Source organism: Lycium ferocissimum, chromosome 11, assembly GCF_029784015.1.
Source record: "Lycium ferocissimum isolate CSIRO_LF1 chromosome 11, AGI_CSIRO_Lferr_CH_V1, whole genome shotgun sequence".
Lineage (NCBI taxonomy): Eukaryota > Viridiplantae > Streptophyta > Magnoliopsida > Solanales > Solanaceae > Lycium > Lycium ferocissimum.
In genome coordinates this window covers 60,198,540-60,270,628 of record NC_081352.1, presented here as the reverse complement: position 1 = coordinate 60,270,628, position 72,089 = coordinate 60,198,540, and the positions used below count along the sequence as shown (strand labels likewise).

The 72,089-nt window shown below is 37.3% G+C and overlaps 4 protein-coding genes and 1 long non-coding RNA gene across 6 annotated transcripts in view; 3 read left to right on the top strand and 2 right to left on the bottom strand.

Annotated features, from left to right (window-relative positions):
• Positions 1-1,248, bottom strand: part of LOC132037775 (uncharacterized) — a 2,578-nt gene extending 1,330 nt beyond the window's left edge. The window contains exons 1-3 of the long non-coding RNA XR_009409991.1: positions 921-1,248; positions 237-448; positions 65-137 (exon numbers count right to left, since the gene is read on the bottom strand). This is a non-coding gene — a long non-coding RNA (uncharacterized LOC132037775). The remainder of the gene's footprint in view (positions 1-64; positions 138-236; positions 449-920) is intronic.
• A 28,693-nt stretch (positions 1,249-29,941) lies between these two features.
• LOC132037773 (probable protein arginine N-methyltransferase 1) lies at positions 29,942-35,852 on the top strand. Of its 2 annotated transcripts, XM_059428378.1 has the most exons (9): positions 29,942-30,266; positions 32,033-32,043; positions 32,157-32,312; positions 32,571-32,634; positions 32,729-32,871; positions 34,324-34,411; positions 34,568-34,683; positions 34,796-34,946; positions 35,342-35,852. In XM_059428378.1, exons 1-9 carry the CDS (start codon positions 29,957-29,959, stop codon positions 35,545-35,547), a joined length of 1,245 nt encoding a protein of 414 aa, XP_059284361.1. In that variant the 5' UTR covers positions 29,942-29,956; the 3' UTR covers positions 35,548-35,852. The 2 variants fall into 2 exon arrangements, with proteins under 2 accessions (XP_059284361.1, XP_059284362.1); XM_059428379.1 differs by lacking the exon at positions 32,033-32,043 and having other exon boundaries at positions 30,026-30,266.
• Positions 35,853-36,486: 634 nt separating this feature from the next.
• On the bottom strand, positions 36,487-41,014 carry LOC132037772 (uncharacterized). Its single transcript, XM_059428377.1, has 7 exons — positions 40,759-41,014; positions 39,847-39,957; positions 38,999-39,067; positions 38,322-38,453; positions 37,259-37,336; positions 37,048-37,167; positions 36,487-36,968 (listed from the first exon to the last, which is right to left on the bottom strand). The coding sequence occupies exons 1-7, from the start codon at positions 40,966-40,968 to the stop codon at positions 36,780-36,782; spliced, it is 909 nt and encodes a 302-aa protein (XP_059284360.1). The 5' UTR covers positions 40,969-41,014; the 3' UTR covers positions 36,487-36,779.
• Positions 41,015-42,321: 1,307 nt separating this feature from the next.
• Positions 42,322-48,313, top strand: LOC132037771 (uncharacterized). The gene is made up of 5 exons (XM_059428376.1): positions 42,322-43,221; positions 46,280-46,332; positions 47,047-47,213; positions 47,293-47,444; positions 47,535-48,313. Exons 1-5 carry the CDS (start codon positions 42,420-42,422, stop codon positions 47,969-47,971), a joined length of 1,611 nt encoding a protein of 536 aa, XP_059284359.1. The 5' UTR covers positions 42,322-42,419; the 3' UTR covers positions 47,972-48,313.
• Positions 48,314-57,618: 9,305 nt separating this feature from the next.
• Positions 57,619-62,386, top strand: LOC132037770 (protein NDL1-like). The gene is made up of 11 exons (XM_059428375.1): positions 57,619-57,928; positions 59,508-59,607; positions 59,710-59,807; positions 59,941-60,029; positions 60,227-60,287; positions 60,372-60,458; positions 60,546-60,623; positions 60,725-60,781; positions 60,912-60,967; positions 61,076-61,211; positions 61,809-62,386. The coding sequence occupies exons 1-11, from the start codon at positions 57,860-57,862 to the stop codon at positions 62,043-62,045; spliced, it is 1,068 nt and encodes a 355-aa protein (XP_059284358.1). The 5' UTR covers positions 57,619-57,859; the 3' UTR covers positions 62,046-62,386.
• Positions 62,387-72,089: the final 9,703 nt, after the last annotated feature.

The following is a 72,089-nucleotide window of genomic DNA, read 5'->3' as shown; positions in this document are numbered from 1 at the left end:
GAAATTGTACTAGAATTTTACTGAACCCTCATTTTAACTCAACGATCAAGTTTATGGAACTTACATTCTCAGAGTCTCCATTGTCAGTTGTATGGATGATGTCCATGCTCATAAAGAACTCCGTAAAATATAGGGAACTGCATAAAGAAATCAATCAAAGATTTTAAAACTGCACATTTTATCGGACTTCCGCAATGCATAGAGAGTTAGGAACTGCATATGTCACAAATAATTACCTTAACAACTCCATTGAATGGTGATACTTGTCCGATAAAAACCAGTAAATAGGTTAGTACGAATGCAAAACGAAGACTTGGATACTAAGAAAGAAAGAACATTAATTGCAAGTAAGAAGATGAACCTGATCTACATTTATGCATGCCATGCTTCTTCTTGCATCACAAGGGCATCTACTTGTGCAAATGTAGTCAACCAAGATGGAGCTTTGCTGCAATGATGAGGCGAATCGAGTCTCAGATTGTAAGCTTTCAAAATCCAGAAGCTGCTCAAAAGGCTCTCTCTATAAATTAAGTTCAGCCAAACAAAACATATGCCTAGGTTAAAAATCCTAGCAAATACATAGCGCATAAAAACTTCTGTAGCTATTTATACTCCAACTTCTTTTCTATAAAATCCCTCAACTTCGTAAGTAATCACAAACACCATTAATGCTCACTCAATCAATTCAAGACATAATATCGCAAATATCAAACAAAACTCCTTAATGCAGTAACAAACTACCAAAGACGGGGAAACTAACATATTTGTCATCAAAAGAAAAGGAAAAAACAATACCCAACAGAATAAATAACCAAAACTTAGAACAGATTTTTCATCAAAAGAAAAGGAAAAACAATACCCAGAATGCCATGATTAGGAATAAGATCTAATTAACAAAGAAATTTGTATAATAAACTCACCAAAATTAATAGCAGAAGTCTAATTTTAATAAGGAAAATTAAAGGGAAAAAAAATCTCATATTCAGAGAACCAGAAAGAATGTCTTTTGTAAACATAGAATAGAGAGAGTTAGAGAATTGAGAAGGAAGCATAAGGAAAGAGCCATTTCCGGCAATTTGCCCGGAAACCCAGTTAATGTAACACCCCGTAAACCTAAACTAGGTGTGAATGTGTAAAAATCTAGTGCTAAGATGATATTATATTTATATGAATCCATTCTTGATGAATTCAGGTGGAAGATGGTCGTTTTGAAGTCAAGCCAACAATTGAAGTTCTTAAGGGCTCTTAAATTCGCCTAAGTTTTGGTAGGCCTGTATTCTGGGCGATTTTCATGAAAATGCATTGCGAATTTGGAAATACTTCCTTGATGAAAGTTGTAGATCTTTGAAATATCTTTCCAATGATAGGTCGCCCAGCCTAAGAAAAGTTATGTAAAAAAAGTTATGCCCATTTTACTGAAGCCTGTCTTCGCTGGAAATTTGGCCTGTGTTACGGTGAGACGTTACGGACCGTAACACGTGTTACGGGCCGTAACACGGAACCGTAACGCCTCAAAAATCACCAGAACTCTCTGGAAATTTCCACTAAAGGACGGTCCGTAACACGAAGGATGGTCCGTCCTTCGGGGGCGTCCTTTGGCCCGTTTTCACCAGAAAAATATAAATAAGACACTTGTTTTGTTTATTCCTCCACTTTCTGAACAACCCTAAAGACGAAAATCATTCCTTCAAATCAAAGGTAAGAACATCCTTAACATTACTAATTCATTCTAACATCAAACCCAGGATTCTTAACATGATTCTTGTGACCAAAACCTAGGGTTTGCAACATAATTCTTCCCAAGTGATTCAAGCTAGGGTTTGGGTGTTCTTCATTAGAAAAGTGAATTGTTAAACTTTGTTTAACATATTAAGATATGTCTCTCTTTTGAAAACTTATTTTGAATGAAAATCACTTTTGAAACTATTGTTGGAAGTATAAATTTTATTCAAGATTCTTTAATGAATGAAAGGAAAAGTAATCTTTTCAGGTTTCTTGAACTTCAATTCATGTCTAAATGGTGGTTAATGTTTGTGAGGGGACAAACCCACATTAAACCTAGATTGTAACAAACCCTATATATATGTATAAAATATTATGACTGTTTTCCTCTATAAGAGATGCTTAATAATGATGGTTAAGAGTTGGTGACGACATTCTCATTGATTAATAATGACAATTGATGGTGTGACTACATTACAAATGAATTATGAATTGGCTTCTATGCTATGAGAACTGGTTGTTGTGTTTTGCCTAGCTACTCGGGAGGAAGGGTAGCCACTATGGATCCTAGTGTATTAATTGCCTTGCCATTCGGGGGGAAGAGTGGTAACTTCCGTGTTTACTACCTGGGGTGTATTAATTGCCTTGCTATTCGAGAGGAAGAGTAGCCATCGTGAATCCATATTCCGGTGTATTGCGCAGTGTTGTTGATATTGAGTTGGGCCTATATGGGCGATTGTGGTATCTATCTTTATTATGGAACTGGTATTTATGCCTGATTGATTTAAAGCATAATTGAAACTGGGATTTTGAAACGGCTTTGTAAACTGTTTAACAAATCATATTAAGAAGCACAAAGTGGAATAACTGTTTTATACTATCTTTTCAGAACTGATTTCTTTATGTATTATTATATTTTATTTTTGTATTACCTAATGTCCTCGAGGCACTCATTGAGTACGAAGTACTCAGGCATACCGTTGTCGTTTTTGATGGTATGTTAGGTAACGGAGAAGAGCAGGTTCTTAACACTTCAAGCGCTTAGGAAGGACTTGCTGTTGCTGCTGATTTGGTGAGCCCACACGTTCATTCGTGGGACACCCTATTTATTTGTTTACTCATTATTAGTTTTTCGGGCTGCGTCCCGATGAGTCAAACTATTATTCCTTTATCTTAGAAGCTCCATAGTATACGTTCTTGTGGGTAGTTGTTGAGTTATTGATTAACTCTCGGGCACGTTATTATGTTTGACTAAGTATTGGATGAATAAAGACTTCCGCTGATTTAATTCATATATTCATGATTTGTTACATTTATTTTATAAACTGTTGGAGGCGAATATTGAACCTGGCGGGTTCAAGTGTTATTATTGCATTGTTTAGGTTCTTCCAAGGTTGTTCATGACGTTGGATGCCGGTCACGTCTAGGGTGGGTTTTGGGGCGTGACAGTTAATTTATCAATCGCTTTTAAAATCATTTAGTATAGATGTTCGTAGTCAAGAAGCGTAAGTAGAAATATACAAAGAAAAAACAAAAAGCACCACAGGAAAAGCATAAAGAAGATTGTTACCTACGGAAAATATCAGCAGAAGTAATTCTCACCTTTGAAGGCAGCGCCAATACCGGAACTGAAGGAGAAAGAAACATGAATTTTGTGTACTGTTAATACCAGAACTGAGGGAGAAATATAATGACCTTACTACAAAATTCATGTTTTTTTCTCTTTCAGTTCTGGTATTGACAAGTACTAAGTGACGAAGAGGATTGACAGTACAGATAGAGCGTTCCTTGCAAAGTTTTATAATGACCTACACGTGTCGCTCCATAAAGATATGTGCATATGAACGTGGCAATGTATCAGAACTATGGGCTTAAATAAGCCCAAGTTTGCTGTACAACTCAGATAACGTTGTGTATAACTTGTTATGCTGTGTTCGTACTCGTTAACAGCTTATATATAATGGGAAAAAAATGTAAATCTTCCAGCTCTAAATCAACCTGATGCAAAATCCTATAATTCAAAGTACCGAAAATACCACCACTATCTTATTATCATCATGAAGTTCATCACATCCAAAACCATACATGAAATAGCAACCAACAACTCTAGTATCAGGCAAAACAAATCAACACATTGACAGTACCCACAACCTTAATAGATTTATGGAGGTTTTCCATAGGATAATCCAAGTTAAATGAATCAGCAACAGAGTCGTAAAGCAAATAACTAAGGCAACAGTCCTTAATATTCCCACATTGAGTAGACCACAACATAAGCCTATGCTGAGTGGAGTTCTTGTCATTAGCACTTCTTGTGGGTTTACTCCGCTTTGGGCGTAGATGGGAAGTTTCATCTCCTTCATATTCCATGAGGGTTCCACAAATTTGAGCTCTCGGAGAAGATACAAAGTTTTGATGTTTCTCTTTTGAAGTACCAAAACAAGACTTCTTGTGCGCCTTTTTTTCCCTCTCGGAGTTTTGAAATTTTTTGAAGTGACGTCTTGCACGCTTAAGGCACTATTAATGTCCAGAATTATACATTAAGATCTAAAATAAACGTGTCTCTATGCTTAAGGGACTATTTTGAGGGGTTATAACTGGTAAACACTATGAACTCTCGAAGTTAACATCAAACCATCACAAAACATGTATTTCTTTCACATAATCATGTATCACTTAAATATGATTAAGCTAAATATATTATGTACTAGACTTCTTTCTTCATACAAATGCTTGTCCGCAAAAGAAACTTTCCTTTGCTCATGTTGGCGAGATCAGCCAGTAGCCCCATGTGTAAACCGTTTTCCTGAAAGAGATTCCATACACTATTGTTTATTTATGTGCTTGTCTAGCGGCCAGTGAATGCTACTCAATATTGAAATTAGATTGAATATTTTCCTCAGGTTCGAGAAGGGTATTGATGGCGATTAGATTCCTCCTTGGGAAGTCTAATAGTTTGGGTTAAAACAGGGGTAATTCTTTTCAACGTCATCACTGCTCGGCAGTCAGCGTCATAGCCAACTTTAGCCTTTGTACACATACACGTGTTTGACACTTAGATTTAATTTCAGGTTAGTACACAGTGAAAGAGACACACACATTTACAGGAAAATGCCCAACCTTTTATTATCTCTCAGATATTACAAAGAACTCATGAATTTGGAGGCTTACAAAACTGATATTTGCCTTAGCCAAATTATGTACATAAAGGAAACCTACCAAGGACAGTTACAAGGGGAGGGGCGTGCTTGGCATATGCCTAGCAGTTACATATGGGGCATTAAGCTAATACTAAGGGGACATGTGAAAATACCTTTAGATTTTCGCCTCAATTGCCGCACATGACATGCACACTGATGTAATCGTCGCACATGCTGCGCACAGGGTCAACTGCGCACATGTCGTGCGCATGCCTTGCTACCCATGTGCCTTGCACGCCTTGCTGATCAACTTCGCCCAACACTTAGAACATTTTTCACCCATGTTCATGTCAATGCCTTGCCCACTTTGCCTTGCCTTTCCCTCGTCTAGCCCATGCCAACACCCATGTCCATTCGAGTCAGCCTACTGCCTACATGCATGCTCGCCTGATGCCATGCGCTTGTCCGTGCCATTGACATTTGTCAAGCTTCCTTACCAACACCCAAGCACATTGACTTAACTCCACACCATGCCATAGGCATGCAACCTCGCACATTGCTTTCAACACCTACATAGGCCCATGTCAAGGAGCAATGCACAAGCCCTTGACACTGCCCATGCCCGCATGCGTCTAAGTCCAAACTTGGGGGTCTAACAAACCACCCCCACCAGGTGAACTCGACTTCCTTGTCGAGGCTGTCTTAAGGTAGTCCTCTAATTGCTTGTCGAACTGCCACAGTGACTTTGTCTTCTCCCAAGTAGCATCTACTTCTTGTTTACCCTTCCAATGAATTATAAATTCTTTTCGTTTATTCTTCTTGCCCATGCCAAGTAGCCGGTGATCCAATATTTTCTCAATTTCGGCTTCAAACTGTGTGCGCACCACAGCCGGCCCCCTCTTTGCTTTGTTTCTGTCTGGATCCTCAACATCTTCAAAATAAGGCTTAAGAAAACTCACCTGGAAGGTCGGATGCAACTTCAACCTTTCAGGTAGCTTTAACTTGTAAGCAACTTCATGCACCTTATGAACCACTTCAAATGGTCCATCATACTTAGGAATCAAACCCCCGGTGCCTGCTCTTACTTGTAATCTGTTTCCAGATTTGAGGAGTAAGCTTCAGCTGCACTTTACCACCAACATTGAATTCCAGCGATCTTCTATGCTAATCTGCATACTTTTTCATCCGTTTCTGGGCCATGCGCAAGCTGTCTTATGCTTCTGCAAGTATCTCATGCTTGTCCCTGGTGTAACGATATGCAGCAGGGCACTTTCCCTGAGTCTTCTGCTTAGCAACATCCAGTGGAATTATAGGTTGTCTGCCTGGGACCAACTCAAACGGGCTCATCTCCGTTGCCAATGACTTATGCAAATTATAACAAAATTGTACAGTATCCAATAAATCCACCCAGTTCCGCTGACTTGCCATCACATAATGCCTCAGATATTCCTCTAACAAGTGATTGATTCTTTTGGTTTGCCCATCAGTTTAAGGATGGTTCACCGTAGAAAATTTCAAATCAGTTCCCATCATATTAAAAAATGCAGTCAAGAATCGACCCGTGAACCGTGTATCCCTATCACTAACAATATCACCTGTCACTCTAAAGAACTTAACCATATTTTGGTAAAATAAATTTGCAAAAGAACATCGGACGAACAAACAACTGGGGCAACAATAAATATGGTATACTTTGAGAACCTGTCCACCACTACCATGATTGATGCCATACCGTTTACCTTCGGAAACCCACTAATGAAGTCCATCGAAACAGACATCCAAGGCCTTTCGGGAATAGGAAGAGGCTGCAGCAAGCCCGCTTCCTTCTTGCGCTCAGTTTTGTCTTGTTGACAAACCAAACAAGTGTTAACACCTAATTTTTGACCTCCAATAATTTTATTTAATTAATCAGAGTTATTGGATCTCAAACGGAGTGAAATATTTATTTTTATAAACCAACATGATTTTTACAAAATTGTTTTTGATAATGGTTTGCCATTTTCATTTGGCAAAATAATTTCAAATATATATTATAAGTCATTTTAAGTATTTTACATATTTTTCCATTAATACTAAATTATTTGTCAAAATTAATTCAAAATAGTTCAAAACAATTATGCAATTAATTGTTTAAATTATTAGACATCAAATTTACAAATATGTTACTTCGTTAATTCAAGAAAATTGATTAATTAAATAAAATAATCAATTACATCTCGATTTTATAATTTTAGCATGACTATAATTGCAATTGACTCCAATTTGTTATGTATTAATTGCGGTTACAATTGAAATAGTTAATTAATTGATATGTGTTAATTGTGGCTATATTTGAAATAGCCAAATGCACGATTAAGGTCAATTAGGATGATAATTACAATAATTAGTCCTTTTATGCATATTGGCTGTATTTTAAAAGGAATTAATTGGTTAACTAGTTTTGATTTTGGTCATAATTGAAATATTTAAGTATGAACAGCTCTTAACTTTTATTATTTGTTAAATTGGCTATTTTGTTCCTCCATATATACATGAATATACATGAATATGTGTGTATGCCTGTATATCATGTATATGTGAACAACATGTCCCTTTTCTTTTCTTTTCTTTTAAAAGCGGACCGAGCCCAGCCCAAACGGCCACACCAGGTCCACCATCCAAACGACCCCTTTAATCTGATATATGCATACCAAACGACCTCATTTCTCACTTTGTGAGAAAAGGGTTCCATGAAACCCTGGTCGCCTCTTTCTCCTCTCTCTCTCTCTTGCCTGAAAATGGCAAAATCTCAGGACAACGTAGCTTTTTCAGTCAATGCTTCACCATTTTGGGTAAGAGCATTAATTGCTCTTTGTCACACCCCGTACTTTCGGAGAAGCACTTATCAAATTTGAATGTACGTATGTTGAGCTATGGCTAAGTTGTTACACCCCGTAGTTTTGTACGTTGAGATTCGTTAGGTGTTGGTTGTTTTAAGTATGGACAATGGAGTTACCTTCAAGGATATATGAGATGATATGCGTCTATCTTATGGTATGAGGGTTTAAGTTCATATAATAATCTATGGAAGGATTGGAGGACAAGTGAATTAAGGAAATTAAGTTTGTTGGAATTTTGCAGAAAAGATGGGGGACAATTTTGGGTCGACTTCAGAGAGGTATATCTCCTGGTATATCAGGAGTTTTGAGGTGTCTGAAAAGCCTAAAATGAAGTTCGTCGAGTCTAGTTTCCAACGCAACAAAACGTTCGTCAATACGACATCAGAGTAGGGAGTTATGGGTATTTTAAAACAGACTGCCAGAAGCCCGCGAACCTACGCGAAAATTCTGGAAATCATTTAAAAGCCCACCAATTTCGGCCCATTAGCCCCAAACCGAATGGACTACTATATATACCCCTTAAGTCATCTAAATCATTTAATTTTTCACCATTTTTCATCTCCACACCTCTCTAGAACTTCCCACAACATTCATCCAATATCCAAAACCTCCCACAACCTTCCCAAATCCTCTAGAACCTTCCTCCAACTTCCACAATATACATGAATATTCCTACAAGTCTATATGACAATTTTGGTCATTTTTATTTCATTTTTAGCATAGCCCCAAGTCCTAGGAAGTCCTAGAAACTTCTCCAAACATATTCCAACTTATTTCCAAGCCTAAACCAAGGATCAAAGTGAAGATTAAAGTGGTTAAGGTCAAAGTGAAGATTAAAGTGGTTAAGGGTTTCCAAGTAAAGTCTGTACTTTCCTGCTCTTCTTGAAGATGTTTGGGTGAGTATTTTTAAGGTGGACAAACCATGGAATTGAAGTATTCTCAAATTTTGAGATAAGATTTCGTATTAGTTTCATGTTTATGAGTTTGTTTGGTAATTATGTTAAGATTTGAGGAGAAGAAAGTTGGAGGAAAAGTTCAAATATGCATTTGATGATATTTTGAGTTGTGAATTTACTTGAGTTATAATTATTAGTATGTTTCAAGCATAATCTCGTTATGAGGGATAATAATGATATTAAGGAATTGTTGTATACGAGTGTATAAGGGGTTGTATGAAGTTGTTGTTATGGATTGATTATGAAAAGAAGTTTTGGGATGGCATGGAGTATATTGGTATTGATAATGATGTTGTTGATGTTAGTGTTGTTGTTGTTTTTGTTGGTTGTTGGTATTGTGATTTCGGGGTAGAGATATAAACAGGGGAGATGTTGCTCGAATTTTGGCAAATTCTAAAAGGATTTAAATTGAAGTCTTAAGACAAGCGTATGACGATGAGCCTAATAATAGTATGAATGGTTTTATATGTAAATTTTAAGATAAGAGGTAGGTTGGAAAGTCGAGAAGCGAGCTTCCAGGTATGTTAAGGTTGTCCTTTCTTTCATTTTGGCATGATCTTATGATATCAGCGAACGAACGTGTAAGAGAGCTTCCATATTACTCTACTCTTAGAAGCACTAGGAGTACCTTAGTCTTTGATGATCATTCTTTGTTGTTCCGCAAGATTATCTTCGTGTTTAAGTCCCGAAGGGGACGCTCATAAGATTCCTTGTCTCATATTCATTTCATTGTTGATTTTGAATCCCGAAGGGGACATTCATAAGGCTTCTTTATTCATAAGCATTTCATATTCGATTTTTAAGTCTCGAAGGAGATAAATTAAAAGGGGAAGAAGTTCCCATTTTGAACTAAAAGTTGCTCCGAAGGGAGTCCTTTGATGTACTACATGGTTTTATGGGGAAGGGGAAAGGGCTATGGCATTATATACGCAACCCACCTGATCAGCTGGTATATGATGATTGAGATGCCCGAAGGGGCTGCCCGATGGGGCCATTATGATATGATGCTCGACGGGGTGAAGCTCGAAGGAGCGAATGGTGGGTAAAGGTGCATATACATATATACATGTTTTCAAAAGTACATTATGCATATTCATGGTCCTTAGCGATAGTCACAGGTACAGATTGAGTCTGGTACTCTTTATCATTCGAGTCGAGATATCTTTTATCATTCGAGTCGAGATATATAATATTTTAGTTCTACCTTACATACTCGGTACATTATTCGTACTGACGTCCTTTTGCCTGCGGGCGCTGTGTTTCATGCCACACGGTGTGAACGGATACGAGTAGAGGACACTCGCTATAGGATGTTCCGGAGCTATCGGTGGTTTGGCGAACTCCATTTCTATTCGGAGTATTGCCGAGTCGGAGTACATATGTATATATATATGTGTCATATGCACTATGGGTATGTCGAGGCCCTGTCCCGACCTATGTTATGGTATCTTGGTTCATGTTAGAGACTTTGCAGACAGTGTCCTGTGGATAGTGCGTCGAGATGTCGACAGTTGTGTAAAGCGGCTATGTAGGTCGACGTGTTCATATGCATTATTTTAAATATTTTATTGTGACTAAAGGTTTTCTTTGAATTAACGATAAGGGAGAAGTCCCGGATTTGATGAAAGAATTTTATTAAAAAGTTTTTTCATGTTTTACCTCACGGAAGCGTCATTTCGTAATTTGAAGGTTCACATAAGATTGTGACTTATGAGTGTAGTGATAGTATGGCGCTCAGCGTAGTAAGGTCTTGAGTGTCAGTCGTGGCCCTCTGGTTTGGTTCGTGACACTCTTACCCTCTCTCACTTGTTTCCACTGTGGAACCACCACAGCAGAGGTAAAACCCTTCCTCGCTCTCTCTCTCTCTCTCTTACTTTTTCTATTCCAACAAGGACGAAACTCTTAATGGATTTTGTCATTTTTCTTCGTCGTTTCTTATTGGTTCGGGCTTATTCACAAGGATTCAAGAAAATACTTTGCAAATCAGTTTGTCCCACATAGAATTTGAACCAAGTTTTAGGGGTTTTGGGGGTTCTATATAAAGAACCCCATATTTCACACTAACAGAGACTGAGATATACTCACAAAAAGAAAAACTCGAATTACCTAAGGTTTCAGCCTTTTGGCAGAGACCTTTAACTATTTGAGTTCTAGTAAAAAATTTAATTGTTCTATTCTCTTGTTTGTGGCTGAGCATTGGTATTTGGAGCAAAAAGGATCCACCAACTCCATTCTTGACCAAGGCTACAGTCAAAGAAGGTAAATAATCCTCTTTTCAGTTCTGTTTTTCCTTAATTTGCTTATATTTGTATATTTGCTTAATTTAGTCTAGTTATGTGTTTAGTTTTTTAGGTGTAGTTATTAGTATGTTTATGTATGATTAGTTTGCTAATAGGTTTTTATGTGCCTGCTTAATATGGTTCTTTGCTTAGTTTGTGATTTAGGTGATTTGTGATCCTTAAGTTAAGTCTAATTGACGTTAGTTGTTAATGTAGATCAGTTTATGAATTGCATATGTTGGTTTGTTGTTTTGTTCATGTACCAGTATGGTTCAATATATTTTAGATGCTATATCAACTTAATATGAATCAAAGTAGGTCTATCTAATTATCAGCATGCTTATAAGTTCTGTTCAAAGTGAAAATTGTCTAATTATGTGCTTATCTAAAGTTGATCAGTCCATAATCAGTCATATGTCATAATAAACCTATGCGTGATTCATGATTAGCTTATTGATTCAAATGAGATATCTACCTAGATACTTTGACTGTCACTTATGTGTGCATTTGTGGAAAGGTTCATTTGCCAAAAGAGGCTTGCTTGTGTCCTGGTTTAGTTGTACTTCTCTTGAAATACTGTTTTGTTTGTGTTTCTCATCTAATGTTCGTAAGTTAGTCTAGACATAGGCATGTCATATACGTGTTAATATGATCCCATGATTTGACCAAGTGATCTTGTTTTGAGTTCAGTTTGAGTCTTGTGAATGTATATAGTCTTGTACATGTATAAATGCTATCTTGCCTTAGTCTTTACATTAAGTCATTCATGATGTTTGGTCTCATGTTCACTCTGTTGCCCTTGTATCCAATTTATCCCTCCATATATGTAAGCATATGAGTCATTCAGTTAGATTGAACTGAAGATATGTTTAATGGAAAATACATATAAAAATGGGAAAGAAGATCTGTTTAAGTTACTTAAAGGTAAAAGATTGAGAGGTTGTCACTTAGGAATGACAAGGCAGGGATATGACTTACCTAGGGCTAGAAAGAACTAAGGAAAGTTTTTGAGTTTACTAAAATTCAGCCCAATACTACTAATTTCAGGTTACTGGGGTTCCTCCATGTTGAGTCAGGTCTCATGGGACCCACTGAGGCTCTGATAAAGAGGAGAATGGGGCCCTGTGTAAAAAAGGGTGATTTGTTGGGTGAAATGGTGAGGTCCAGGTTGTAACGTAGGAACTGCACTTGTTTTGTTCTATGTTTCTTAGCCTACTCTATGCATTCTGCTCTTGGTATTCTGGATATTACAAAGGCCATTTCCATGTTTTGTTGTCTGTGTGCTTGGCCTGAAAGATGACAGTTCCTGTTTTGAATAACAAGTTGAGTCTTGTATATTGATCATGTATGACCCTACTGCTATAATACTTATCCTTTTTCATGCCTATCCATATAGTTATATAGACACTGCCATTTAAGTAAAGTGTGATTGTTTGCTGAGTTTTGTTTGAAATAAAAGTCACATGGAAGGTGATTCATGTAGTGAACTGATTAGATGACTGTGTCTTTAAGTCTGAGTCTTTGCATATCCCTTCCCTTCATTCCCTTTGATTTCATATGCTGTTTGAAAGAGTGTGTGTACTGGTCTGAGATTTTCTGTTGATATTTAGATTAAACAACTAGCCTATATGACCTGTTGTGGTTTTTTGCTTTGCTTTGATCTATTTTTCTTGTCTTTATAATTTGTATGTTGCCTCGGTACCTCAATATAGGATCCTATAATGACATTACTTTTTTTAGATTTTGGCTTATTTTGAAGTAGAATACTCATGTCCTGGCTTGAATAAGTGGTAACTGATTTAAGGAGTTTAAATGGTGTTAAGTCTTTCATATCTCACCTAGAGGAGTTGTAGTTGTGTTGTTCTTCATGGTTATGTTGGATATTGTGGTCAAGATTAAGTCCTTTTATTTAAAAGCTCACTTATTTGAAATCAGATCTTAAAAAGAGGGTTAAAACTTGAACATATGCATAAAGAGAATTTTTCTTTTAAAGGGGTTGTTAGGGGGTTAATTGAAGTGCCAAAATCATGTTGTTATCGTATAATATACCTGGGATATATGAAATATACACAATTTATAGATGCCTTGTATATATATAAAGGGGTACATCTTGTATACCGATTGAATATCTTTAGAATTTGGACATAAAAACTTTGTGGATAATGTTTCGAGCCTGCTTCCTTTATCTATCACTAAATTGGGCTTACCCCTTTTGTTTTGTTCATCGTCATTACTAAATTGGGCTTTATCTCTTTATGCTGCCTTATCTGGGCCTGTGCTTTCTGAATTCCTTTGTTGTTTGGGCCTTTATCTTTTAATTGTTTATCTTGCTAAAATGAAAAAGATATACTTGACATATATATACGTGTACATGCCTATATAATTGTGCTTTCTTCCTTAAACTCTTGTTAATAAATTTACTAAGTCTAGGTGCTCTCTAACCACCATTTCCTTTTCCCCTTCCTTTGTTTGCATGGTAAACACGAGCCACTTGGGCTTATTCTCGAACTTATGTTGGGCCAAAGGGCCAACCAATTCCTTTTATGTAGTCCGGATGAAGTGAATGCATAGAAGGCCCAACCATAGGTGAAAATGGCAACTAGTGGGCATTGGTAGGCCCATATATATATATATATATATATATATATATATATATATATAAGTATTGTATAAGTATAGTATATGTAAACAAATACTTGTGAATATTGGAACCCGAATGTGTTAGAATCTACAAAGTTCACGAAGAAAGTTAAGCATTTTCTCAAACGATTTTCATCTAATTGAATACAGTTAAGTTAACCATCGCATGAAACTGACAAAAACGTTTGGATTTTGTAAAGTCTTTTGAAGTATGTTGACACTGAAAAGTCGTAAATATACGCATGTATAAATGGATTTTGAGCAAGAAAATTGGACTCGTTTTAGGCTTCTTAGCCTTCAAAAAATCTGGAAAACGAATGAATCATTTTGGGATGCATGATGAAACGAATCTAACTATTTTTGGGCCTTATTTGTGAAGATTGAACTTGGGCTGATTTTCTTGGAATAAATTGATTTTTGAAAAAATAATTAACACAAGAAGGTTTTCAAATTCATCTGGACTTAAGGTTGTTTTAAAACTTTTTGGGCCAAAGTCCAAACCTTAAGGCAATAAAACAAGAGGTGATACATTTGGACCTTGGTTTGAAGTAAGATGGCTTTGGAAGGATATGGTTGACCTTAAAATGGGCTAAGATGATTAAAATAAGCAAAATCCTTTTTTGTATACTTGTAAACCTATGCTATTTTCATAGAATGAATATACTTAATTTTTTCTAAAAAATATAACTTATAGGGACTAAAGTCGCGACATTGGACCAAGTTAGTAAAAACTCTACTTAAGAGAAAATCTTAAGTGTGTTTTGGTCTGGAAATAAAATGACTTCAACCCTTATAAACATTTTTCAAAGAAAACCAACTCCTTACCTTAATGATTTTGCCAAAAAGGAATTATGATATGACACGACAGTTTTGCAAGAAAGGAAATATTTTAGCAACTAATCACATTTAATCACACATTGAAGCTTAAAGGTCAACCGTATTCTACGGATCCTTAATACTAGGGTGCTTAAAACCTTCCCTAGGGGATCACTAAAATCCTTACCTCTAACTCTGGTTTAAAAAGAATTTTTCTTTTGTTTGATAAAACCCTTTTAACTTCGTTTTCCTAATTTTCCTTATAAATTAGGTGGCGACTCAAAAAATACAAAAATCCAAATAGAGTCCACAACCTCTTAGTAGCTTTTATACACCCGCGTAAAAGTGAACGTAACAGATGGCAACTCTGCTGGGAATTTTCTAGGTTCTAACCATAAAGGTTGCAATATAATGTGATTTAATTGTGAATATTTGCTTACTTTTTTACTTTCTTGCAAAAATAAATTGTCATGCATTCATATCATAAACTTCGCCACCACTGGCAAAAAGCATGGTTTCAAAGAGGGATACACGCTCTAGCCTTCACTTAGAAAAAAAACCAAAAATACTTTCTTGGGAACACGTTGAACACGGAGTTGGTACGCGGTTGTCCAACAGCCGACAACGGATCACCCTGAGTAGTCCGCTCGGATCCCTGCCAATTTGAAAAGCCCACTCTAGCATTGACTAGGATAGAGCTAAGCTAAATCCCAACGGACTAGCGCATTCTTACCTAGATGGATTTTGGATATTTGAGATGTATCTAAAACCTATTAAGAAGACCACCCTGTGTCAAGATGGTCTATGACCCGAAAGACACCGCATCTCACTATGTGCTAAATAGAAATATTTTGTGTACCTATGTACTAAACCATTGTCCATAGGGGTGGGGAATTAACCGTGTTTTGTTTTGTAGATGCACACAAATCTGAAATTTGACATGGTTCTCGAGGCACTTGATATGCTAAAAATTTGGTGGGGTTGGATGAATACTGAGGAACAACAGAAAGTGACCAAGTGTTTAGGAAACTTGCCCTCTTTTTTAGTCATGACTGGATGTAGGAAGCTGACTGATATAATCACTGGTTATTGGGACCGAGATAGAATGGTGTTCTGATTTGGGGACGATATAGAGATGGCCCCAACTTTAGAGGAGCTTCGGGATGTGATAGACAATGTCGGAACTAGCCTAAGAAGTAGAAGGAAACCCGACCAAAACTTCCTTATCCCATAAGCCTACCTCCAACCAAATCCTAAAAATGCTATCCTTATCCCATGTCAATTGGATATTCGATCCAACAGTAGCCTTTAGAGATTTGCACAACCGGTCCCAAAGAATTCAAATCCTTTGCTGAGTGGGAAGCCACCCGACCTTTGGCCTTCGCTATTTGCTTGCTAGGATTCATGGTATTCCCGAAAGATAGCCACCAAGCCATAGATACCCGAGTCATCTCAGTCACCCATGTTATCTTTCATGGCATAACCACAAACGAGGAAACCAAGTACTTTGACCTAATCCCCATCATCCTTGCCGATATGTATTGAGCCCTAAGCATATGCCGAAACCATTACAATTACTTCCAAGGGTGTAACCTACTCCTACAATCGTATATCATTAAGCATTTGAGCAATGTCGAGGGTACCCAATATTTGAGCAAGCAAACGGGGAAAGATGACCTTTATGCTCATTGCCCAAACATAGGACAACAAACTAAGAAAAGTTTGGAATTCATATTCTTTAGGCTTAAAGAAGGTAACATGCGATGGATGCTGGCCGATTTCATATTCGATTCCGTTGTCGTCAAGGGGTGAAAGTGTCCATTCATACCACTTAAGGAAATCTGAGGGATCCGCCCTTATGTGCCTACTCGATTATTGGGACAGTTTGGTAGGACCCAAATCATACCCCTACTAGGAAACATGGGAGTGTTCATAATTGACTGCGACGAAGACAAGATCCAAAAGGGTGGAGACATAGTCCGAGAATAGAATGGTCGCGTCATTTAGGGTCCGAATACCTTAGCTTAAGATAGGTTCAACACGGGCTGTGATGAAGACTATAAAGATTTGTTGAGGGCCCACTTGCAAGGCACCGTTACCCCTGGTCCTATCCTTTATCACTGTATCCATGAAAAGGATTCTAAGGTCGAAATTAGGGCTCGCTTGATCCAAAGGTGAGCCGATGATAGGGATGCCAAATATTTGGAAAAAATTGAGTGTGATCAAGCCATCATAGCTAGCTTGACATAAGAGTTGGACTTCACACATGATTGCTTATTAGAGCTGGATGATCGGATGAAAAAGGCAATGGAGGAAACCACACCAATACCCTTCACAGAAAAAGGATTCTTGATGGATGCCATGTTGTCATCGACCCATCTCCCGATTCAGACCGCCCTTCGAAGGGCCAAGAAGGAAAGGATCGAGAGATCTTCATCATCGTCCACTGGAGGGCATTTCCACTGATTTTGCTTTTATATTTTATGATCTTTTGTATTCCCTTAAGGGAAAATGTTATTAATGATACTATGATTTATGGGGCAATGGTTTAATGCAAATGGCACATTCATTTCAAATCAACTAAGGTGACTATGCTTTAGAAACGCGAGTAGCCTAATTAAATGATTATGTGTTTCACGTATTTCATTTGAATGATTGGTTGATCCTATGTTCCGATCACTACCCCAAAGAAAGACACAAAGAAATGCTAATTAGCCAAAAAACCACGAACATAGAAAACTAACCCTTTGCACCTCTTAAAAAGGTTGATTTGCTATCAATGGACGAGCGAAGAAGTCAAAGCAACACTACCCTGGGGGGAAAGGCTGCTAGCGAAGACGACGAATCATTTAGTAGGAAGATTCGCAAGCTAGAAGAAAAAATTGAATTGGTTCGAGCCAAGATCAAAGTGGCCGACCAAATTTTGGACCTAGTTGAGAATCCACCAAAGGAGACTGCAGAATTGAAGCGTTACCGAGAGAGCCTGTTAGATAAGGCCAAGGAATGGCACAAAGCTACATATCTCTAATAATCAAAACCGAAACTCTTGAGGAAGAAGATGAGGATCCCGAGGAATTCAAGCCGCAAGAGCAAACCTGCCCATCTAAAGAGGCCACCACTGCCGCCTCTGCGGCCCAAGACGATAACTATGATGTGGCCCAAGGACCCGTTCGCCCACCATCACCAAGTTGGTGGGAAATCGCCCTTAAAGCTATTGCTTGTTCTTACCGTGTCACGCCGAAGCATGTGCAATGCGAAGAGGTCTTTGAAAATATGAAGAGTGTAGGTGCCAATGTGCTAGCTATGAGAAGTTACCACCTTGCGCACCGATCTACGCGCACAAGAGATGCCTTTTGTAGAAGAATCAACCCGGTCACACTGCAGACGAGTGCTTGGCTCTGAGAAGAAGGATCGTGATAATGATTGACGACAAGACGATCCATAAGCAATGGGGACCCCAATCCTTGTTGGTCCATGACAAGGTCACTCCAAATGAAGGAATCACTTTGGACACCTACATTTGGCGTTACGACTTTACTATCTTTAAGGACTCATATGCCAGTATTTTTTAGAAGTTAGCAAGTGCCGGGAAGGTACGTCAAGTCAAGGCTGCTTGGAAACCCTCACCGGCCGAACTAAGTCAAAGAAGGATTTGCTTGTTCCATTCAGGAGCGCCTGGGCACGATATCGAAGAATCTGAAGATTTCAAGTTAGAATTAGAGCATCTGGTCCACACTGGGGAGATTTGGGTAGTGCTCCCGCCCTGTTACTAGGAAGTGGGGCCTTCGGCCAAACATACGGTTGTAAGGACAATAACCCGTTCCAATCTCAAAAAGAAGTCATCTTTTAGGTAGATTTAGGGGATCCCTTTTTGTGTTTTCAAAAGATTTGTCTCCCCCTATTTATATGTAAAAGAAGCTACGTCCGACCTGATGTCCCGAGGAGGGATACGTAGGAAGCCCTTATCGGGCCTGGTCTGGGAAACTTTCGGGTAGAATAGGTTTAGGAAAAATATTTCCTATGTAAACCAAACTACGGAAGGACCTGATTTTTCGCGGAGGGATACGTAGGCAGTCTACGTAAGACTCGGTCCCTATATTATATAAAATATATATTTTCCCACAATTATTTAGCATAAGTAAGTGTCGAGAAGATCGTTTAAAGCAAATTAACTATAGACTTCCAAACCAAAGCCCAAATGACTCAAGAGAACCAAAATACCCAAAACCCTGGAATAGAGGATCAATCAAATGTTTAAATCAAATACATGAATTTTGTGTGCTCTATGTGCTTACATGCTAACTACGTGCGATAATTTGCTTTCCTGTTATTGTCTAATGCATAGACATCATTTGCTTTTGAGTTGTTTTTCTCTGATAGAAAAGGTTGATCCGTGTTGTTCCACACCGGCATACTTCACTAGATCAAAAGCTGCAATAGCATCCCTTTCCAAATAAGACAAAGGCAAGGCAAAAATGATTGTTACACAAGCACAATCAGAACGAACTCGTCATCAGGGACTCGCCCCCACTGAACCTAAAAGAACCCTCGCACTCTGAGGACGTGATAAACATGCTACTTGAGAAGGTTGCTGATTTTCAAGAGAAGATCACGAGAGCTGAAATGGCTAGTGCTGCCAAAGAAAAACCTGTTAAGGCAAGAAGACCTCCTCCACCTTTTCCATCTCTAAGTTCACCACTGCCCGACCATTTTCCTGCCTACCCTATTGGATGATGCCATCCACCCAAAACCTACTAGCTACTGAACCAACCCATATTGGTAAGTTATACCACACCCCACAACCTCTCAACACCGTCCAAGTCCCCTAAACTATCCATTTAGTGTCGTCATACCAGGAGCCACAACCCACTCACCTTAACTCCACTATACGCCCAAGCACTATTTCTTTACCAACCGCAAAAACTACCCACACATCCAAAAGCCACCCCGCACACCCAACTGTTTCTTTCCATACCCTCATCACACCAAGTACCTTTTCCCCAAATCTCCAGGAGCTTTACCATCATTAGAAGATACAAAAGCCTTGGAGAGCCGAACAAGACAAGCGCGACAAAGAAATAGAGCGCAAGATGGCTGAAATACTGGAACAATCCACGAGAGCTACCCGCAAGGCAACGAGCTTGAGCTATGACGATTTGTGTATGCATCCGGGCTTGGATTTACCCGAGGGATTCATAGTGCCAAAGTTTGAAATGTTCAATGGAACAGGCAATCCCCAGGGCCATTTACGAGCCCATTGCTGTCACGACCCAGCCCCGTAGGCCGTGACTAGTGCCCGAGCTGGGCACTCGTACCCACCTATCAACTATAATCGATCATAGCAAAACATAATAGAACTTATACGTACAGTAAGGCACGACATCGCGCACGCGTATATACATATATCATATATACACGTACTCGAGGATATACGTAACACAAACACAACCGAACAAAGCATTGGGCCCACAACCCACTTTTATGTCTACGGCCTCTAAGAGTAATAAATCATATGACGGGACGGGCCCCGCACTGCCCCTCGAATAGACATATACATACATACAAAGAAAAGAATGCGTACCAAAGTGTGAGGCTCGGGAACAAAAGGAGCACTCCAAGACGGCCGAGTAGGAATCTGGTGGCGGCTCACCCAAACGCGTATCCGTACCGCGTGGCATGAAACGCGCCCCGAAGAAAGGGGGGGTCAGTACGGAATATGTACTGAGCATGTAAAGCATGAAGTACAAATAACAGGGTCGTACGGAAATAAGGAGGACAAAAAAGTAGTATAGTAACCAGAAACTCATGAAGCTTACCTTGAAACATAAATCATGCATTTCAGAATCATAAATAGACTGAGTGACATGAATAGAAAATCATCAGGTACATATGCATGCATAACGTGCCCTGGCCCTCTAGTGAGGGACGCAGTGAATAGAATCATCATATGCCATCCTGGCCACCTCCCCCATATCATCATATCATCATATATATATATATATACGTGCCCCGCCCCCCGAAAGGAGGGACGCGGTGAATAATGCAAAGGAATTGCACGAATACATGCCCTGGCCCGGGACGCAGTGAAGGAAATAGCAACAGCTCGCACGAGCAGAGTAGTGAGAAACCATATGCACATAAATCATCATCATGGACTCAATGGATAAGAAGTAGCCGACGCTCGAAAGTTAAAACGGAAATCATGCTAAGTTCCTTCAAAAACAAGTCATTAGGACTGTACAAATGAAAATCTCGGGGACCACAGATATGCATCAATCAATCCGGGCCCGCCCATGAAAGTTAACGTCATTATACGCTACAAAACTTTCTACGAACGTTTTAAGGCAATCCGGTTCTATCTACGAAAGTTACGGACTTTTCTAGACATAGGTTCCTTTAGAAGCAAACCGTTTACACAACATTCTAAATCCAACCATACCAAAGACGTAAAGACATAAAGACCATGATATGACCATGAAGGATACTAACCTTGATAAGCAAGTATGAATCATAAACATGCTCGGAATTTAAGAGTGGAGTTACCTCGAAGCTCGTGTCATAGCCTAACTACAACTAGGACATGCCAAAAGAAAAAAGGGATGAGCTTTACATACCTCGTCTACCCTCCAAGATATTCCAAACTTGCGTCGCAGACTTCCCAAGGTCTACAATACGTCATTAAATACCAAACATTAGCTAAAGGCATTTAAGAGTTCAATCCCAAACTAACACTTAACTCTCTGTAAATTTGGGCGGCATTTCCTGTAAATCGCAACACCCCGAGAATTCAACTTACCAAATTCATCAACAACCATACCAACAACATACTAGCAACATCAATAAGCAATTCTAAACGTATTCTAACATTAGCAACCCTTTACTACATAATTCAACAACATTCATTATATTCAATTCAACCACTTACATTCAAACCAATATTCATGCTCATACATTCAATTACTAATCCGAAACCATTCAAACAATATTCAAGGACACTTTAAACAATTCACACAATATTTCAAACAATCCAACCACACCACCACCTTACCCGAAATCTCCCCAACTCAACATAAACAACACTAACACATTTTTTTCTTCCAAAACTCATGAACTACACCAACAAACTACATGTTAGCAACGTCATCATCATAAATATAGAATCTACATTAAAAGCACATTAGCTTCCAAATCAGCCCGTAACCATTACAATATCAATTTTCATCATTAATCTTTCATTTTCATCATAGATTCCATAACGGCAACAACTAAAATACTAACTAAAATTTGTTCATTCCTTAACATACAAAACCATCCATTTTCGGCCATCACTTCAACACACAACTTCCATGATTTTCATCCATTTCCATGCACTACAACACCCCAAACATGCTAAATACAATTAATTCATTGCTCCTACATAACACACACCACACGGCCAAACCCATACACCCACGGTTCCACTCCAACATCCATATTTTCATGAATTTCATTCATTTCCACACTTCACAACATACACAAACCATGCATAACATATAAAAAGAAAGATTGAACCTTACCTTCTTCACTTGATTCTTCAACTTGGCTAAAGTTTGTTCTTGCAAGATTGAATGCCTTGTTTGTTCCAAAAACTACTCCAAGTTGTAGAGGGCCTTCCAATTAGTAGAGAAACTAGAAGAAAATAATTTTTTTGAAGTGGATTCTTGGTCTTCAATTTCCTTGCACCATGGCCGAATGACCTCTTATTTTTTTCTCTCCAATTTTTCTTGAAATTTCTAGATGGTGAAGATGAGAAATGTGATGACTTGGTCATCTTATGTTACATATATTATGCTTCCATGTGGCCTTGGCCCACATCCATGTGGCCGGCCACATGACCCCTCCTTTTTTTTTTTTTTTTTTTTCATGAGCTAATTACTTTCCAAATTTAACTTTTGACCCCAAATTTCCTTAATATTCCATGCCACAATATCATGAACAACTTATGTCTCAAAACACACTTGTGGTTAAAAATCTCGACTTCGTATCCCGGAATGGTCTTGTCCTTAACTTATCGTGGTTGACTCGGATTATCCCGACGTACAAAATACGGGATATAACAATTGCGACCAACTGATCGGTATAAAAAATAATCCAGCACTCATCATGAGGCTATTTAGCCGAAACCTAATGGGAGAGGCCTCTGAATGGTTCACTGCGCAAGACATACATTAGTGAGCCACATGGGAAGACATAGCGGGATCTTTTATGGAATGGTTCCGATTTAACGTCGAAACAATATCGACTGGTACTACCTAGAAAAGGTGAAACAAAAATTCACGGAGAACAACCTCGAGTATGCAAGTAGATGGAGGGCCGAAGCCACTCGAGTACAATCGCTGATGAGCGAAGAAGAGCTAGTCTCCGTTTACATCCGTTCGCAAGAAGCAGACTTCTATGATCGGATGATGTCAATGGCCGGAAGAACATTCTCCGAATTGGTGAAGATGGGAGAAGCCATAGAAGATGGTCTCAAATCGGGAAGAATTATAAGCATAGCCGGCAAAGCTACCGGACAAAACACTGTGGGGCTCACTAGGAAGAAAAAAGAGGACGTGCAAATGTTTCCCATACACCTAGCCCAAAACCCAAAAAGAAAGAAGAGTTACGATCTCCCATTGAGGTCTATCAATCACTACCACCAAGTGCCTACTTATCGACCCCAAACAACCCTGTGCCCGTTTATTACACTCAGCCCAATTTCTAAACACCACCACCAAACTACCAAGCTCAACAAATGACTTTCCAAACACCACCACCACCACCACCACCAAACTACCAAGATCTATATCCAAATTACCAAGTTCCCGCACCTGCCTACAGAGCCCCAGAAAACAACCCACCAACAAATTATCAAAACCAACCACCGCCAAATGCCTACAATTTGCCACGTCCTAACTTTGAAAAGAACCCTGCCCATGTATTTACCCCACTGCTAGAAACACGAACTAAACTGTTCGAGAGATTAATTGCTGCAGGAATGATCCAAGCGGTCCTATCAAAGGTCGTCAATCCCGCAAATAGATTTTTTCGAATGGATCAAACATTTGTCTACCATTCTAGGGGAAACGATCACAGTAATGAATACTGCATCAATCTGAAACATAAGATACAAGATTTGATTGACAAAAAAGAGATCATTCTGATTTGATTGACAAAAAGGAGATTATTCTTCAGACTGCTACACCAAAACAAGGGAAGAAGATTGGCCTATATGCAAGCTTGTAATTCGAGATCCAAAACAAGCACTTGAATAAGCAGTGGTGTCGCTCACAATACAAGAGCATCCACAGTTCAAAGTGATAATCCCTACACCAATCATAGCGTCGGTATCTCAAGAAGTTATAGTCGCACCAAGAAAAGAATTCATTGAACAAATGGTAGCTGCCCATGGAATAACCCTGTCTGGGAGGTGTTATAACCCGAAGAATTGGCCCAAGGAGTGCCAAGAAAAGAGTGGAACCAAAGAAAGACCATTATTGAAGGCGAGGCCGAAAACTTCTGGCGCAGGATGTAGCCTAAAGATTACTCTATTATGGAACATCTCAAGAAGACACCAGCTCAAATATCTGTACTAGCATTATTGCTGAGCTCACCTCAACACCATCTGGCTTTAATAAAAGTGCTAGACGAAGCCCATGTCTCCGCAGGAACAAGCAGTGAAAATTTAGCCAAGATGGTCGTACATGTCATGGGAGAGCATCAAATATCTGTCACTAGTGAAGAGCTTCCCAGAGAAGGCACAAAGCACTATATATCACAGTTATGTGCCGAAACAAAGTGGTAACCGAGTTATAATCGATAATGGGGCTAGTCTCAACATTTGCCCTGAATCCACTCTCAGCTAATTTGGTTATGATCTCGGGAATATTTGCCAAAGCCGTACGAATGTAAGAGAGTTTGATGGAGCTCAATGTGATCCCATCGGGGAAGTCGACCTTTATATCCAAATGAGGCCCGCTGAGTTCATCATCGAGTTCCAAGTCATAGAGATAACTGCTAACTATAACTTGTTGTTAGGAAGATCGTGGATTCACATGGCAGGAGCCGTACCGTCCTCACTTCATCAGACTCTAAAGTTCGTATGGGAGGGCCATAAGGTCATAATTCACGGAGAGGGTAGTATCCATAAATACCGAAACAACTCGGTGCCAGTCATCGAAGAAACTCCCAAGGGAACAGATTTCCATGTGGTGGAACTAGTGGGGGTTGCTCATAAAGAAGATTCCACACAAGTACCCATGCCTGCAGTCTACAATATGATTGCCTCAACTATGCTCCAGAACGGGTTTGAACCCGGGACAGGCCAAGAAAGAAACCTACACAGCATCACAGAGCCAATCCCCATTCCTCAATACAATTTTCACTTTGGTTTAGGGTATGTTCCAAATGATGACAAGATCTCCGAAGCCAATAGAAAGAAAAAAGGCCCTGCGAAGCTGTGCAAGCCAATTCTAAATCTCTACCAGTCATTCCTATTGAGAATGCCCATGCCGGATGATGGCAGCATAAAAGAAGGATTAGGGATGCTATTTTGAGAAGAGGATTGCCTAGTGGTATTAAAAGAATGCACTTAAGCGCCCACCATCCGCGATGCTTATCTGGGCGAGCAACTATCCAACTAGACCTCTACCCCGCTCTTGGCTTTTCAGTAGAGAAATGATGAATTTATGCTTTAAAATCGGTGGGTAATCTGGCGGCGAGAATCAGTCGAGACCCAATTACTCACCATTTGCACTTTCTATTACCTCGTAATATTTTCAAAAATGGAAATGACTCGATGTCGATTCGAGTCAGGACCACAGTGTGTACTTCTTTTCAGTCGGAATAAATGAAGTCTCAAGTTGTGGAATAATAACCTTTTCTTTTATTTACTTACGCATTGTTTCGTACTAACCTTGCTTTGCCTTTTTCACTAATAAAAATAACAAAAAAACCTTAAATGTCATGCATGTCGCAAAATCAATGAGTAAAGTGACGTAGGGGAAGAGGAATACGAAGAGTACGACGAGGAAACAATGTTACCTAAGGGTCTCGTAGAGAAAGTAGAGCAGTTTGAAAATGAGCAAAAATCGAACCTATATGGAACATAAGCAATCAATCTAGGAGATAAGGAAATAATCAAAAAACCAGGTTAAATGCGCATTTGGAAGCGCCTCAAAAGGAAGAGCTAATAAACACACAAGAGAAGACGTGGATATTTTCGCATGGTCATATGCGACATTAATGTCTGGGGAGCAAGCACCAGCATAACGGCCCAATGCACTACCCATCACACGCGAGTTTTCTCCGGACAACAAAAACCGAAGCCTGCTAGGTCTTAGTATCCGCATCAAGGATGAAGTGGCAAAACAGATTAAGTTCGGAGTAGTGGAAGTAACTTCGTACCCAACATAGTGCCAGTACGTAAAAAAGACGGAAAGATTTGAATATGCGTGGACTACTGGGATCCCAATCGGGCTAGTCCCAAGGACAACTTCCCACTCCAAAACATCTACATACTCATTGATAACTACGCAAAGCACGAGTTACAATCATTCGTGGATTGCTTTGCAGGACATCATCAAATCTTGATGAGCGAAGAGGATGCGAAAAAGACAGCCTTCATCACTCCATGGGGAGTGTATCACTGTAGAGTAATGTCGTTTGGTCTCAAGAACGCCGGCGCCACTTACATGAGGGCTATGACCACTATTTTTCATGACATGATCCCCAAGGAAGTCAAAGTGTATATGGATGACGTCATCATTAAGTCGAGAGAAAGCTCGGAGCATATTGCGCTTTTGCAGAAGTTCTTCGACAGACTCCGGAAGTTCAATTTGAAGTTAAATCTGGCCAAGTGTGCGTTTGGAGTACCTGCTGGAAAACTATTGGGTTTCATAGTCAAGCCGAAGGGCATAAAGCTAGTCCAATGGAAGATCAAAGCTATCCAAGAGCCACCCCCTCCGAAGACTAAAAAAGAGGTCATGAGAAAAGAGGTCATGAGCTTCCTCGAAAGGCTAAATTACATTGGACGGTTCATAGCCCAATCTACCATAATTGTGGAACCAATACTCAAGCTGCTAAAAAAGGATGCACTAACAAAATAGACTAAAGAGTGTCAGAAAGCATTCGACACCATCAAGAATTACTTGTCCAATCCACCGGTCTTGGTACCTCTGGGCCGAGCCCTTATTGCTATACTTTGCTTGCATCGGATAATGCTGATGCGTGTTGGGACAACATGATGAAAATCGGTGAAGGAGGCACGCGATTTATTATTTGAGCAAGAAGTTCTGCTTTACGAGGCAAAGATACACCTTCCGAGTCGAAAGATTGTTGGCCTTTGACGCGGCATAGCCCAAAGTGAGGCATTATCTCGCACACACTCACCTCATATCCAAGATGGATCAACGAAAGCAGCTGTTTCGCCAAGCACGCTATCAAGAAGTTGGCTAAATGGAAAATGTTATTGAGCGAATTTGACATTGTATACATAGCAGAAAAGACCGTCAAAGGACAAGCATTGGCCGACTTCACCCAAGGCCGAAGCCGGTAGATTGAGATTCAACCACTTGAACCACGACTTCCCAGACGAAGGACTATTGATGATAGAAAAAGACATAGCCGAGCCCTATTGAGGATGGATATTATTCTTCGACGGTGCAGCTAATTACAAGGGTTATGGAATCGGAGTAGTCTTGGTATCGAACGGGCAACGTTGCAGGTAGCCCAACATTACGGAATACGAGCTTTGATATGGACGTCGTATTTACGAAGCTATTGGTCATAGGTGATTCAGATCTGCTGATCCACTAAGTACAAGGTGAGTGGGCCACAAAGAACGCCAAGATCTTTCCATATGTGAACCTCGTACAAAAGTTGTGCAAGAAATTCAGAAAGATTGAATTCAAACATACACCAAGGGCTCAAATGAGTTCGCTGATGCTCTGGCCACCATAGCATCTATGTTACAACATCCCGAAAGCAGTCATATTGACCCGTTGGAAATAAGTCTAAAAGAAGATACATGCTTATTGTTCTTATGTGGAAGCAAAGGCCGATCGCAAGGCATGGTATATTGATATAAAGGTATATCTGAAATGGGGAGAGTATCCGAAAACACCTCAAGCAACCAAAAGAAAACCATTCGGAGAATGGCTAATGATTCTTCCTGAACAAGAAAATCCTTTACAAAAGTACGCCGGATCTAGGATTACTCAGATGCGTGGATGTCGCCGAAGCTACAAAGTTATTGGAAGAAGTGCACGCTGGAACCTGTGGACTTCAAATGAACAGGTTCATTTTAGCTATGAAAATCCTCCGATCAGGTTACTACTGGATGACAATGGAAAGCGATTGCTGCAAATTTGTGCAAAGATGCCATCAATGCCAAATCAATGGAGATCTAATCAGTGTCCCGAAGCGAACTCAACGTTATAAGCTCACCTTGGTCGTTCGTCACTTGGGGAATGGACATTATTGGACCCATCGAGCCTGCCGCCTCAAATGGATATCGATTCATCTTGGTTTCAAGCCGATTACTTCACCGAATACGGGTGGAAGCTGGCATCACGAATCGGTGACAAAGAAGGTGGTAGCCGATTTTGTGCGAAACAACATCATATGCCGTTTCGACATACCAGAGCCCATCATAACGGACAATGGAGAAAATGCAATAATCGCTTTGACGAAGGACATTTGTGAACAATTAAGGACAACTATCGATTCAAATCGCCTATCGGCCACAAATGAATGGAGCTGTGGAGGCGGCCAACAAGAATATCAAGAGGATATTAAGGAAATTGACTGACAATGACAAGTGGCCCACAAGGTACTCTCCGGAGGAGCGGTGATACTAGCAGAAATGGACGGCCAAGAGTGGCCAAAGCAATCAACTCATACACAATCAATAGGTACTACGCGTGAAGACACGTTTTTTCAAGTTTGTAATAGTTATTTATTTGCTTGTAATCGTTTTGAAATAGATAGAAAAAACCAAATAATATCCTTGTAATATGAACTACGCAATGACCTGATCTCCCAATGGTGGGATACGTAGGCAGTTCATTTGGGACCCGATCGCATTATTGTAAAAAACCAAAAATCAACTACTTTTTTTCCGAACTATGTTCGACCTGAGTCCTGTTGCGACGGGATACCTCGGCGCTCTTTGAGCTCGGTCGTACCAAACAAAAAACCCAAGAAACCCTTAGGAAGCCACAGAGATGAGATTTCGAGAAGAGCTTAGAAATGGCACAAGAGCTTACATACCCTGCGCCCAGGGCGGAATTTTGAGAGGATCTCAAAATCGGCTTCCACAATCCGGCCAAGAGTTAAGCGGGTCCCAGAGCCTCGGCCAGGGCGAGAAATGAAGATCTCAAAATTTCTTCCCTCAACAGTTCAGCCTAAGAGCTAACCGACTCAAAACCCTAAACTGGGATAGAAATTTTCAGAGGGTCTCAAAATTTCTTACATCAAGATTCAAACGCGAGAGTTCACAAGACGAGCATTTGAGTGAGCCCCGGTGAGACCGAGACATTTTTGAGAGGGTCTCAAAATTCCACACAAGTGGGCTTGACGAATTTCAACCGCCGACGTAGCAAAAATAAGCAAGAGTCCTCTATTCAAAGTGACATGTCATGACAATCAACTTAAACAATTTTTAAATTTACATCTTTTATAAACAAAGGTTTGAAACAATTTATGATCAACGATTTATGAGCATATTTTATTTCAAGATAAACTTAACTTTTAAATTACCGAACCCAAGAGGATCGGGCCTAAGAAACGGATAAGGCGAACAGTTAAGTGTAATTATCAGCCCAATAAGCAGCCCTACTCCCTCTGTCCCAACCTATATGATACTCTTTCCTTTTTAATCAGTGCCAAAAAAGAATGACAGCTGACACCTTCTATATTTGGTAATAATTTAACTTTAAAATACCTACACCTGACACCTTCTATATGTGGTAATAATTTAACTTTAAAATACCTATTTTACCTTAATAAAATGATTTATCGCCACACAAATATCCATGACTCATTTTAGCCACAAATTTCAAAAGTCTTCCTTTCTTTCTTAAACTCCGTGACAAATCAAACACCTTTATAAAAATTGGGACAAATGGAGCAGTAGCGGTACAAAAAACTTTGACAGGACGGAAGAGTTGATGAAAAGAAAAAGTAGGGACTTAATATCTCAATCCAAAAAAAAAAAAAAAAAAGACTGGCTTTCAAATGCTTCCTCGGTTTCAATTTATGTAAGCCTATTTTTTTATTAGTTTGTGGCAAAAAGAATGATCCTTTCTATATTTAAAAATAATTTATCTTTATGCAGTGATTTATAACTCTACAAAATATATATAATTCGTTTAACACCACAAGTTTAAAAGTTTCTCTTGTTTTTTAAACTCCTTGTCCAGTCCAATAGATTTACATAAATCCAAACGAGGGATTACGATTTAAGACAATGCGGTGCCGTATAGGCAGTTAGCCACTCTCTGATTATGTGTGTGAACAGCCGAGGCAGTAAGCCAAGTTGCTGCCTTGTTGTAAAGTGTTTTACTATAAAACCTCAACTAAAGCCCACACAGCTGAGCACACCTTGCTTAAACCCTAAACAGAAGCCACGCCTTGGTTCTAAAACCCTAAACTTTGAAGAGAAAATGGCAAGGAAATCATCAAAGATGAAATTTGAGTACGAGGAAGATGAAAGCTCCAACGTTGAGGTGGAAGAAGACACTGCCATGTGTGACTCTATGGTGGACAGCGACAAGACTAGTGCTGATTATTACTTCGACTCATATTCTCACTTTGGTAATTTATTTCTTATGGCACTTTTCTCTTCTGTGATGTCTTGCCATTGCTTTATTTTAATGTGACGGGAAATATTCTCTATGTATCTGTGCGTTTGCTGAGTTATTCGGGTTGCTAATATGGCCTTAGTAAAAAGTAGTACTCCCTTTGTTTCAATTTGTTTATCTGGTTTTGACTTGACACGGAGTTAAAGAAAATAAATAAGATTTTTTTGAATCTTATTGTCTTAAACTAAAGATATGAATAATGTACCAAAATGCCCTTTAATCTCGTGTTCTTAAACATGCCGTGTGGAAAGTTGTATTTAAAGAAGGAAAGAAGCATTCTTTTTGAATCAGACTGAAAATGGAAGTAAGACAAACAAATTGAAACGGAGGGAGTAGTACTTAACGTATCTGTGTACACATTATGGCATTCCTTTTTTTTTATTTTTTTTATTTTTATCATTCTTGCGGAATGTGCCAGGATGTAGCTTGATTGGGTAATTTCTCTTTGGAAGAGTCAATTTAGTACTTAACTTGAAGACTGTATAAACCTCCTGAGCACCTGACCTTTCTCTATTGTGCAGTAAAAGTATAGAGCTGTGCTTAGACAAGCAAAATCCTCCCTCTGTCTCCTTGAAGAGCACAGAAATATATACTAGTAATAGAATTTTTAGAAGTAGTAATAACTGGTTAGAAGCAGCGGCGCATATTGAATTCCTTGGCCTCCCTTCCAATCTTGATGAGGGTACCACTAACAACTGGACCTCTGAACCTAGGTTCAATGCCTTGCTTGGTAGGTCCTCTTGTTGCTATGATAGCAAAGTACTGATTTTTGGAAGGACTCGTGCTCTTTGGCTGGCTGATCTCCAAACTGCTCCGTTGCTGGCAGTGTCACATGTACCTCTGTCCAAGTATAAACTGTGTTGATTAGTCCCACCCAAGGGCGTGCCCAGTAAAATGAGAGGAGAACCATGATGTCTAAAGTTCTAATCCCAACAAAGGCAAAAAAATTAGGTGTTTTCTTTCCATCTGCCTAGATCTTGGTGGGTAGAGTTCCTTGTACCTATGCTGGTGGGAGGTTAGCAGATATAGTGGAACAATAGAGGTGTGCACAAGCTGGCTCGGACATCCCAAGCCCAATGTGATGAAAAAATTGTGTATACAGGTCCATGATGGACTGATTGGTGTCCGCATCAACACGTCACTTGAGAATACTGACCATGCTTGGTATTATGTAATGGTTTCCACCAGCATTGAAGAATACATGATGCATATATCTAGGCTGCCTTCCCTTAGCCAGTCAATCTATGAGGCTAACCATGCTGTGATTCAAGCCAGTCGATTTTGAAATATCAAACCTGATGCCTTTTGATAAACAGGATTATCAAGGTGTACTGTCCTCATTCAATGAAAGCTTCAATTATGCCACCTCTCTTGAAGAAATGACAATGATGCAACAATGGACATTTTGTGTTTCTTTTCGTATTTGTCGCTTGGTTCTATTTTCTATTGTCTTGTGAATTTCAATGTAGAACTTTATTTTGGATGAAAAGTAAAATAATAGAAGAAGCTTATGGGAAGACTCTAGTTGGTTCTAGATAAGCTGTATTTTCTTATAATTGGTTGCTTCCCCAAATGTTGTTCTTATTAGATATCCTTTTACATGTTGAGCTTAGCCATAATCATACTTGTAGCAACTTATTGACCTTTGAATTTTTTAACCGTCGATGTCTTTTAGTTGGTAAGCTAACTTCCTCCTTCCTTATATTGATGCTTTTGCAGGTATTCATGAAGTAAGTACTCATATTTCATCATAAAGTGTGGTGGTCTGCTGTTGACGCTGCTTCAGGTTTTGCTTAAATAATCTCCATTCATGGTTCTAATAGTAAATCTTACTCTATAACAGGAGATGTTAAAGGATGTGGTGAGAACTAAGACTTACCAAGATGTTATTTACAAAAACTCCTTCTTAATCAAGGATAAAGTGGTCCTTGATGTGGGTGCCGGGACGGGAATCCTGTCACTCTTTTGTGCAAAAGTTGGCGCCAAACATGTTTACGCGGTATGGCGTCCATCTCTTGTTCTTGGGCCATAGTATCACTTGTATATTATGTATACTCTTGTTTTTTCTTGATAGTAACATGGTGGCTGTCTTGGTCACCACACACTACATATCAAATGCTATCTACTATGCTCTTCATTATTGAGATGTGCAGCATTACTTCATATGTTGATGTTGAATAAAGTTTTAAGCTTGAAGAAGCTAATGCCAAACTATCTAATGCAATAGGACCCATCTTTGTCATTTTGAAATTTTCAGATTGAGTGCTCCAGCATGGCTGATATGGCCCAAGAAATTGTAAAAAGCAATGGGTTCTCAGACGGTGAGCTGATTTTATCACTAAGTCATGAACCTTGTGACCCATTTTCTGGTGTGCTTTCGTATTATCTAGCTACTGAGTTTGTTTGCTTTCTCAGTTATAACTGTTATCAAGGGAAAGGTCGAAGAGATTGACCTTCCGGTTCCAAACGTGGATATAATTATTTCTGAGTGGATGGGATACTTTCTACTCTATGAGAACATGTTAAATACGGTCTTGTATGCTCGTGACAAATGGCTGGTAAGCTGCTTTTAGTTGTGACGTTCAAAAAGTTGCTTTTACTTGTGATTGGTTTAGTCCTGTTGCCTTTGCTTAATGCAACATTGAGTTCTTGAAATTTAGGTTTTCTTCTGATATGATCTTATTACTATTATATGTAAATATTTTGTGCATACACATATTTATAATTTGAACCATAATAGAATTTCCCCATGGAGTTTGTAACTAATCATCCTTTCTCTGCTTATAACAGTAAATGCCATTAGCTAATTACTATTAGAGGTATTAACAGGATGCCTATCCTCAAATCATCCCCTTGGCTTCTGGTTGGCATCACTTGCATAAGTAGCTCTTTCTTGAGATATTATGTCCATGTAAAATACTAAAAGAAATTACTTCTTTTCAATAGAATATTTAATTCAAAGATAAATCTCGAATCACAGATTTGCATGGTGGATACTTTGTGTTCTTTTTTCTTGTTTATGCAATAAGAAAATATAAAGCTTTTGACATACTGTGTGGGGAACCTGGACAGATGCAGTCCGGGATTGCCTTTTTAAGGGAGAATGGAAATGATGGAAAAGTAAAAGGTATGAGCAGGAAGAAGTGTTAGTAGCAATGAAATATAAGTGGGGAATAAATGAAGAGGGCCCTTGTCCTTTTCCAAGCCATGACACTGTGACATGCGCAACCTCTTCTATATTAATTAGACCAAGCTTATTGATTGAGCTTGGCGATGGGTTCAAAGAAAAAGGCGTGGGTTGCATTCTACTATTGAATGCTAATCTAGACTTTGCCCAACATGGCATCCCCACCAGTCAAACATATTTCAGCTATCATCACTCTTCCTGCATTGATCAAATCTTCACGCTGATCCTTCTCCCTTCCACCCAACACCAAGTTGAACCCCCACAGCCACCAAAATTGGATTTTTTTTAAGGCACACACTTTATTCAAGAAAAAATGTCTGTCTTCTTGGTTGTGCTGAGTTCAAGGTGTTTGCATGCAGAAAAGATTATTAGAGTTTTTTGTATGGTAATTCATTTCCTTCATTGAGGGTTGAGAATTGAAAAGAAAGATGAATTGTAAGTGGACTATTTGTTTTACCCACGTAATGAGTGAAAAACTGGGAATTTGTCTTCTTAAGATTATGAAACTTGGTACCTGTAATTCAAAATTGGAAAATTTGGTTTTGCTTACGACTATGAGAATTATGGCTGGGTTGTATTATGTTAAAGACCTGGGGTCACTGAAAATTAGTGACTGGATAATGTGCTTTATCCTCTTTGAATGAACTATTTCTCATTATTGCTTTAAGTAGAGTTCCCCAGGTTAGCTGATTTAACTTGCAAACCAATTTTCTGGCATTTTCCTATTTGCTTCAGTTTTCTTGGGGTTTTGACCTTTTTGTTGGCGAGTTCTACTAAAAAAGGGCCTCTTTTTAATTATATATCCTTTCTTCCGCCTGTACAGGTAAAAGATGGTCTTGTGCTGCCAGATAAAGCTTCTTTGCATTTAACAGCAATTGAAGATGCTGACTACAAGGATGAGAAAATCGAATGTGAGATTGATCGCTTTCACATCTTCTACTTGATGGATATTGAATTTTGTATTTTAGTGCGCACTTTCCATGGGGCCTTTTTAGTTTACACCCGTCCTCTTCATTAATGGGCTAAATTGTCGCCCTGATTCCAATCTCTTTTACATGCTATTGCAGTCTGGAATAGTGTGTATGGTTTTGATATGAGCTGCATCCGGAAGCAAGCTATAATGGAACCACTTGTTGATAATGTAGATCAGAAGCAGATTGTTACAAATTGCCAATTACTCAAGGTAACTAGATCAAATATACTTGTCTCCAAAATTGCTATATTGAATAGCCCGAAAATGTGCTGTGATGTTTTGTCTTTCTTACTGTACTCACAACAGGGTCCTTATTTTATAGACAATGGACATCTCTAAGATGGCTACTGGTGATGCTTCCTTCACAGTTCCGTTTAAGCTAGTCGCAGAACGTGACGATTACATCCATGCCCTTGTAGCTTACTTTGATGTCTCTTTCACGAAGTGTCACAAATTGACGGGCTTCTCCACAGGTTCATAATTTTTGTGCTTTCTTGTGTCTTGTAGTTGAACTTTTGTGCAATTTTTTTATTTGTTTGTGTTGGGTGGGGAGGAGGGCAGGAGGAGAGGGGAATAGGATAGAGGTGACACCAATGGACCACCTGTGCAGCTCCTTGACTTGCTGCTGTATATTTTTTTGGTGATGGGCGTTTTGGCTTTACGTAGTACGTTCTAATTATTTCATCCGCAGATACATTTTTCTAATTTTGTATGAACATTATGGACATGTATATCTCATGAGATGGGGATTGGAAACTTATTATCTCACTTAGAGTCCATTCAACTTTCCACTGTCCAAATAAAATAAAAAGGAGAGGGGAAAGGAGAAATATAGTATAGCTAATTCTGACCATGAGAGTATATGCAGGACCAAGGTCTCGTGGCACACACTGGAAGCAAACGGTTCTCTACCTGGAAGAGGTGCTTACTTTATGCCAGGGGGAAGCTGTAGTTGGGAGCATGACTGTGGCGTCTAACAAGAAGAATCCTCGAGATCTTGATATAGTGCTCAAGTACTCAGTAAATGGCCGGCGTTGTTCTGTTTCAAGAACTCAGTCTTATCGGATGCGATGATGCTGTGTTGGAGAGCATACGTTTTCTGCTTGTCCCTCTTTGTTCTAAAGCAGAACGGTTGTTGCACCGGATATCTATATGCAGAACTGATCATTTTCAACCCGGTTCATTTTTCCCAAAGGCAAATACGAGTTTCTGCCTATCGTTTCTGCTGACTCTTTCTCGTACCCAGTTGTGGGTTATTGTCCTTTCTATTTGTGGTTTGCTACACAACTTAGTTTTTTTGGCTGCATTTGTATCTGAGTTCTATAAGGACAATTTATTTAAAGGGTGCTTATGAAACGAAGATATTCTTATTGGTTGTACTACTAAGTACTATAACTTGGTCCAAGGTTTCAGTCAGCAGTGTAGGACGGACAGCTACCTTGCAAGTGCGGCTTTTCCTTGATAAAGGATCATTGGCACTCCCCCCTTCCTTTTTAGGAGTCCATTTTGCACCCCCCCCTTAAAAAGCATTAATTAAGTGTTTATTTTACTAATTATCCTTATTCATGATTCTTCGAATCTAAAGTTGACTACAGAGTAAAAATTGGAAAACAAATAACTAGTTCTCTTGATATGCTAAAGTTTTAAGTAAAAGGAAAAAACTTGGTTCAAGTGTACTTGACATGGAAGAATATCATACACAACACGACCTTTGGCTCCAAAACAAACAACACAGTTAGACAACTAGAATGAATGCCCCCTCCCTCGCCCCCCACCCTCTTCCTCTATTGTGGACAACCTTAGCTCCCTCTGTAAGATTTGTCTCCTACGGCTAGAATGCCTAACAATGGATATCCGATTGGCAGCAAGTCTATGAAATTGGATCTAATTGAAAATGTTGGCAACAACAATTGCACCACAATTTCATTTAAGTTGAGGTCCGTTATATAAATCTACATGTCCATGTTGCTCCATTTAAATGCATGTTTGTCCAATATTATAATGTAACATTAATAATAAAAATTAAAAATAGTATAAGTTATCTATAATTTTTTTTGACATATAAATGTATAACAAAATTAAAAGACTTACAAAATATTAGACCTAAAGTAGAAGTACATGACATCATCTAATCTCTGAAGATGTTGGCAGAGAAACAAAAATCTCGTGGGCAAGGCCATAAGATGAGAATTACAGATATCCAGTCTCTCTTTGGTGGCATAGCTTTGTGTTACTCTTACGATTCAACATCAGAGTACATTTTAAGGGGTGAAAAGAAAGAGGAGGAAACAAAGAATTGCTGCTCATTATAGCTCTCCTTTACCGGTTTTAGAACTCTTCTTCCATTGTGCTTTCTTCGCTCCCCACCACTTTCTCATCCTGTAGGATACTCTGTTAGCGTGGTTCTTCAGAGTCTCACTTGTATCCTGAATTCCTTTTGTGATCCGTTGCTTCCAATCATTCTTCTTACTTTCTTTTTCTTTCATAACCTTTCCCTGCACAAAAATGCCATATTAATTGAGCACTTTTGACTGATTTAAAATCAGTCTAGCAAAAGAGACTACTCGTTTGTACCAGCTTTGAGGGGAAGTCCCCTTCATCATCATCGTCGTCATCAACATCTTCATCACCGAACTTTTGGTTCATCAAATCTTCCCTGGAATACATTTGCATACCGGGGGCTCCAGGCATACCCTGAAGCAAAATGTTGTCAATTTCAGATTTTCTATGACAGGCATATTATGGAAGGAAATCATGCAGTTGACACCTATGTAAAGAAAATTACCTGCATGGATCGCATTAGCTTTTCCATTTCAGCCTCTTTTGAGGACTTGGCAACAAAAGGTTCTCCTGGGACTCTATTCTGAAGCAAAAGAAGAGAGAATCACCAACTGTGTGAAAGCTAATCTTATTGCTTATTTAACTGTTTAAATCAACATGTAGCATCTAGATAGTCAAGAATTTATCACAGAACATGCTACATAATGCTTAAAATAAATAGCCTCCAGCCAAATAATTATGAAATGCTCAGATGTATTCTTGATGGGAAGAAAGAATCACCAAACTGTTAATGTGAAACCTAATCTTATTGCTTATTTAGCTGCTAAATCAACATGTAGCACCTAGATAGTCAAGAATTTATCACAGTAATTGCTATACAATGCTTAAAATAAATAGCCTCCAGCCAAATAATTATGCTCAGACGTATTCTTGATGGGGAAAATCTGTCATTAAAGGTTTTCCAAGTGAAAGGACCTATATTACTATATTAACATAACTTTGCATAATGATGTATGCCTCTAGCCCAGCACTTCCAAAAGGTTTTCGTCCATAAATTAGCACCTTTTCATATCGTCCTCACTATGACCATGCTTATTTTCTATGATTTAGCTACTTAATTTTCAATCAATTTACTCTTTAGATGTAGTCTCTCAGTATTGCTAGCAACCAATTTCATTTTCTTTCCCAAAAAGGAAGGAAACTATTACATGTATATAGTTTTTCATCACATCACTCGCACATATTTCTGTGTATCCAATAACCAAATATTTTAAAACAGCATGTGCTCAAGCACAGCTCACTCTTCCTACAGTTGAATTACTGGCATAAACCAACTATATGTCTGATAGAAGATGCAGCTTAGCAGTCAAAGATTACAACAAAAAATGAAAGCATTTTGGATGTGGTCTATCTTTCATGTCTATAGAACAAGGACTATGTGCTATATTTTTCACAAAACCAGATAACCAGTGGGGCCAGAAGGCACGAGGAAGGAGAAGAAACGCACAGAATTTCAGATATTGAATGAAGGTACATTTAAACCTCAATGTCATAAAGCTTGACATTACCTTAGGAACTGGAGGTGGTGCCTTACTACAAGCTTTGGTCAAATCCTTGCAAAGAAAACTTTTCAAAGAATCAAGATCTGGTTTGTTGTTGTATAAATATTCTGCCACATCCGTATCAGAATAGTCCATGACCTGCAAAATATGAAGAAAGATAATTGCTGCAAGAAAATAGTTTGCTTGTCTTAACTCTTACACAAGACAGCAACATATAGAACCTATTTACAAGACAAGTTATACTTTGCACAATGTTGGCACATGAATCAACTTCACAAACCTAACACTACTAGCAGAGGCGAAAGGATAGAAAGGAAGCTCTAAGGTTTGAATCAAAGCACTTCCAGCAGTTAAATAAGCACCACTCTCACTGAAGCAAAAAAGAAACATTTTCAAGAGCGACATGCACCATGCTGTCAATTTTTTAGCTTAGGAAGCCAAAGAGTATGGATATCGTTATAAATGTGATCAAATCATAATTGCACTAGGAGAGGAAATTGGGAAGGAGATGAGCTTTTTATTTGGAAAAAAGTTAAAAACACTTCTGTAGCTGCAGAGTCAAATGTAAGTGTGCACGTGCATCATGTCATTATGAACATACGATCCCTTTAAGCATTCATGAAACAAGTGTTTGTTTGCATCACTGCTAATACCAAATGCACAACATAAGTAGGATAACTTACATCTTGACAAGCACGCTCTAATGTTTTGCATTCCGAATTACATTGTCCTTCAGAGTCTTGTTCAAGCAGCTGAACATTGGTAATGTCAAATAAGAATCCTCTCAGAAATATATAAAATGATGAACCTGATGCCCACCGCCAAAACTTCAATAATTCTTTCAAATTAAAAGCTACACTGTGCAAGTAATAGCATAGGAAATACAGTGTTTGGCGACAGAGTTGTCAATTGCCGACAATGAATGAAACATAGATGTGTTTAACTTTCCAGCAGCCTAATTAGAAAAGCTACACTGAAGGATGGTTTGGTTGCTGGCTAGGAAGTGAATTTTTTATGTACTAAAACCAGCATAACTAGTACTTACCATGTTTGGTAGCTGTAAAGAAATGGATTTTGGGCCTAACTCAACCCCAAAAGCTAGCTCATGAGGGGAGGATTGTCCAAGTACATATAAAGAGACCAATTACCCATCCCACTACCAATGTAGGACTTCAAACAGTAGCATTTTAGTTGCTATCTACAATCTTGCATAACTAAAACATGTACAAGTTATGAGTCAATTTATGTATTATTTTATGCAGGAATCATGACCCCTGATTGTATACCAACAATGGTGGACCTCTATTGTAGCTACTAGGGGCACAAGCACCCATTGTTTTTCACCAAAACACTATATTTTCACATCAGATACTACTAATAACTTACAAAATATTGGCTGAGCACCCAATCTCAAAGTAGCTCTTTGAGATTTAACACAGTAAAGCCCAATTCACCAAAAAGAAGTTATTCGTAAAGAAGATCGACAAAGCCATTATATAAGTAAAAAAAGACAGGCTTGCAGAATTCTTACCTCCAACCTATCTCCTTGTTCAACTATATCAATTTTAAGGATCCAATCAGCTTCCTGCTTCTTTAAATTACATACATTCTCTGAAATCTCTATTATCTGATACTCCGAGATCTGACGTCATCAAACCATATCCATTGCATCAGACAAACAGAAGAATTAAACAAAATAAAAACAAACTCCAACAAAACAATACTCCTTAAAAGAAAATATCAACATATCATCCAATAACCATCAAGAAACTTACATGTCCAATCAGTATTCTGAATTCTAATCAATCCAACCTTCAAGAACACCAAACTATAGGGTTGATTTCTCACATGGTCACTCAATTAATGATTACTATCTCAAAAAATCACCTTTCTTCTTGATTCCAATTTCCTTCAACAAAGAAAGCGACTTTCTAAGATAATAACTATTACTCCCTACGTCCAATTTATGTATCACACTTTCCTTTTCAGTTTGTCCCCAAAAAAATTTCACATTTCTATATTTAGAAACAATTTAACTTTACGATATGATATGATTTACAGACGCTTGTTTTGGATCACAAATCTTAAAAGTCTTTCTTTCTTTCTTAAATCCCGTGCCTAGTCAAATGGTGCCAGATAAATTGGCACGGAGGGAGTAGTTGAGTGACCATATGAGAAATCAACTATCAAAGTATACGTAAATTGAACTTTCAAGAACACCAAACTATAGGGTTGATTTCTCAAATGGTCACTCAACTAATAGTTATTATCTCAGAAAGTATTTCTCACCCCTCTTCTTAATTCTAATTTCCTTCAAACAAAGAAAGTGACTTTCTGAGATAATAACTATTAGTCTAGTGACCATATGAGGAAATCAACTACCGAACTATAGATTATACATAAATTGAGCTCAAGAAAAGGGAACCCCAGATGAGAAAGTTACCTTCTTTGGTGAGATCTCAATTTGTTTGTTCTGAACTTGATTGTATAGCTGATATGCCAGTTTCTCACACACCTGACATTTTATATAGGGAATGTCTTCTTTTCTAGCTACCCCTACTGCTTTCTTTGTACATTCAACAATCGGAAACCATATTGTTAACACCGTTAATGATAACAGCAATAACAATGCAACCTTATCAAATTTCGCCATTGGTTCAGTCAACAAAGATTTCGAAATTCGAATACTTTCACTGAACACTTCTGTTAAGATTTAAGGAGGAGACCTCGTACGATGTCGTTGGTCTTCTTACGTGTCTAGTTGTTTCCTATTGGCTGTTGCTGTCCTACGTGTCAAGGGGCCCCACTATTTCAGCCATTTGGACTGAAACATACACATGTCATGCGTTTCTTATGCTGGCACACAATAAGGAATTACACTGCCGATGCATAGGAAAAATAGCCACTCTCCTAAACGCGAGTTTTTAGCCAAAATAGTCCCTTATTTATCCTCGGGACTAGGTCTATTTTTGTCCATTAAATATAATCCTAAGTATCTTTGCTCTCTTAATTTTGCTAAAGTGGAGAATTTTTGGTCCAACTAACATAGTGTACTTATTAACTAACTAACTAACAACAACAATAACATACCCACTAAATTCCCACAATGTGTGATAGAAGGAGACAAAACCTTACTGAAAATTTTCCGAAAAGACCCCTACCAAGAGTAGTAACAAAACAAAAGGTCGATAAGACAAGATAACAAAACAATATGAAAACGAGAAGCAACAAAAAAGCGAGAGAGTCATGATAAACATAGCTACCATAAATAAATAAGATACTCAAGTACAAGACCCAACAATATAAGCAGAAATTAGATGGCAATAAACGAATGAGCAAACTACAACTACTAGGACGAAAGAAGTAAGCGAGACCACTTCCTAACCTTCTATCCTAATCTGAGTCCTCCACAACCTCCTATCTAAGGTCATGTCCTCGGTAAGCTGAAACTACGCCATGTCCTGTCTTATTAACTGAGTACTTATTAACTAACAGTAACTAAAAAAAAAAAACACGGCAAAACCGATCCACTATTGGAGACACCCAAAAACTGACCTATTCAGTCGGTTTGATCCAAAAAAAGTTAATTTTTTTTTTTTTAATAAAACCGACCGAGCTCGATCGGTCCTTTTTAAACAAAAAAAAAAAAGAGAGAAAATAAAAATGGACCGAGCTCGATCCTCTACATATTCCGCAAAAATATTTTAGCATAACCAACTGGGCTTGGTGGATTTATTTAAAAAATATATTTCAATTTATTGTTCAAAACTCTGATCAAACTTTTTAATTAAACTGACCTAAGAACCGAGGTTTTTTATTTTTCCCAATTTTGCCGTATTTTCAGTAATGTCTTTTGATAGTCACCGTTGGTTTAAGTCCACTGTATTAGTTGGACCAAATCTGCTCCACTTTAGCAAATTAAAGGACTAAAAATATTCAGCGCTATATTTAATGGACCAAATAGACCTACTCGACAATTTTGACTAAAAAACTTCCTAAAACCCTATACTCTCCCTGTTCTTGGGAACCACTGACTAATTAGGGTTTTAGCTTTTCCTTCCAAAACCTGTCATTTTTTTTTTTTTTGAATTTTTCGCCAGAGTTATGGTTTCAATTCCTGTGGAATCCCTAAAACCTCAATTTTCCAATAATCTCCTTGGACAAAACTATGAAACTGCACTAAATAATCAAATTCAAGCAGTATTAGACTCGCTCCACGAACTAAACTCCGAAAAGTTGTTATCTTTGAGTTCAAATTTCAACGAATTAATACAATGTAGGGTTGACCCGCCTTTTGAAGCTGTATGGGTGTACTCATCTCTAATTTATCGAAGCTTCAGCTTTGAAAATGACCCTTTAAAAAGGGTTGCAGCTATAAAAGATTTGTTTCAATTTATAGTTTCTTGTTCTGCTTCGTGTTATTCGTTTAAAAGCGTTGCGTTAATTGCACCTGTTATGTATAATGTGTTTAAGTTAGTAAAGGGTTTGAAAGGTTTTGAGCAGAATGGTAAAAAAGAGAAGAAATTTGTGAGAGAGGTAAATGGTTTGGTTGATTCAATTCTTGGGTATGTTAATGTATGTTGTGAGAGTGTAGAGGAGAATAATTGCGATGTTTCGGAGGGATTTGTTAGGCCAATGAGGGAGTTAGTGAATGTTTGGATGTGGGATAATAGGGTTGAAGATGAAATGAGAGCTTTTTTTCCACTTTTGAGTGATGAGACTGTTGAAAGAGTTAATGGTGAAGGGTGTGAGATGGGTGCGTTGGCTGGTTGTGTGATTGCGGAGGCGTTTTTGTTGAAGTTATGCCTGAGGTTTATGGAGGTTGGTTCCAGAAAAGAATTGCATGACGAGCTGAGGGCGTGGATTGTTGCTTCCATCACTGGGATTCGGAATGCATACTTCTTCGGTTAGTGTCTATGATTGAAATTGCTTTCCTATTGAAGTGTTTGACTTTTCAATGTCATATTGAGGCTGTACGAGCAGTACACCTTCCGAATCACAGTATTACACTCTATATAACTTGTTATTCTTATCAGTGTTGTTCAAACATCGAAATTTTGGGTCAAGTGCCCCAGGGAGTTAGGGACTGCCTGTCAAAGTGACAAATTATACCTCGGAGTGGCAAACGGGCTGGTCGAAAATGGATTAAACAAAAACGGATAAAATATCCGACCCGCCCATATTTAACATGGATTGAAAATTGATTTACCGGCGATAATATGGATATCCATTATATCCATGGTTTTAGGAATAGTTAGGTGAGAGCACAAGCTAAAAACCAAAATAAGCTTAGACTCTGAGAAAACAAGAACTCATGAAAAATAACCTGCATTGGGTATTGAAATATGGATATGCATATTATCCATTTTTAGTGGATATTTGGATACTAGCCATATTTGATCCATTTTAAAAAAGTCAGATATCCAACCAATGTCTAATGGGTCGGATTGGATAGTTACTTGTATCTTTAACCATTTTGCCAGCCCTAATTATACCCAATCTTCTCAAAAGCCAACAATCGTGATGCTAGTGATTTAAATAACAGGCAAATTTACCTCTTTGCACAATTCAAAACTCAAAATCTCTGTGAAGTCACTTTGTGCCTAACCTCTGGGAATTAGGAACGCTTTGTATAATTTCTATTAAGGCAGCTACCCCTCCGTATGAACACTCTTTTCTCTTTGTTTATGTTCTGATTAAATGCTGTCATCCTTGGATCCTTGAGTTCATTTCCTTAGAATTGTTTTGGAGTTATATTTCTGATGGCTTTGATGGTGCGTATTGATGATCATATAGATGAATGTAGTGGTCATTTGGAAAAAAAAAAAATTGTATTCATTTTGGATGTTTCGTTTCATCATTATGGAAATCTCCTACTTCTTTCATGCGTATAGCACAAACTCACAGTAAATGACTTTTGCCTTGTTGACTTCATACCATCCTATTGTTGTTGGAGTGGAAGCGTAGACAAGCACCTAGGTTTATTGGGTCTTTAGGTCACAACATAATTAAAACGTTGGTTTTAGCATAGAAATGCATCAATGAAGGAAGATGCCATGAGATCTTGGATATGCGGAATTGATTGTAACAGCTATCCTAGATTCTCTTTGTTTTGTACTTTTCTGTACCGTCTTGGTACCTTTCTCAAAAAATGAAGGAAGACGTCAGTTAAGGAGCACTGTTGTCAAAGGTGCGCTTAAAGCGCACTTAAGCCCCGAAGCGAGGCTCAAAACATGTTGAGCGCTTCGCCTCGCTTTATGTGCGCTTCAGTGTCATCATCAAGGCTCTAAGACTTACTTTTCCTTGCCAACGGGCCTCTCTTGAAGAGGTGACACTAGATAATTCATATTTCACTTTATCGTAAAGCTTTTACAATTTCTTTGTCCATATATTTGTTATTCCTGCTTATTATTATTAGTCTTGGCCTAAACATATATATATATATTTGTACTTTGTACCATTGCGCCTTTTTTCATTAAAGCCCACGCTTTATTTGCACTTTGTGCATAAAGCCCTAGCTGACCTTAGAGCCTTTTTGCGCTTTTCGCTTTTGATAACACTGTTAAGGAGGGGATTTTTTTATGGCAAGGACATTGTTCCTTATTAGTCAATTCCAAAAGAAAGACGTATTTTCCCGATGGAGGCAAAAACACTAGGTGATTTTTGCATCTGTCCAAGCCTTGTTGAACGTAGTTACTTGGTACTTGTACTGGTGAGAGTTAGCAGGTAGCGCGTGGAAAACATCGAGGTGTGTGCAAGTTGTCATGGACACCACTGTTATAATAAAAGAATGACACTCTTCTATATTTGAAAATAGTTTAACTTTAATCCTCATTTTATCCTTAACGAGAAACGTTCACGATACACACCTGTTATAACACGTTTAGACCACAAGTTGTTATGGTATGTTTAAGACAAGTTTTGAAATTCTTCCTTTCTTTGTTAAACTCCATACCAAGTCAAACTATGTCACCTAAATTGGAGCGGAGGGAGTACATGGGTGTATTCAATAATGTAGATTTGAGCAATGTTATTTTCCTTCGAAGACTTTTTTGATAAGGTATTGTTTTACCTTAGATTAATACTCCCTTTGTTTTAATTAGTTTGTCTGGTTTTGACTCGGCACGGGGTTTAAGAAAGTAAAGATTTTTGAATCTTGTGGTTGTTAACTAAAGATATGTAGGATGTACCATAATGCCCTTTAATCTTGTGGTCTTAAACATGCCATGTGGAAAGTTGAAATTAAAGAGTTGCCTAAAAGGAAAGAGGCATTCTTTTTAAACGGACTAAAAAGGAAAGTAAGACAAACAAATTGAATTCGGAGGGAGATTGTCTTCTTATCCACTCAACCTTCTTTCAACTTTGTCAACTTCTGGCTGCCACAAATCATTCAACTTTAAGATTTCCCCAAGTGGCAGCCCCCAGAATGTTATGGATAATTGTTGCCGCTGTAATCCACAAATCCATGAAGAAGTATAAATCTTCAGCACTTGATTTACTGGTACCAACTCATACTTTCATACGTTGATACATAGTTTTGACACAACCTCAAACGATCAAATCATATTTCCACGAAATTATTAAAGTATCATCAGGTGAGAATGACTGCTGTACCTCTCTCTTCATCCGCTAATTCGAACCCCCGATGGATCTTCCTGCTACTAGCCTACTGAATGCTTCCATAACAAAGAGGAATAATAACTTTACCATATTCTATTGACCCCTTAAGAATTTTACACTGTATAAGATGGAGGGGGAATAAATATAGAGTTGTTCTTGATCCATTGACGTTGTTTGGTGAATTGGTTGTTCCATTTGTCTGTGAATTTATTCCATATGTTGGCTTTGCTCTTCCATAGTCCATGAATTCTGTTTGGTTACCTATTTGACATCTCTGTATTGCAGTTTCCTCTGAAATTTTGTGATTTTCAAACTATGCTAAGTTCTCCTCTCATTGAATTCAGAGACCCTTTTAACGATGCTGCTGGAGCCATCTTTCCCAACAGCCTCTCCACTGGTTAGATATCTTGGCCCCACTGTCTTTGATCTTTTTCTCTTTCATTTTTTTCCCGACATAATAATAAGAGTTAAAACCTGTGCAAAGCAGCTTTTTGAGAGGCTCAAACATGTGGCCTTGGTCACAGTTTGAGCTCACTTTGCCACTGTTCTTTAACTTTTACTCAACTAGTAAGAGCTAAAATATGTGCAAAGCATCTCGAGAGGTTTGAATAAATAACCTTGTCCCCAGTTTTAACTTGAGGAAATGATCTCCTATACCCACGTACAGTTTGACTAAAAGGAAATGACCATACAAAGATCTCTTGTGTTATTTTTGCATTTTTCTCGTGTTATTTTTACTGATCTCGCGTAGAAAAGGTCATAACTAAAAGTAACGTTTAAATGACTACAAAACTAAATTTCCCTTTTAACTCACTTGGCCGCTGGGGCCCCTCTGTCTTTGAGTCTTTTGAACCCTCTCGTAGTGAGAGTTTTTTTCAGCTTCAATATCCTAGCTTTTTGGGGAAGAATTCTCTGGATTATTTTTAGTTCCTTTTGGCTGAAACCACTTTGTATAATAATGTTCTGAATTTACTATAAGCTTTTAAATTTGCTCAATCGACAACTCTAGTGTGTCATAGGCTTAAAGTATAAGTTTCCCCAATTATGCTTTTGTTGTATTTTGAGGATTCAGTGGACTTTCCTCAGATTTTCACCTCCTATTCCGCTGCAGAATTCGGACGACCAGAGGTGTTTAAGAAAGATACTCTACGATGCTGTGGTACTGGTGGAATATTCTTTCTTAAAGCCTGAGCGAATGGGTCAGCTCTCTGCCAAGCACGTGAAAAGTATTATCATGGCAAGGCTGTTAGTTACTGGTGAAGCTATAGAGTTAAATAGGTAGGAAAGCTCGGGCATCATCCTCTTAAGTTCTTTTTTTGAGACGCTGAAATTTGATTGAATGTTTCTTTGTCTGCAGAAAACAGAAGGACCAGATGAAAGCAATCTCTTACACAAATGCCTTTTCTGGTTCTAGTTTACCTTCTTTGATAATCAAGTGGATCAGAAGTGAGATTGGTACAGAAGACAAAGCTAGTGAACCAAGTTGTTCATCCCCTGCTGCATTATTGGGTAAGTAATTCGAATATATCTTATCACACAATTTGGTACTAACTACCAAGTTAGGACAGGCCTTTTATGTTATTGGCTTGAATATTACAGGGTGGATTCTTAAGATAGAAAATGGCGGGATAAGAATCTTTGACAATAACATGTCAAAAACCCGAGCTAAATTGCTGCTAGATAGTATGCCGGAGGGCTTTGAACAACCAGCTTTGAAAGATAGCAAGAAAAAATCAGACACTGATCTTATTTTCTACATAGATAATAAGGGAGAAGAAGATGAGGAAGAAGGTGATGAAAAGATGAATGAATCTGCGAGTGCTGCCTTTGTCTCTGCTGCCCACACAATGCAGTCAGTAGAACCTGAAAAAAGAAAGCGCAAAGGAAAAGATTCAAAACACAAAAACAGGGTGAAGTTCCTCAAGTATAGCCTTCATGAAAATTCTGGTTCGAAACAAGGTCAGTCCTCAGTTGCAGATAGTGATGATTCAAGTAGCGAGAGTGATGTGGAGAACCCATCAACAGATGAGGAATGACGAACAAGGTGACAGAGAAGGCTCTCACTCGGGTTTCAAGAACACACACTCTGAAATGCATCCATGTATGTTAAAACAGGTTATGTAACGGCATAACACCAAAAGTTCCCAATTATACATTGAAGTTTACCCAAAGAGAATCAACATATGCATGAAGGAACAATCTCTATGGTTATATGGTTTTATATTAGGGATAATTTCAGAGACCCGACTGTTTGGTCTTGTAAGACTAGCCTTTCTTGTAGTTTGCAAGATTATGCTTGCCTTTCTTATTTTGATTTTCGATGTAACAAATCGTTTTACCTGTTTATCATTAATGCTGAAAGTTAGTAATTTGATTCATTTGCCCTTATTGATATTAAAACTTTTAACTAATTAATTTATGACTATCTTTCCTTCGTGCCTTTGTTTCCAAACGTACCTACCACACAGACATTACAACTAGGAGAGGAACAAGGATTATCACTAGAGTTGAAATAAGAAGCAAGCTCTCTCAAACTCTCTTTTTCTTCATTTCTCTCAATTTTCTTTTCATCTTTCTTTTTATTTTTCTCATTTCACTGCTTCTCTCTATTCTTAACGCAGATCATTCACTATCCTCAATTCAGGCTCTCATTTTTTTACTCTTGAGTTGCGACTCTCTTACTTCTCTAATTATCTTCTCTCTCACGTTCTTTTGAATTTGGACAAGCTCCAAGAATCCCCTTTGAAGGAGTAAGGCGATTCTTCACTTCAACTTTGAACTTTACACTTTGAGAATCATCAACTTTCCTCTTCATATTCCTCTTTTTATTAGTGACTTCCTTTTTTCTTAAACTTTGTCTTTCTTTTTGTCAATTCTAGCATCTCCAAGTACCTTTTTTTTCACCTTCAAAAGTGTAGATGACATAAAGAAGTACTTGTAACTTTTTGGGTTGACACAACACTTGTTAGTGTTTTTGTCAAATGTTGCTTACTCTTACAATTATCCAAGACCTCCCAAGTAATAGATGACAAACTGTCATTGTGATAATATCAGATAATGCTTCATCTTGAAATTTGCCAATTTGGAACTTTACAAAACTTATTTTGTTATCTCTAAAGTTCCTCTTCTATTTAGCCAAAGCAACCTATACGGTCAAGGATATTTCTTAGTCTTCAACTTAAGGGCTCAATCAATTCTTGAACTTTCATGTAACTCTTACTGTGCACAATCATGGCACCATTAAGTCTTTCGATTTTTCAATAAACATAAACGGAGTTGTTTCTTTCTTTCACAAATTAGTCAATGCATGCTTCATCACACTCATGTTGTTCAACAAAATGATCTCGTTTTATCAAAGCACAAGTCATCATTAGGCCGATGTATAATATTTCTACCATAAGTAGCATATCTATTTACATTTTGTCTTAAATTTCTTATTAAAGATCTACCACCACCTCCTCCAACAAAACAAACATAAGAAATATTACTAGTTTCATGTTTAGAATTAGAACCATAGAACAAAGATGAACAAAAATATTCTCTAGGAGTTTCCTCATTATTATCATCAGAGGCGAATCTAGGATTTTTAAAATATGGATTCACCATTTTAAAAAAAAAAATTAAAAAAAAAAAAAGGAAAAAATGTATTAAGTGGGAATGGATCCCTAGTCCTCTAGGTAATTAACTCAACATTCAACCAAGTGCACCATTTAGCCTTCTTGTAGCATGTGTTCCAGCAGTTAATATTATACAAATTTAAAAAAATGTATACATAAAATACCTAGTTTTACGGAAAGACCATGTATTCACGTGATCCAAAATTACTACATAAATTCTCCCCTGATTATCATCATGCTCATAATTACTTTTTTTGCTATTACATTCATCAAAGAGTATGTAGAAGAGTCATATCTTCAAGCATCGCCATCTTCAAAGTCATTGTTGGAAGTATAAGAATCTCCATACTCACATTCTTCACCATAGTATCCATAATCTTCATTTGCTCCATAATCTTCTCCATAATAACCCTCATTATCCTCATAGCCATAGTCTTCAAAATCAATCACATGGACTAGCTTGGACTAGCTGAAGATATGGAAGACATGCTTGCACCAAAAGAATCACCAATCCGAGGCCGTTTAATCACATATTTGACTATGGTCAACTCTTAGTCCTTGATTACTAGTTTTAGCTTAAGCGTATCAAATCACTCTCGAGCACCTGGGACTCAACCAAACTATCCAAACCAGTTATAAATCATCATACAGACCTATATGAACTTTCAAAACGCGATTTTGAACCCGTTAACATGAAATATTGATTTTGGTCTCTTGAATTTTCCAACTCTAGTTTTGTTATTCTTCTCCGGAATGAATTCGAGTCTTAGGGACCCCTGTCACCCATATCCGCAAGTCATAAAACACTAAATGTACCTACGAGAAGTCTCAATTAGGAAAAAATGATTCTAATACTCTAAACGATCAGACGGGTTGTTCAAGGCGCTAATTTAGAGATTAACTATATGCCATCCACATCAACCGAGTATTTACGACCATCAAGCCCACTACCTTTTTTTTGTGTAAGTGTCTTCAAAACTACAGGTAAATGTAGCAAAACGGTTCGTAGATGGGCAAAGGCATCATGTTTATACTCATTTTGCCGAGCCATTGACTCTGATGCAGTTGTTGGGCTAAAACATTCCAAAGCTATTCTTAACATGGTGTAATATTGTCTGTCTTTGGTCAGATCGCACGATTTTTTTCCAAAGGCATCACACTAAGTATCCAACACTTTATTAAATAACTTCTTTTTCTCTTTTACTTTTCATGTAGAACTTTATTCACACACCCAATACTTTTCCCTTCTCTTTGTGAAACCCCATGTGTTATAAAAGAACGTAAAAATAAAAAAATAGGTATATATAACCTAGTTTTTAATATTTGAATATTAGAAAGGGATTATTTGTCTTCCTAGTCTTCGACACAAGAAAGGGAGGTCTTCCGTAATCGCGTGAAGTAGGGGTGTACAAAGTAAACCGACAAACCGCACCAAACCGATAAACCGAGTCAAACCGAGAAAAAAACTCGACTAGTGGTTTGGTTTGACTTGGTTTGGTGTTGAAAAAAAAACCCGACCATAATTGGTTTGGTTTGGTTTTAGCTAAAAAAAGTCAAACCGAACCAAACCAACCCGACATTACATGTATTCAGTTTTTAAAATATTTATTTGTAATGTAATTTATAAATATTTCTTAAATTTTTTCGTAGTTTTTTTTTTATCTATTATCATATTATTCAAGCTTGAACTTAGAATTTTGAATGTCAATAAGTTTTATATCTTATGGATGTTAGTAACTCAAATAAAGTCCAAACCAAAACCAACTCAACACTAATGCACAAAAGAAATTCAATCTACCACTAAGAATGACAATAATGTTGGATATCTATTCTTTAGTTTTGTATAATTGGTTTAGGGAGTGAAAATACATAGCTTAAGTTTTTTTTTCTTTGTCATGTAACTAATACTTGTTAGCTGTACTTATTTTAGATGACTTAGTATTTTTAGATTATGGTCATTTTCTTTATGGCTTATTAATTAGCAATATCTATTTTAACCGATTTTATTATCTTTTGCCAATATTTAATAGAATGTCATCACTCTTCTCACATTTTATGTTATTTTCTTAAGAAACACCTTAATTATATAGTTGTATCTTACTAGGACTAAAGAAATATTTAAAGTAAAAGTGTATATGTTTTGTATCAAGACTATTCCGGAAAAAAAAAAAAAAAAAACCCGAAAAAACCGAATAACCCGAGAAAATCCGAGGTTGAAAAACCCGAATTTTATTGGTTTGGTTTGGTGTGTAAATTTTAAAACCCGACGCAATTGGTTTGGTTTAGTGTTTAAAAAATCCGAACCAACCCGGTCCATGTACACCCCTAGCGTGAAGCGCGACAAGTTCTTTAGTATCAGATTAATTGTAAGATTTTGTGACCATGTCGTTGAGAATACCTAATTTGCCTTAGAATGAAATTATTTAACTAGCCTTTGACATAAACATGAGCCCCAAATAGAGGAATTACATATAGAAAATGCATATAACCAATCCTAACAACTATACTTTAGAATAGAGGCATATTTGATTGATTGATTGAATGGATTAATTAATTAGTCTATTGACATGAGAAGAGTATTCACTGACTACATCTTGATGAATTGCACCTAGCAGACAAAATACTCTTGCTTGGTGTTAAAACCACTTCAAACATGTAGCAAAGAAACAAAAACATGAAACTAGTAGAAAAACAAAGCTAAGCAATCCCATTGTTGCCTCTTATGGTCCACTGATTATTTTAGACTCTTATTTTTGGAAAGGATAGTTTTGGATTCTCTCTATGGTAGTTTTGGATTCTCTCTATGGTACTTTCATGGTATGGAAGCACCTTTAAATAATGATAATAATTATAAATAAATAAATAATAGTGAAGCTAATCAATAGCATATTCTTACACCCCTGACAAATGAAAATTACAGATAATGAGTCACATGCTCACCCCTTATTCGGCTGGTAAAGTGGTACTAGTACAACCAATAACACATATCACATATATGTGAAAGCCAACAAAAGATCATATATTAAAATCAAATGAATATATAAATGATATCAAGTATCCATCCAAATTGCGAAATTATGGAGGACGGCGGTTCATTCTCTATTCTAATGGAGTAATATAGAAAAGTATAGAATCATGATTATTCCACCAAACATAGTCATTTTATCCTGCAAGAAACAAATGCTATCATTCCAAGCACAAATAAATTTGTTCAAAGTTTTGTCAAATCAGTTCTTATTACTCTTGTATTATGGAGGTCATTGAGAGCAAATACATTATTTGATAAAATTCTCATGAATTATGTACATTCATTATCATCAATAGTCGAGTAATCCGTTGTTATTTATTTATTTCTTACCTTGGATGACAACCAGAATATACAACATCATACCCAGTAAAATCCCTACTTGATGGTCCTGAGATGATGAACAGACGCAGACCTTACCCTACCTCAGACATCGTAGAATACACTACTAGAAAATCATGATTGTCCAATAGCTATTGTAGTCCGAATGTAGTCGGCATATAAGGATTTCTGACTCCCTACTGACCATTTTCAGGTAGTCGAAAAATGGATGGTCGGAAAATGTTTTCCGACTACTGTAGTCGGAAAATTTCCGACTATAATAGTCTGCCGATGTAAAATAAGAGGCGACTGCAAAAACTTAAATATTTCGGCTACAGTAGTCGGAACATTAATAAAATAATTATTTAATAAATGTATATATTCCGACTACAGTAGTTGAAATATTTATATTATTAAAATTTTATTTTATTAATATTCCGACCACTGTAGTCGGAATATTAGATTATTAATTATTTATTTAATTAATATTCCGACTATTACAGTCAGAAGTTTTAATTTTCTGGAAATATTATTATTTAAATCCCGACTACAATAGTCAAAAATCTTAATTTTCCGATAGACCCTGACACAAGAAGAAATGAAAAGAGAAGTGAAGAAGCATCAATAATAATAATCAGTAATAATAAGCAGTAATAGCCGCAAAATAATAAGATAATAGAGTGACAGAAACAATGAGGTAGTACTAGGGATCTAATAAAAAGCAGACATAACAAAGATACTACTACTCCTACTACTGGAAAAAATAATTCCATGCAGAGCCTACTAACCCTCCACCTTGATACTCGAAAAACAACCAGGCAAATATAATATTGTATATTCTTAAAGTAGCAAAATTTATTATAAATTAAGGGAGAAGATAAATTAAAATGAGTTTATTGTGAATATCAAATTCAACTAAGGAAAAAAACAAGAGACAGCTAAAAGAGAGTAGTAAAATTATCCAGTGAAGAATGAAGAAATGATTAGTCAATCCTTTTTCGGTGAACAAATGATTGATAATTGAGTAAAGAAGATGGTCAAGCCATAACTACTGTTTTTTAGCTTCTAAGGCCATGTTACTACACATCCAGTATAAATATTCCAAAAGGCAAATTTCATAAAAGCTAAAACAAAAACAAAAAAGAAATCATCTACTGGTGGGACCTGCTCCTGGTAGAATATAAACATCTAGTTATTGGAATTCCAACATCATCATCGTCAGTCAAAACCACACGTGGCCCTGTATTCTTTGCTTACCTGTATTTTACTTCAAACAACAAAGCAGTCATTTTGCCATGAGAATTTTTCATTTTTTTCCAATTTTTTCCACTTTATTTAAAAATTAGAGTTTAGCAATGAAAAGTCTAAATCTAATTTGAAGTTTTATTTAAAATTTAAAAAACACTAAAAATTCTATTTTCACTTTCAATTTTTTTTGTAAAACTATAACCAAATACAACTCTATTTTTAACTACAACCTCAATAATTCCAAATAAAATGAAAAATACCTACTTAGTAGGTGTTTTGGCCATGAAAACTAAATATTTTTCATTTTACTTGGAATTTAATTTGAAGTTGGAGTTGAAGATGAAGTTATGTTCGGTTATAGTTGTTGCAAAAAAACATTTGCTTGTTTCAATGTACTGAAGTAAACAAAAAGTGAAAACAGGAGTTTAGGCGTTTTTCAAATTTCAAATACAATTTCAAGTTGTGTTTAGAATTTTTATGATCAAACACTAATTTTCAAGTAAAGTGAAAAAAAAAATTCGCAAAAAAGTGAATAATTCTCATATCAGTCAAAATTTAACTTTTTATTTTACGAATAAATATAAGTTACTTTTACGGTCCATGTTATCATCTTTTAAAATATTTATACAATAACCTAAGAAAGAAGTTAAATAAACTTTAGTTATTAGAGTAATCGTCTAACAACCCTTTATCTCTCCCTCTTAAATGTATCACTCAGGGCCTAGGGGTCGTTTGGTAGCTGGTTGGAGTTATGCAGGTATTACTAATACAAGAATTAGTTATGAAAGAATTGATGTATTATTTGATACATGGACTAGTTATGTAAGGTTTAGTTATTCATATATTAGTTATTTCACCTTCTATCATGCATAAAATAATACACAGACTCCCTCATATTAGTTATGCAGGTTTTTAAATTGCAAATCAAACACTGTATTAATTTTATACATGAATAACTTACTTCCTAACCAGCTACCAAACGTGGTATTACTTATGCAAGATTTAATACCTGCATAACACACCTCCAAACTAGCTACCAAACCTGCCTAATGCGGGTTATCTCTTCTCAGATGCTTTGCGGCCATCGTGACCGGAGTTTTAGCTTTCTCTTCGCACCAAGGATTCTTCTTTGTGGGTTCCCTAATCATAAAAAGAAAGTAATAAATGCTCTTTATTTTCCTAAAATATCAAATGCTTTAAAATAATTAATTTTATTGATAAAATAATTAATTTTATTGAAACAACTAATATTCGGACTGTAGGGCGCAATATTTTAATACTTTTGATTAGTTTAAGCAGTTCAAATAGAAAAATAAATATGTAAACAAATAAAATTTTAAAAAATGGTCCAATATATATATATATATTTTTTTTTTTAATGAAAAAAAGGTTTGATAACGATGTAATAGCTGGAAAAGATACAATATTAACGCATTAAGAAATGGCATGAGAATCTCATGATGATTTCTTAAAATCCTCTATTTTATTTTACACCAATCACGGTGAAATAGAAGTGAAAATCCTATATTTTATTTTACATCAATCACGGTGAAATGAAGTGATTTATTTACTCTGATTATCACAATATGTTGTTCCCCTTCCCTTTAAATGCTGTTGCTCTACAAGTCAATGAGTTTACATTGATAATTATAGATCGCAACCACCCAAAATCTTACCAAAACTGGTGAAGGTCAAATGAGACTTCAATTATTGAAAGGATAACCGTAACATTTCAAACTCCCGTTTCGAGTTAATGTTTTTTATTTTATGGTTGTTTTTTTTTTTTTTTTTTTTTTTTTTTTTTTTGGGATTTAGCGGTGGTTCCAATTGAGGCCCCAAGGGTTCCGAATGATTTTTGAACGCGCTATTGTTTTAAAAGGTTTAAAAGCTAAAATAAAGAATTTGACCCCTCTTTTTTGAGGATTAGTGCCGTGGTGTGATTTGAGGCTTCACATAGGTCTATAATATGTTTTGGACTTGTTGACATGCTCAAATTTGGACCCAGGAGCTCGGGAGTGTTTCGACGCCATTGGAATCAACTTGACAGCAGCTGAAATATGGTGTATGGTGCCTTCTTCACGATCGCGAGGACACCGATTGTGATCGCGATGTGCAGGTGGGTCAAAAGCGACCACGAAGGGTTAGTGTGGTCAGACCTGGTTAACACTTCTCCGCGATCGTGAGATGGTCTGACCACGATACGAAGGAGTGCCGGGTGGTGCTCGACTAACCTGATGGTGGGTCCTGCAATCACGAAAAAGTCATTATACTCTATAAATAGCTGAGTTCAAATTTTAAAATGGGTTAACGTAGCTTTTGAGATTTTTGGAAGATTTAGCTCTCAGATTTGAGTAAGGAAACTGTGAAATTTCGGCCTAATATTCTAGGATGGATTCCTAATTTCGAACTTACAAGATTAGGAACGAATTTATACATGACAAAGCGGGAGTGGCTTCCGTGGCGGACAAGGTGAGAGAAGCAATAATGAGATGATTCGGGTACGTGAAGAGGAGGTGCACGGAGGCACCAGTAAGGAGGTGTGGGTGTTTGACTATAACAAGTTCTAGGAGAGGTAGTAAGTTAAAGAAAAACTTGGGGGAGGTGATCAGATAGGACATAACACATCTTCAGTTTACTGAGGACATGACTTCAGATATGAAGATCTGGAGGTTGAGGATTAGGGCAGAAAGATAAGTAGTCGTGCATGTGTTGTAGTACTTTTATGAGGGAGAAGCAGGAAGCTAGTCTCCTCTTCTCATCTTTCCCTTATTTAGTAGTCTTACCTAGTAGTATCAAAGTATCTTATTCTTCATTTTTACTACTACATGTTATTTTGATTTCTTTGTGTATCTTGCTATCTTGTTGTCGTTATTTTTAATTATTATATTGAATTTCTTAGCTCATGGGTAATGAGTGCATGTTCAATTTTAGATTTTGGACTTTTGATGCGAGGGTTAGGTTTAAATGACTTTGACCCTGAGACGTCTTAAAATTGTGGGAATAATTTTTCTCCCTTAACCAGAGGTCTCGGGTTGGAGCCATGGTTATGGAAAAATCCTGGGTAGGTTGCGTTACTCCCAAATGTGGTCCTACTCGGCGTGAATCCAGATTAGTCGGACTCTAATGTGGATACCAGACACTGAATGGAAAACAAATCAAATGGGGCGTTGCCCGGCATCAGTCCAGATTAGTCGAGCTCTATTGTGAATACCAGACACCGGATGGGAAAAAAAAAAAAAAAAAAAAAAAAAAAAAAGGCAGAACAGAACGACGTAGTCTGAAGCAGCTCGCAATAAGGTGGCATATCCGCATATATAGAGAAAAAAATATTTAGGTAATGCCAAGCTGTCGGTCGTAAACTGCAGTCAAAATTTGACCACGGTCAATGGTTAAGGCCTAAAAGGCGTCGGTGGAGGTTAAGTTAAACCACTGATTGAAATTCTTGAGAAATAAAAAAGAACCGTTGAATAAATATAGAGAAACCAAAATAAGGAAAGTAGAGAGAGAGAGAGAGAGAAAAGAGAAGAACAAAGAAGAAAAAGAGAAAGAATCGCTTGGTATATAAGCCATAATAAAAGCATTTCACATGTATGCATTGAAAGAGAGAAATAGTTGAAGGAAAGTGAGGATTCTTGCACATTTTCTTTCTTTCTTGAATTCTTGGAATACCCATTCTTGAAAATCTCAAATTCTTGGAAGATAAGGTGACTTCCATGGCAGATTCTAATTCAAGTAGTGATTCTGTTTCCATTGATGTTGAGACCATTTATCTTGGTGGAAAGGTCAGATTTTTTGATTCTTATGGTAAATTAAGGAAATGGGTTTGTCTTAATACGTGATTAATTGGTTAATTTAAGTTTCTAAGTGAAGGGGCAATGTGCTTTGTTTTCTCTTCAGGTCATTTCTAGGTATTGATAATGCATTTGTGGGTAATTAATTGTCCATTTTTTGTGCAAATACAACTTTTTGAAGTTGTTTAGTGTAGATGTGCTTTATGTTTTGGGTACAAGAAGATTAATGCTTGAAGTATCCGTCATAGTTGGAGATGTTCTCTTCTCGGTGGTCAAATTTCTTGTTTAGGCAGAGCAATTCTTGTTTGTTTTTGTTTTTTCTTTTCCCAATTGGATTCCTCAAACAAACCTTTTAGAGTCGCCCTGGCGTAACTGGTAAAGTTTGTCATGTGACCGGGAGATCACAGGTTCAAGCCGTGGAAACAACCTCTGGCAGAAATGTAGGGTAAGGCTGGGTACAATAGACCCTTGTGGTCTGGCCCTTCCCCAGACCCTGCGCGTAGCGGGAGCTTAATGCACCGGGCTGCCCTTTTTAGAGTCATTATCATATGCACTTTTCTTTGGTTACAGATGAGCGCAAAACAATTGGATTTTTGAATGGTATTTTCATCTTCTTTTTTTGTTTTAATTGTTGCAGACTCATTTTACATTTGCCAAATAGCTTTTTAATCTGATTGTTTTGACATATTGATTGCTTGTAAATTCATTCGTCTGTCGGAGATCGAATGGAGCACTCCTGAACAGAGGCGGATCTAGGATTTAAATTCTTGGGGTTTAACATCTTAGATTTTTAGCACTAAACCATTATATTTCTAAAGTTATGGGTTCATATCTACTATTTATTATAATTTTAGTAAATTTTTACACATAAATTTATACCCCGCATCGAAAGTTTGGGGTTCAATTGAACCCCACGTTATAGTGCTCCCCCGCCTCTGCTCCTGAATAATGTTGATAATGCTAGGACATCCGTTTAATTTTTTTGTATGCTTTATTTGAATGCTAGATTTTATCTTTTCAATCCTCTGTGTTTGTTTACTCCTACTTATTGTACACCATTGGTTGAGACTTACCTATCATCTTCTTGTGACATTTGCTATTCCAGTCACTTTCAAACACAGCTTACCTTTTACTTCTTAACATATGAGTCCATTTATCTCTTCTTTGTTGTTGTCTTTCCGTCCTTTTCGTCTTATCTCTTTTCAGGAATTGGTAATAATCCAAATTTCTTCTTTTCTTGTTTGATGTTAAATTTTAATGTGTAGTGAGCTGATCACATAGTTATGCTCATTGCATACAGTTGAGGGGGAAATTCTTTTTTAAAAAATAATAAGAAGTTTGGGGGATATGAGGGGAGGAGGACAACAATGTCTTCTACTCGAGGTGTGAGTGATATTGTATAGAGAAGTGATTTAAATTGCACTAAGCCAAATTATTTCTGGTTTACTAAATCATACTGATTAATAGAGCTTTTCCTGTTAACTTTAAGCTTGGAGGAATTAGTATTCTGTAGATAATGGATGTATGTTTTTCCTGATTTATTAAACTTATATGAAGAAACTCTATTCAGGAGCACGTCGTACGGACTGGCTGCGGCTCTGTGTCTGTTATAGTTTATGGAGACCAAGAGAAGCCGCCACTGATAACTTATCCAGATTTAGCTCTAAATCGTAAGTGAGAGTTTTTATTTTTATGTTCCATATATTCCATTTTCAGGATTCTATTCATGTGCTTAATATTGTTGCTTGTTTGTTATTGATCGTTATCTGCAGATATGTCATGTTTCCAAGGATTGTTCTTCTGTCCAGAAGCAGCTTCATTGCTGCTTCATAACTTTTGCATTTACCACATAAGTCCTCCGGGGCATGAGGTCCGTGAATTGGCCACCTTGTTTCCTTTCATGTAATCTTATTGGGGTTTTGGCTCTCTGTTCTATTAAAATCGATTCAACTTATCTCCATTACTCACATAGTGCTCTCTCATATCCACAAGAGTTTTTGCAGTTGGGAGCTGCAGCAATTTGTCCAGATGATCCTGTACCTTCAGTCGATGATTTGGCAGATCAGATAGTTGAGGTTCTTAACTATTTTGGGTAATTTCTCGAGCTTCATTTACTCGATATATTTAATTATAAAGATTGCAAATGCTGTTTCTTTTCTTATAACTTGTTTGAGATCTCTTTTCTGCTTTTTGTGAGCCCTTTCTTGATAACCCTTTTTTAAGCAATGACTCCTGCAGGGAAAAAAAAGTGAGGAAATTTTTCTAAGCAACATGTCTTGCTGTTTTCAGGCTGCGGTCAGTTATGTGTATGGGAGTAACGGCTGGTGCTTATATACTCACCTTATTCGCGGTAAGTTTGTTTTTCAAACTGACCATGTGATACTCCTCTTAGTGGTCGGTTATCTGTTTCACTAACATATAACTTATATTGCAGATAAAACATAGGGAGCGTGTTCTTGGTTTGATTCTTGTTTCCCCTCTATGCAAAGCACCTTCTTGGAGTGAATGGTTTTATAATAAGGTACCATTTCATAACTTCCTTTTACCGTTTCTCAAAATGAGAAGACGATACACTCTATAGAAGTTGAGATAATTGTTCATTCTGCAGGTCATGTCAAATTTACTCTACTTTTATGGAATGTGTGGTCTGCTGAAAGACTTTTTACTATACCGTTACTTCAGCAAGGTACCTGTTGTGTTCTATTATTTGTTTTTTTCACCCTTCATGTCTGTTGCCTTTTCTACCTATCAGATTGAATAATAAGGAGGTTGCTTTAATTGTATCAGGAGGTTCGTGGCACTGCAGATGTTCCAGAATCAGATATAGCTCAAGCATGCAGAAGAGTAAGTGTCTCTTTTGATTCTTCAGTAGTTAGTCAATTTGATTATTCTTCTACCTTTTCCTTTGATTATTGCTTTGCAGATCTTGATTTTCTTTTAATTATTTTATTTGGTGTTTTTCTCATCTTTTCAGTTGCTAGATGAGAGACAGAGCATAAACATTTTACGGTTTCTGCAAGCTATTGACGGGTAAGAAACTTGATCTCACTGCTTAAATTAAATAGATAGCAATGTGTTGTTTCCGAATAGTCACAAAATTAGATAGACCTCTCTAAGCTTGGTTTTGCAAATGAGCAGGAGACCGGATATCACACAAGGATTGAAGAAACTACAATGTCGAACCCTCATATTTGTCGGGGATAGTTCTCCTTTCCATTCCGAGGCTCTCCACATGACTGCTAAATTGGACAGAAGATTCAGTGCCTTAGTGGAGGTATGCTTTCTTTCACTTTAATCTTTAATATGCCCTCCGTCCCATTTTAACTGTCGCTTTAACTCAAAATAATTGTCACTTTAGGAATCCAAGACTAACGTTGGCCATTATTTCCAACCATACACTTGACATTAAAGAAGTAGGTTTTTTTAATACTGCTCAATTCTCAAAAAGAATCTAATAAATAGGGGCAACTTAGTAAACTAAACCTTGTCTTGCAACTTAATAAATAGGGAGTAACACGCTATTTCCGTATAAATGTTAGTCCTTTTCTGGCTAAAAGTTATGTAGGGCTAGCTAATTTCCATTTTTGTGATGTTTGGCTGGTTAGGCAAGAATCTGTTTGTAGTGTATACCTGAATAAAATGATGTGCACGTTCATAAAAAGGTGCAGAAGCGCCCTGATTGAAGTAATGTATCCTATTTAATTTTTACTATTTTTAAATGGTGATGTATTAGTTGGCATAGGCATTGGATCTTGTGTTGAGTTGCAGATCCTATGTGTTATCGTACTTTGAAGTTTGAAGTAAATGCTGAATTAATATAGGGAATGGTGTTGTTCACTAAAAGTTATGGGGTTGTGATTACAATTTGCAGGTACAGGAATGTGGATCAATGGTGACAGAAGAACAGCCACATGCAATGTTGATACCAATGGAGTATTTCCTCATGGGATATGGACTATACAGACCTAACCAGTTCAATGGCAGCCCAAGGAGTCCACTTAGTCCATCTTGTATCGCACCCGAGCTTCTATCTCCGGAGAGCATGGGGCTAAAACTGAAACCTATCAAGACTCGGATTGAATCCAAGGTCCCCGGTGCACAACGATAATGTTGGATTCGGTTCAATTTAATTTGTGTATATTGGAAGTGAAAAAAAAGATCCCTAATAAGTTTTATTGTTTTTTGTTGTTGGGGATGGTTGTAACTGGAGGGGGAGCAGGGTAGATATTATATATATAAATGAGCTGTAGGTAGGAAGTTGAAATTCTTTATGGACATACATATAGGGAGGGAGAAATTGGGGAATTTATTCATTGGTAGGCAGAAGAGATAAAGGGTCATTAAACATGTTCCCACTTTCAGTTGTATTTGTATAAAAAAAGACGTTTATTTATGAAACATGACAAATGGTGAATAAGACAGCAATTGAGCTGGTCATTTTATTAGTTATTGTAGATTTTAAAATTCATTAAATGCCTATCCCTCCTATGGTCCTACCACACCATTTCACCCTTCGACCTAGGCCAAAAAAATTGTATTCCTCCCTCCCTATTTTTTTTGTTGTTATATTTTACACTTTGTTTGGATGGTTGTTACATATTGTATGGTATTGTAACGTCTTGTATTGTATCGTATTGTATTGTTTTGATTAACACAACGTTTGAATAGATTGTATCGTTTCCCATCGTTACATAGTCTCATTCCTCAACGATTTGAAGGATAATCCTACAAGAAAAGTAGGGTACGGGATATAAGTACCCTTTTAAGGTAGGGTAAATGATAAAATAGAATGATTAGATAATAAAAATGAGAAGAAAATATAAGATAACGACGCAATAACACCAAATCGGTCGTTACATAAAATGGGACTTTTCGTCGTTACGTGACGATGGATTAACGATACGATACATTAAAATTTAAGTAACAATCAAAACAAACATTATATTTAAACTAACAACACAATACAATACAACAGATACAATACAACAGGTAACAACCATCCAAACAAGTTGTTACTCCCTCCGTCCAATTTTACTTGTGCTGTATACTAAAAATAGATGTCCACTTTTACTTGTTCAGTTTGGAAAATCAAGAGATTACCATTTCATACATATTTTACCCTTATTACTCCCTCCGGATAAAAAAGAGTGTCCACTTATCAAATCAAGAAACAATTAATCTTATTCTTCCAAAATTGCCCTTCTTAAGTGTTTAGTGATCAAATCTGAATACCTATTTAATTAGGATTAGTTAGGTCAAATTACCTATTTTTGTCTAAGAGTTAATGTTTTCTAAAGGGGTGTGCAAATGGCTAAGTCGATACTCTTTTTTATCCGGAAGGAGTATTAATTGTTGGGCTGAAAACTTCAAAAAATTATTAGTGGTTGCATTTTTAAAGTATTTGGACTGATTTCAATCATTAGATGACTTATTAATAGTTAGAGGTGATATAATAAAATTGTCATCCTATTTGTGGCTCCTCAGGGAGTGTGCCGAGTCATAGAGGAAAAGTAAAAATAGACGGAAGGAGTACTTTTTACTCAATCTCAAAAACTAGTTGTACTTCATTATGTAGAAATATAATTTTATTTTAAAATTTTATATTCTTAATGAGATAGTATATACTCTGTCTGTCTCGAATTATCTACCGTGGTTACTCTAAATAGTTGTCTCAAATTATTTGTCATTTCAGAAGTTAAAGCAAAATAAATTATTTTTTTCCATTTTATTCTTAGTAGAATTTTGTCATTAAAAGGAAGATGACACATAAAGGGAGTAAATATTTATTGGAGAGAGATTATATCTTAGACATAAATAAGGTTAAAGCCAGTCAAATATCCCTCTTAATTATCATTTTTTAAGGGACGTGTAAAACAAAAAAACCGGATAAATAATTTGAGACGGAAAGAGTAATTACATAAATATTAATTCATTTTAGAGTAGCCAATCTTTCTTTCTTAAATTTAATGTGAAACGCAACAAAACATACATAGAAAAGGAGTCCGCGACTTAAGTAGCACAAAAAATAAAAAGTTGTACCAAACTAGTGTGAAAAAAAAAAAAATTCCATTAGTAGTATTCACGCACGAAATTCGTGCGTGAAAGGACCAAACTGCAAAAATGCAGTTTGAGCCTTTCACGCATGAAATTCGTGCGTGAAAGGAGCTGAACTGTTTTTTTTTTTTTTGCGTTACCTTTCCAAACACGTTTTTTTTCCATACTTTGGGCAAAGATTAGTCATATTTCAAAATTCTAAAATATCAATATTTTATATAAAATTTAATATCTTTTTTTGCGTACAATAATGTCGCTCATTACATCAAGTCCACCTAAACGTTTGGATCGTCGTTTTAGGGGTTCTAAAGTGCCCGAAGCAAGTTTTGAAACTTGTAATATTTATAGGGTTTTGATTTAAGTGTTTTAATAATAATTCATCCAATACGAGAGGTTTATACTAATTAAAAAATAATTCATTCCATTTAATTACAATACTAATTCAAAGCAATACAATAATAAATTACAATTACAATAACAATACAATCTTCAAGTTCTAGAGGCTCTATTACTTCGAGACGTGCTTGTACTACCACGGCCTTGTTGCCCACACGAACGCTTGTCATGGCCATATTGCTTACATATAGAGCACTTGCGAGAGTAAGTTCTTTCACTAACATCCATTTGATTGGGTCTACGACTCCGTGAGTTAATGCCCAATTTTCTAATGTAATCCTTGTTAGCAACCATCGAAAACGGCTCGTTTGGCCAATAAGCTTCATTACCAAGTGGGTGGAATTGGCCGGAATATGCTCTAAGGTAACTTTGGACCTTGTATTCCCCCGCCACATAATTTGTTACCGTTTTTCTCATTCTCTCGAAGCACTTGACAAAGATGAGAACACGGCATGTGGTACGTTTGCCACTTACCACAAGTGCATATTCTTGTTGCCTCATAAACGGTATGCACGTTTCCACCCTTACCGTTATAATAACCCGTCCTAACTTCATACACATGTTGAATTGGGTCATACTCGGTCATTTGGTGACGCTGACATTTTTGTCTATAATGCTCCATAGTTTTGAAGGGCTTTGGCATCCATGTCCCGCCGTCGGCTAATATCGGCTCGGCTGCCTTGTCCTAACAACAAATCGCTCCACCACTTGCTTGAAAGTCATTCTCACCATTGCGGTGACGGGTAGTCCTCGAGCGGATTTCGGCAATCCATTGAAAGACTGCGAGTACCGTTTGTTGTGAGCATGCCCCATCTTTTTCCTCCATCGGCATGAAGCGTCCATTTTTGAACATCGAGCTTCATCAACCAAACGTATGCGGTTCACTCACCGACCTCGATCGATCCATTTTTGCGGCCCATTTTCGTTGTTGATGCTCGTGCCCCCCACATCAATTTGTTTAGAGTGCCATTGTGAAACGTTGATTGCAAATTCGCCTTCAAGTGCCTTAAACAATATCGATGGTAAACAAAGGGAGGCTGCCACCCCGGTAAATTATCCATATTGTGCAATATGCCTTTATGACGATCAGACAAAGACGCGTATGCCGGTACGATCCTTAATAACATGAGTTTTCAAATGGGTCAAAAAGATCCCCCATGTGTCGTTGCTCTCGTTAGCGGCAATTGCGAAAGCAAGAGGAAATATTGACCCATTGGCATCCATTCCTATTGCAATTAGGAGCTTGATGTCGTAGGCACCATATACATGCGTACCATCTATGGATATCACTTCGGTCGGCGAGCAAAACCATCAATGCATGGTTTGAATGTCCAAAATACGAAGTTGAAGATTTTACCCTCTATAAGTCGCCACTCTACAACGATGCCGGATTAAAATGTTGTGGAGCGCCATATACCTCTGTGCCGACGATCGAAAAGAAGTATGCCAATTTCCAAAGACCATCTCAAAAGCGCGTCTACGCCCGAGAAATCCCTTTTTGTCGATACATGTAGCCCAGCACAGCAGCGCCCCAACTATAACATCCTATCTCGGCGAGATCGTCGATATACCGAAGATACCTCAAGCTCATATGCGAACCCGAAGTGTTCGGGAATAGGATGGCCCCGAATATGATGAGTAGGTATAGACGCGCACGTCGATCAACATCAGCCTGAGGCGTGTCCTCTCCAATCGGATGCTGCATGTCTGTGAGGCGCAAGTGAGCATAAAGGGCCGACAACAAAAGCCGACTCTGGCCGGATATATGACCATCCGTAGCAAATAAACCGGTGAGCCTAATCAACTCATCTCGGTAAGGCGGCGGCAGGGAGGCTCCTCAATATACAATGGGCGTCCATCAACCTGTAGCCCATAAATGACCTCCACATCCTGAAGGGTAATGGTAGCCTCACCGGTGCGGAGATGAAATGTGTGCGTCTCCGGTCGCCACCTCTCAATCAATGCTGTCACTAGCGACCTATCGTGCCGTACCCGACCAACTTCGACGCACCGGTAGATACCGCCCCGACGTAGTATATCCGGGACACGAGGATGTGGGGGGCGGCGGCTAAGATCTCCCATGCCGAGTCCCTAACCGGGTACGGACACGTGACTCGGAACAGCGGTCGGATGTCCGTATATGTTGCGACCTATGCTCGGGGTGAAGATACAAGAACTCTCGGTCGAAGGGCCCCGGATCAAGAGGGTGGTGATCCATCTATTTTACGCATTTTATATAAATCATTAACAAGTAGTATTAGTATTAGTATTAGCTATGTAATCTTTTATCGAAAATTTTATTAAAGATTGTGGTGACCCATCTGTTTTACGTATTTTAAATAAATCATTAACAAGTAATATTAGTTACGTAATCTTTTATAGAAAATTATATTAAGGGTTTTCAATCCTAAGCTACGGGTTATGAATCCTAAACTAAGGGTTTTCATTCCTAAAATATAAAGATGAGTTAAATAATTAACAATTAGTTAGGATACAATTAGTATAAATAATTAATAAATAAACAAATAACTAACAAATCAAATAATTAACAAGTTATTATCATATATTTAATAAATAAACAATTAAGTAACTAATCAAAAAATTAATAAATTATTATCGTATATTTAACAAATAAACAATTAATTAACTAATGAAACAAAACAATTAAGAAATTATTAACAAATAAACAATTGGCTTAGCAAAAACAAAATAAATAATTAGCCGAGTCTAAAAATTGAAATAGCTAGTCTAACAATTAATAAATACTTAAGTCGCTAATCCAATAATTAACAAATACTAAATAAACAAGCAATAAATAATTAACTAATTAACAATAGAAAAACAAATAAAAAAAAAAAAAAAAAAACCAAAAAATGGGCAGTCCCAACAGTGCACGGACTGCCCAAAAAACGCAAAAAAAAAAAAAAGGAAAACGAGTAATCCACCACTGTTATACAATGACCATGCTTAGATAATAATATATTTAACAATGTAATAGAAAATTTGTAGTGAAATACCTAGATTGAAGCTTTTTTTGAGTTTTTGAAATGTGTTATACGCCGCTCTATTCCGAAATCCAACCTTAAAACTTGTTCACACTTCAATATACCAAGAATATTGAGTTTTGGATTGAAAAATAACACGAAATTATAGTTTTAAGGGGGTTGGGACCACTGAAAAAAAAAAGGGGTTAATGGCGGGTGGGAGAGGAGACGTCGCGATGCGTGGGGAAGATGAGGGGCCGATTTATGGTCCCTCATTCACACGAATTTCGTGCGTGAAAGGCCAAAAGTGAAATTTTGCACTTTGGTCCTTTCCGCACGAAATTCGTGCGTGAATACTATTAATGGAATTTTTTTTTTTTTTGCTAGTTTGGTACAACTTTTTATTTTTAGTGCTACTTAAGTCGCGGACTCCATAGAAAAGGTGTCAACAACTGGCACTTGTTTGGTGAAAGCAGAGCTCTGTGGTTATTATGGTGACTTTCTGGCACGTATAGTGGACTGCCAGTAAAATGTGGGTGGCAATCCCGTCGTCTTGCATCATATACGAAACAAATGCTGTCCAATTTCATTTTCATTCTCCTCATTCAATTTTGTGTCATGTCCTATTAAACAATCCAAATGTAAAAAAGAGATATTATGTGATTAAGTTTTTAAGTTAGTATAAGCACATAAGATTTAATTGGACTTTTCAAGTCTAAAAACATGTATGGATCTAATTTTATTTGGGTTGAATGAATAATTTGGACTTCACATAAATTGAAAGTTTTACACCATATAACAAAATAAGACCTCTAATTATCCTCTCTATAAACACTTTTAACTAATTATCCAGTATGACAAGACTTTTCAAAACATAGTAACTTGAAGGAATATATATCCCTTCATTTTTAGCTCCAAATTTAGTAAAATTAATCCCTCCTAAATTCTCTCTTTCTTTCTTCACGTAGTTTCTACATTTTTCAGTATACCAAAACGATTAAGGGCAATAGATTTCAGATCTGAGTTTTTATTTTCGAGCTTTAGGACATTCAATAGAGGTCACATTTTCTTTTTAAATTTGTTTCGTAAATTGAATTCAACTTAGAAACGAGTTTTTCAAGTCCAAACACATGCAAACCTCTCAATTTCGAGCGTTTAATCTATACAATAATTCAAGCACACAAAGTCTCAACTTCAAATAACATGTTTTGAAGTTCACTAATTAAAAGTCGTTAGTGTCCCAAATAACATAGGAAATATCTATTTTTTGTAGCAAAAAAGGTTACTCCAACATAACCGAAAAATCATAGGAAATGTCTCATTTTTTCCTCTTGTAGTGACTTTCCAATACACTTAAGCAAAATTGAGTGACTCTTTAAAAAAAGATATTTATTTTTTGAGATTTATTGAAGTTTGTATATATTTTGTCACAAAATTATTGTTATGTTTCAAAATGCGATGATATTATTAGTTATGGTACTTAGAGTTCTAATTTTAGTGAGTTTAGGGAATATCCCCAATTAAATAAGTCTTTTATCTTCTTCAAGTTCAATAGTCATGTCATCTTGAAGGCCAAGCTGACACCACATATTCAACGATATTATATCTCAGTCAAATTTGTGGCCTCAACAAGATGATGTTACATATTCAAACGTTGTAGAACTCCTAGTCAAATTAAACACTAATTAAAAGTCGTCAGTATCCCAAATAACATGTTGTCGCCGATTAAATGCAACCTTGTTACATAAAGTTTGTGATATTTTTGATAACTTACACGAGTCAATCAAAATCAGACAAGATAATTCATCTACATTTGGATTGCCTAGCTATCCTCTTCAACTATAAATAAAGGGGCTACATATCTCTTTGAGGTCATCCAGAAGTGGAGAGACACTGCTAAAAAAAAATAGGGATTTTTGACCAAAAATTTCAATCAAATGTGGTCGAAAAGGCCAATGTTTCCACCAAATTTTAGACAACACGCGCAAGTCGCTAATACATAGATCGAAATTTGTTTGCGACCTCATGTGTTTGAAAACAAATTTCTACCTAAATTAATTAATTAAACTTTTCGACTATATGTGGTCAAAAACTTTATTTTTTGTTTAAATGATATTTAATGTTTTTGACCACAGTTGGTCGAAAACAATATTTATCTTTAAATATTATTTAAATATTTCGACCCCGGGTGGTCAAAATCTGGAACCATTTAAATATAAAAGGAAATTTATTTACACAATTTCGACCACATGTGGTTGCAATTTAGCAATATTGTTGCCAGATTTCGACCATATGGGATCGAAATTGGAAATTTTGCCCAGAATTTCCGCTGAAATCTGGTAAGATTATTGCTAAATATTGACCATATTTGTATTTTCTGGGTACAATTTCAACCTCATGTGGTCGAAAATTAGCAATATCTGGGCTCATTTTCGACCTCATGTGGTAAAAAATCTGGATTTTTTTTTCCAGCATTTGGCTGCTTTTAGTAGCCCACCTGCCAATTTGCAAACAACCAAATCAACATTAATCTACAACCATCCAATTCATCAACAATGAAACATAACAACCATAAACTACGTTCAAACACTTAAACATTCTACATTCTAACACTTATAAACAATCAAATTCAACCTCAAAGTACTTCAAATTATAAAACCATTAATTACATTCTACAACCAAATTCACCTTCAAAGTACTTCTAATTCGAATTAAAACTACATTCAAACCCTTAAACATCATATACATATTAGAATTAGAATCCAAAAGTACACGAATCAAAAGGTCAACGTTGGGTGTTAGAGACATGATCTGTATCCTCCCCACTAGACTTATCGACAAGAGCATGATTTATGTTAGCCCGATACCTACGTCGTCTACCTTGGGAAGGTCGGGGGGGGGGGGGGGGGTTGGGGGGCTATGACCTATTAGCATCCCCGAGACACGGGAGAATAGAAAACGCCCCCGAATTGAGTAAGCTGTCTATTTGGGCATGCATAGCCAACATCCTGGCCTCCGAGGCATTAAGTGTGCTTGTTAGCTAAGCAACTTGCTGCTTCATACTCCTTAGGATCCACTGCCCCATCATCAGTAGCACCTATGCCTTCAAGGGTCGACAGGTATTGATGAAAGGCTCGATTAGCCATCCCATAATCTGTCTCATGCCTTGTTGGGGGAGCAACCTTTTCCATCCACTATGTTGCACCTCGTTTTTCACATACGTTAAAATTCTGTCTTAAGTCATTTTTCGTAAGCTTGTATTAGGAGTCATATCGGAAGTTGTGTATGAGGCCTATGGGTGCATCTTAGAGTTACATAAGTTTTTAAACATGTTTGGAAAAGAGTATGAAGGCTATGTGTCAAACGAATCGGAAAGAATACGTTTCGTCGAAAAAATTAGACCAAGCTAGTTCCACGGGCACTACCACGGGCCATGAAAGTGGTGTTGAGCCACCGTGGGATGGTGGCAAAGGGGGTGGAGTCACTGGAATGGTTTCACGGCCCGTGGAATAATTCACGGTCCGTGAAAGTGAACTGTGAAATTGAAGTGGTGGAAATTTCCCCTTTTTTTATAAATTAATTGGCACGACTTGGGGATTTTTTGTTTCACCAAAATAGATCCCTAGTGACCCTCTAAGCTCTCTCAATCATCCCAAATCATCCCAAACCATCACAAGAGTAGATCTAGCCCTAAAATCCTCAACTAGTTCATAGAAGGATGTTCTTGTTTATACTTGAAGTTGTGGTGACTAAGTCTTGAAGCAAGTTGTGTGTGGATAAATTTCTTCAATTATAAGGTATTTTCTTCATCTTATCCTTATGTTAAGTTGATTTGGAGGCTTAGCAAGTCTTAAAAATGAAGAGCATCATGGTAGAGAGGTCATAAGGTGTTGTGTTGAAGTTATTGGCTGTGGATTAACTTTGAAAGTAAGTTTTGGAATGATTTGAGTCTATTTTGAATGTAATCTTTTGGATATGGTATTATTGATATTGTTATTGATGTTTTGGAGTTTGGTGGAAGTAGGTAATATAGGGGAAATACTGTCCAAATTCCGTTAGCTCACCTATTAATTTAGTTTGACCTTATGATTGTTTCAATGACTTAACCTTAGTGCGAAACATCTTGAACGTATATTTGCAAGCTCGGAAAGATAGACGTTGAGTGGTTAAATAGACGATGAGGTATGTTTAGGCTGTCCCTTTCTTTCTTATGGCATGATCTTATTGATACAAACATATACGAATGATATCCATCATGATTCCACTCTTAGGAATATTAGAAGCTTATATTCTTGATCCTCTTATGATATTATTGATTTTTGTCTCATGATTATTGATCTTGTCTCATGGATTATTGATCTTGTTTATGGTTGTTGATCTCATCTTATGGTTATTGATCCTTCAAGGTGAGATATGTCGATGATGATAGTTCCATAATGGTAATCGGAGGTATACCGACCTTACGTCACTCTGATAGAGTCATAACGTTTCTTTGAGCTCTAATATATATATATATATATATATATATATATATATATATATATATATATATATATATATATATATATATATGTTATGACAACGAGTCGCGCTATAGTCAGCTGGGTACGGCACCTGCAGTTGGGTACGGTAACACTGAGCCTATTATGGCTGGGTACGATAACACTGAGCCTTATTATTGCCGAGTACAATGTTATGATGATATGACTTATATGTAT

Coding starts and splice junctions, on each gene's coding strand:
- LOC132037773 (XM_059428378.1), top strand. CDS start 29,957: ATGTGTGTGAACAGCCGAGGCAGTAAGCCAAGTTGCTGCCTTGTTGTA. Junction 32,313..32,570: donor GCGCCAAACATGTTTACGCG/GTATGGCGTCCA, acceptor TGAAATTTTCAG/ATTGAGTGCTCCAGCATGGC. Junction 32,635..32,728: donor AAGCAATGGGTTCTCAGACG/GTGAGCTGATTT, acceptor TTGCTTTCTCAG/TTATAACTGTTATCAAGGGA.
- LOC132037772 (XM_059428377.1), bottom strand. CDS start 40,968: ATGGCGAAATTTGATAAGGTTGCATTGTTATTGCTGTTATCATTAACG. Junction 38,454..38,998: donor TAGAGCGTGCTTGTCAAGAT/GTAAGTTATCCT, acceptor CATATTTTGCAG/GTCATGGACTATTCTGATAC. Junction 37,168..37,258: donor AGCTAATGCGATCCATGCAG/GTAATTTTCTTT, acceptor ATTTTGCTTCAG/GGTATGCCTGGAGCCCCCGG.
- LOC132037771 (XM_059428376.1), top strand. CDS start 42,420: ATGGTTTCAATTCCTGTGGAATCCCTAAAACCTCAATTTTCCAATAAT. Junction 43,222..46,279: donor TCGGAATGCATACTTCTTCG/GTTAGTGTCTAT, acceptor CATTGAATTCAG/AGACCCTTTTAACGATGCTG. Junction 46,333..47,046: donor TCCCAACAGCCTCTCCACTG/GTTAGATATCTT, acceptor ATTCCGCTGCAG/AATTCGGACGACCAGAGGTG.
- LOC132037770 (XM_059428375.1), top strand. CDS start 57,860: ATGGCAGATTCTAATTCAAGTAGTGATTCTGTTTCCATTGATGTTGAG. Junction 60,030..60,226: donor GAGGTTCTTAACTATTTTGG/GTAATTTCTCGA, acceptor TGCTGTTTTCAG/GCTGCGGTCAGTTATGTGTA. Junction 61,212..61,808: donor GATTCAGTGCCTTAGTGGAG/GTATGCTTTCTT, acceptor TACAATTTGCAG/GTACAGGAATGTGGATCAAT.